We start from the raw sequence: 72,089 nt of genomic DNA, 5'->3' as shown, positions 1-72,089 counted from the left end.
CCAAGAGAGACTGGTCAGTTGACCTGAGAGAGCAAGCGGGGCAGTAGAGCTGGAGCATGTCTGACACATATTGAGGGGCGAGACCATGAAGGGATTTAAAAAAAAAAAAGGAGAATTTTAAAATTGATACGAAAACGAAGTGCAGTGACCAATTACCAAGTACCAATTACAGTAAAAGCCATGCAGCAGCATTTTTTACAAGCTGCAGTCGTGCAAGTGAAGCTTGGCTAAGCCCAAAATAAAGAAAAAAGAAAGAAAAAAAGCTTGCTTTCACAACTGCACTGATCTGAGCATCAAGTTTCAGATTGGAGTCCAGTTTCACACCAAGATTTGTTACAGTGGACTTTTGATATTGTGTCAAGACACCCAAATCTACATCAGCAGCAGAGGCATCACTGGGCCCAAACAGTATGACCTCTGTCTTAGTGTCATTAAAATGTAGCAGATTTGCTGACAGCCAGGATTTAATTTCCTCAACACAGTCTAAAAGTTGTTGAACAGAATGAGTTTTCTTTCGTTTTAAGGGCATGTAAATTTGTGAATCATCCGCATAAAAATGGAAAGAGACACCATGTTTGCGGAGAATGGACCCAAGAGGAAGGAGGTATAGGGAGAAGAGGAGTGGGGCCAGAATAGAGCCTTGGGCCACTCCACAGGTGAGAGGGGCAGCAGAGGACTCAGCAGACCCCACACGGACATTAAAACTTCTCCCTGTCAGGTATGACCTTAACCACTGTAACACACTGCCCTGGATTCCCACACAGTCTTTCAGTCGAGACAGGAGGATGTCATGGGCCACTGTGTCAGAGTCCTCTGCTTCAAAAGACATGGTGGTCCTCTCACAGTAGTTCCTTGAGTTTGAGCTTTAACCATGAAAAATGTCTGAATGTGTTCTGCTTTATTCAGAGCTCCACTGATGAACACCACAAACTAGGGATGTCCCGATCCGATCAAGCGATCGGAAATCGGGCCCGATTACGTGATTTCAGACTCGATCGGAATCGGACATTACCTCCCGATCAGGACTCGGATATATATTTATTAGGGCTGTCAAAGTTAACGCCTTCTGTGCAGGGTGGTTCTATGTCTTGTAGCGCAGCGGTATGACAGTCGCTTTTGGTGCGACAGGTCCTGGGTTCGAGATCTTGATGTGCTGCGTGCGGTCCGCGGACACACACACACACACGTACGTTTTGCTGCAACGAGTGAAAGTATCGGATCGGGACTCGGTATCGGCAGATACTCACAATCAAATGACTCAGACTCGGCCTCGAGGGCAAAAAAACCTGATCGGGACATCCCGACCACAAACCACACCAAACATTTGTCTTCTTCCCTGTTTCTGCTGGCCACGCCCCTCACCTGTGATACAGCTGACAGGAACAGGAAGTTATCAAAATAAAAGCCCAGGTTTCAGACTCAATCACAAGTTTAACCTTTTTTAATTTAATTTAAACTGATAAACACATTATTAACCCCTTTTATTCTAGAAGATTTAGTGAACTACATGTAACAATTAATGTGTGAAATGTGCTTTTTTAAATAGACTTTGTTGCCTATTATACGAGAGAACACATCACACAGTAAAAAACAGAGTCAATTTAACACTTAGTTGAATTTAACTCTGTTTCAGATTATTTTTGGTCCCGCTCAAACATAGAGTCAAATTTGCTCTATGGCCAGTGTCAAATTTTCAGAGTTAATTCTACTCTATTCAGTGCCAAAATTAACATTAAAATAATTCCCACAGAGTTGATTCCAACACTTTTCCGGAGTTTATATGGCTCCACATTTTCTGGAGTTAAATTAACACTTTCAAAAGGGTTAAATATTTAACACTCTGTCAGAGTTCTTTAACTCCCACAGTGGAGTTATATTAACACCTAGGGATTTGACAAACAACACTGGCCAGAGACAGTGTCAGGAGGGGTTGTGAGACGGAGGACACAAATGCAGACTTAGCGGAAGTATCAGGCAAATCTCAGTGTTTTAATTCAGGCAAGGTTCGGTACACAGGAGTTCAGTCCATGTGGCAGAGGTATCCAAAAAGGCAAAGGCAAAAAGCAGTAGTCAAATCCAAAAACAAGTCACACACAAGAGAATCCAAACTTACTCGAAACCACGTAGGGAAAAATCACAAGAGTGCAAAACTTACTCGAAAACACGTAGGGGAAAAATCACAAGAGCAGAAAGGCTACTTGGACGGCTGTGTCGCATGGAACTCACAAAACGAACTGGCCACAAGGGGCAGGAAACACACAGGCTTTATACACAGGAGGGCGGGAGGACAATTGGACCTAGGTGAAGCACATTAGGGTGGAGCAGGTAATCACAGGAGGGGGAAGGGAGCACACATGAGGAAGGGGAAGTAAACAGAACTGAAACACAAGGGGAAGATCGAGTTTCAAAATAAAACAGGAAGTGACTAGCAAAACTAAAACTAATACAAACAGAAAATGAACTACAAAATAAAAGACCTGGCTGAAACCATGACAGACAGATTTTTTACTATTTTACTATTTGTCCCCAGACAAAAAAAAAACTAATTCAATTGATTTACTCTGCCGTCCATTATGTAACCAAGATGAATGACATTTTCAACACTAACACTCATCAATCTGTAGAGGTCTTTGTGAGATATAACATTATCTTTTGAAAATAATGTGGAAAAATATGAAGCAAGACTTTGAGGCTAGAAGGTAGGGGTGGGCGATACTGAAGATTTCAGTATCGATCCGATACCAAGTAAATCCAGGGCCAGTATCGCCGATACCAATACCGATACCGATACTTTTACTTTGAAATTTCATGATCATAAATAATTATTTTTTTGCCTTCTTTTTTTGCCTTTAAATAGATTATCGTGATTAGCAGAATAATAATACACAAGAAACATTTGTTAAGTAAATCAAGCTGCAAACAAAAGTGCAGAACTGTATAAGTTTGAAATTTTAACTTCACAATCATGTCAGCAATGCTCCTTGTGACAGCCATGGCTCTGTGTGAATCATGTAGGTGAAACAGCATGACTAAGATACTTTTATAAAAGTTTAACACCTACCTGCATGGAGCCTAAATATGAAGAATAAAGATCCTTCAACAGTTATCACCAAAGCATAATTATATTAATCATACTGAAATACATATCATTATATAAACTTATATAATTACATTATTAGATGTATTTTGGAATTTGAGAAAAACAAGATTTATTTCAGCTGGTGATATGATGACTGTTCAGTCATTCTGCTAAAATTGCATGTCTTATCACTGCACTCAGAAAGACACCATTAATTCATGCTGCAGATTACTCAATCTAAACCTTCACTTCTTTAAATCATCTACCTGGATCTTCATGAGTGTTGTGCAGTAAAGCCTTTGTCAGTGACCACTGTCTCTGGTTCATGTTTGGGGATCTGCCTCTTCCTCCTCCCTCTGTTTACTCTGCAGCTCCGCTTTGGGCTCTGCTGCTTTATGTTTGTGTAAATGAGTTGTGTTTCCACAGTGGCAGGTCGCTTTCCTGCACACCTCACAAGTAGCAGTTTGTTCTTCTCGTCTGTCGCTGTGAAATAACTCCAAACAGCGCTCCTCTTCCTCTCTGCTGTCTCCATGATGCTAGCCGTACTTTACAGCCAATCAGGAGCTCCGTCTGCTCCAGCAGAGTGGAGAAGGAGAAGGAGGGGCGGGGTGTGCCTGCGCACTGAGCAGAGTGAGAGAGGAGCGCTGTCTGCACCGCGAGTAAATACGAGTAAAGTTGCTGAAGGTATAGAAGAGAAACGTCCACAGAAATATCGATCTCATCACGCTAGTATTGAGTAATTACTGATCCCAACTTTGGTATCGATACTATCGATATTTAGATCGATTCGCCCACCCCTACTAGAAGGCCGCTTCAGTCAGCATAACCACAAAAAAAGAAGATAAAAGTAATTTTGAGTACGGTAGTTTTAGTATCTTTTTATTATATTTTTTTTTACATTTTACCCATAACACCACCCTGTTGCATGAAACTTAACATCCACATGTCCTCATGAGTCTGACCACCTCTTCAGTGTTAGAACTTTATAGAAAACCTGGTAACATATGAGGCAAGACTGCAAGACTTAAAGGTCCTAGTGAGGCAGTATAGCCACAAAAACTACCAGGTGGGAGAGAGATTAACTCAACCATCTAGAAGTTTAAATGACATACACACATGTACATGTAGATGCACACACCAACACACCCTCCTCACTGATGGTGCAAATCAATATTGCAGCTAACCACAAGGTGTCACTGGCATAGGGGTTGGTCTTTGACTCTTTGGAACTTTTTCAGACAACCAGGAGAATTAGGAGGCCATTATCAAGCACATCATCAAAGGGAAACTGTGCACGTCAGCCATACTGGGGCGGGGGCGGAGGCAGAGGCGGAGCTTAATTGTATCTCTGCAGTGCTGATTTAACACTGATGGAATCAACTCTGTCAAACTACTCCACAACTGGACACAATTTAACTCTGAAAGTGTTGAAATTACACTTCAGGAGTTAAAATCAACTCCTAAACATTTAACTCTGAAATTTTAACTCCAGTTTTTTCTGTGCATGTTTCGGGATGCAGACTAGAATGATGCTTCACACCGTCCTCCTGTTTTACTTTAATGTCTCTAAACTTTTAGGCAACATTTACGTTACATCTGGTCATATAATATTTATTTATTACATGACTAGTATAAGAATAGCAGCCACAAAAATGTTGGAAAATGTTGACAATATTTCTATACCAGGAAAATTGGAAAATAAAAACAGTGCTGTTTGTTTTCCTGCTGCCTGTAAGGGCGAAAAAAGCTCACACACTCATTACGCATTACACAGCACAATTATGAATGGAACAGTCCTAGGAAGAAATTATGTCTGATTTATTAGCAAAGCGAGTTAAAAGCCTGCAGCAACAGTTTAGCAGTGTGGAAGTAACAGAAAATAAACTTTACTCTGCCTGCAGCTCAGACTTTAGAGCTGCTGCACGCAGTACACGCTGGAGGCTGTCTGCTGACAAAAATGACACAGATGTTACTGCTCCATGAATGTCCTTCCTTTCTTCCAATCATTAAAATTTTGATTGGATCATTCATGTATCCATAATTCTGACTCTTTCAGCCTTCCAGCTGCCTGATGGGATACATTTTATAATACATAGGTTCTCAATGGTGGCCCGCAGAAACATTTATGGTGGCCTGCAATGAATTATGTGAATTTGTATTATGATATTAATTTTTTATATACCAACAACACCGGATTAAATGGCCTAAAATATCTGGAATTTAGCGCGGTGCTTAATTGTTTCACATGGGACGTTTTTCATTGTTGTACTGCTGCTCACACATGGAGCAGAGCACAGGCATTAGTGGAGTTGTTGGTGAGAATGGACAGGGGACGTTCTAAAGCAGGGATGTGTGTAAAATCTTCACACAGCTCTCAGCGCACGTTGTGGTCACACACACACAAACAGGTTTTGGAGACGCTGAACAGCAGCAGAAGCAGCGGTTAAAAGAGGTAAACAAACATGTTTGACGCAGAGGAGGACGATGTTGCTACTGTTTTGGTATTTCACTGCTTTGCCTGTTTTCCCAAATATCTCCATCTCTGTCCTTGTGGAGTCATGTCACCAATTATTTGTAATTATTTTTAAAACCATAAAAATGATTGTTCTTCAATTGTAATTGAGGAAAAACCCTCACACGTCATGCATGAGGAGAGAAAATACGGAAACCATTATAATAATATAAAAATACAGCAGCTTTATCAGTTCTAACTGTTTGGTGGGGAAACATGGTTTGTATGTGGTTGCAGACCTCAGTGGGTGGGTCTGGGTAAAATGTAAAAAACAATAGCTCTAAATGTTTCCATACTTACCTGTGATGTTCTGGCTGACTGGGCCAGGTGTGTCTAACGACTGGCTAACGACTATGAAACTGCCGGAGGGGGACTGGTTGACAGCCCTTTGTTCTTACTGCAATGTGCAAACTTCCTGGGAATGGATGGAATCACTGCATTGTATGTGGTAGAAAGATGATGTCTGAGGCCACCACCTCTGTTGAGGGAAGGTTTTTCCAGCTTAACATAGATGGCTTCCTTGACTCCTCTTTCATACCACCTTTCCTCCCTGTCTAAAATGTGAACATTGTTGTCCTCAAAGGAGTGTCCTTTGTCTTTGAGGTGGAGGTGAACAGCTGAGTCTTGTCCTGAGGAGGTGGCTCTCCTGTGCTGAGCCTGAGCTTGGATGAGTTTGAAAGCTTGGATGAGCAGCAAAACGTCTTCAAGAAAACTCTACAAGTCCAGACGCCTTGCTTCAATCTTCTCTGCGTATGATGACCTGGATGACTGAGAATCTTCATCAACACCTGTGTTCATTAAATCACCTAAAAACACCATCTCCTCCTGTCCTGCTTTTGGGTCCTAAACTGAAAATCTTACAATCTATTTAAATTCTCCAGATTATCTGCAGAGATTATTAGGTTTATGAGGGATAATGTTCAAGTTTGGGTCTCAGTGTGCTCGAGGTAATTATGGAGGAGGCTGGAAAGATGAGTGCAGCATGACACAGCTGACTGAAACCTGCAGGATGGACCTGTGTGGAGGTCTGGACTAAAATAAGAATTTGACTTGTATGAAGATACACACACTGATCATTTGAAAGGTCTGAGAATATAAAGTCTTTCTACATTCTCCTGCTAAGTGTAGTTAGTAATATTAGACCATTTAAATGAAATGAAACACGTCCACCCACTGACAGCAGTTCTTATTTACAACCAGAATATCTGAAGGTGTCCTATGTAAGAAATAAACTGTCATCAGATCAATGTGAGTCAGAGCCTGAAGCAGCACTAATGTTAAACAGGACGAGTATATTACAGAATCAGACACTGATCATCATCAACACATTCACACAGTCTCCCTGACACACTCTGTGTTTTCGCTGCAGTCTTGGTTGTGAAACAAACGTGTCATTTATAGAGCCAACATAAACATGAGCTGACTGACAGCTCCAAATGAGAGTCTCTGGTGGTTCAGAGAGTCCTGGAGGCAGATCATGAAGGCTTGGATGGATACAGGTGTCAGAAGAGCCCATAACCAGGAGTCTGTTGCTGTGATGGAGTCCCTGCTTTATTTAACAGCAGATAACAGAGTGACAGCAACAAACAGGAGAGACAAGGACGACTGCTGCCATCAGGTCTGAACTGCTGCCTCTGAGGGTGTAATGTAGCACACTGCTCAGCTTCTATTGGCAGCAAGTGGAGAAAATGATATGAAGAGGCCGCTGACTGACAGGCTTCTCTTAACCTTGTTTCACAGCAGCTGTGCAGCTATGCAGAGGTGGATGAAGGAGAGCTGCCAGTATTGATGTATTGATACATTTTATCCTGCTCATGTGGACTAAATTAGTTTCTCCTGACATCCTGCTGATGACCTTCTCTGGACACACAGACCAGGACGACTTGCATTTAGAGTACCTATATCAAGTATATATATCAGGCAGGTACCTATATCCAATCCATGCTTTTTTAAAGATGTGTTAATGCATATTGATCAGCTGAGCCACTAACTAACAGTTGGAGGACAGGACATGGTGGGAGGTCTTCAAAGGACATCCGTATTTACAGCCTGAGATCTGACAGTAACTTCTCTATGAATATTTTATGAAGGAAAATGTAAAAAATGACCTGTGTACTACACTGAAATAAATTTACTTAAAAAACTGTGGCAAGCTTATTGCACTCAAAAAATGCTTGTAATCTTTACTTAAGTAATATTTATTTACTATAACCAATTGTTTTTACAAAAAATAACCCAAGTAAATTTCTCTGGCAATACTCACTGATAGTTTGTAACTTTTACTCAGATTACTATTGTATCTAATTACAACAAAGTAAAGACTGCTGGTGTTTCTGTGTTGTTTGTACTAACCATTTTTTGTTATATTCTATGTAATTATTAAGTAATATTTAATCTTATATAATACACTACTTGATATGAATTTAATAATTACCAAAACATAACAACACATTTGCTGCCAAGGGGATGTTTGAAAGACATGCTTTTATTTGACACTTGAAATGGCATACATATTTAAAATATGTACATATTATTATAACCACAAACATAAAAACGTGGGCATCTGACTTCTTGCTTTCTTCTTAATTCTAAATTTCTGAACAGTAAAAACACAAAATCAATGTGGGCAGCAGTGGTGCAGTGGTATAGCAGGGTTGTCCTGGAACTGGAAGGTTGGTGGTTCGATCCCAACTCCTCCCTAGTCACTGTTGTGTGTCCTTGGGCAAGGCACTTTACCTGCATAGCCTCCAGTGTACTCACTGGCATATGGCGCTCTTTGCTGGGCTGCCTTAAGCAATTTCCCCATTGTGGGACTAATAAAGGTTTCAATTATTATTATTATTAAATAATAACACCTGTATTGTTGGTTTTCTTGATGGGATGGATGACAGTGATCTTCATGATGTGATTCCTGCATTCCTCTTTCCCTGCTTCTTGGCTGACATCCTGTGAAAACACATAAGCTACAATTAGATTTTTATCTTATATTAACACAAGACAATTACTAGTTGCCAGAGGATCTCCATATGGTCATGACGATCATCACATACCTGATAGCCTTTTATAAGCTCCTCTTCACTCTCTCCAAGATACTCCACAAAGGAATGGATAATTATTTCTGCCTTCAACCTGACGCTGTTTTAAACACAAGAAGAACATTTATTGAAGACAACAATACGTAACAGCACATACACATGTAAACAGAACGCTATATGGGGAAGCCTACAACTGTATTGTAATGTTATGTGAAGTGCGCGACTCAACGTGGAATTCTTAATGATGTGTGTGAGACAAGAGGCAATTAGAGTGACTTGTAACGGCCGGTGTGGCGCATGAAGGGTGGAGGAGGGAAGGCAGCAGTGCAAGTCACACAGCTCTTCTCTAAAAAGCTTATCATGTCACATTATAAACCATATGCAAGTCACTCCTTCTAGCCAGCAGCCTCGTGAACATATCCAGCACTTAGGGGTGTGCGATTTGACGATAAATGATCGTGAAGGATTTGAACGTGTTGGCGATCTGCCAAAACAGAACGTTTTATCGTCCATAGAGCACCTTCTATTAATTGCAGTTCTATGTTTGCGCAGACGCATGAGTTTTTTTCTCTCAGCCAACTCTCTTTCATTTTGAAAATCCACCGGAAACGCTTTTATTCTGGTGACTGACTTCCTGTCTGCTTGATGTAGTTGGGGCAAATAGACGCTTCTTGGGCACGACACATCTCCAAAATTGATGCTGTGCTGCAGTTACGTGTCTGGTATAAATCCGGGATAAGCTGTGTGTGTGTCTGTGTGTGTGTGTGATGTTTGCTGGGCTGTGTGTATACGTATGTATTATCATGCTATGAGCACATACGCACCGACCTCTGAACATTACCAGCTTGTTATATTCAGGTTCGCTGCTGTGTAATCTGAACTGATATTTTATAGTACACCAAACTAATTATTTTTGACCTAACTATACTGAGTTTACTGTCATGGCATGAGTAGTCTAAACGCAGCTTTTTCAGCTTTACTGACTTAAAATTAATGACATACTTTACTTAGTAATTTTGAGGCAATTGGTTTCCAAACTTTTTTTAAGTAATGTCAACTTATCACACTTTACAGTGCAGAGTTGTTGTACTGGTAATTTTTGAGAAGTGACAGAGTAGGCTACCTGAAGTCATTTACACAGAAACATGCAAATTAGTGTCAATATAAAAACAAATTGTGATAAAATCGTGATCGTGATTTTATCAATACACTGTAAACCCGAACAGTACTACCAACTCATAACTATTGCATGCAAAGTAAGTCAAAGTGGGCTAATTAGTTCACCTGACACTGAAACATTAAGTATTCGAACGAATAATTTCATTTTGATTTCACATGGCTTAGTAAGTGTAAGTGAACACTGTCACTTAACTTCAAACGTCTAAGTTAACAGTTGTACGTGCGAGGACGTGACGTCTGACGTCACTATACCCAACCGATCAGGGCACGTACCCAGAAAATTCAAGATGGCTGGATCGTAGCGGTGGATGCAACGAAACGAACAAAGGAGGAACAACAATAATATTCAGCGAAAAACCTGCACAACGGAACAACAGAACGCGGATTTTATCGCCGTGCTGTTGTAAAATTGTGTTATTATCTTTGTTTTGTGTTCTGGGACGCCGACTTCAGGATTTGAAAGTTTCGCGCGCGAACCGGTGAGTAACGTTACAAAAGTTTAGCAAAAGTTCACTAACTTGTATACAGTTATCTTTTGTTAAACGCTGTTTAACGATATTTATGTTTAAACTAAAGCTTAATTAGTGATTATCATCAGTGTTGCTGCTCCTCCCAGGTCGGTAACATTACTTACGACACACACGAGGAAAGAGCCGTTCTTTGACTTGAGAAATATTCAAATATTGTTGAAATGTTTTAATATAAACAGTTGCTGCATATGTAAAAGTTTACGTTTTATTCGGCATCAAAAAATCACATTATGTTGAGAACAGTCGTCTAACGCAGTTGCCCTCGCCAGTAAGGAATTGACAAAATAATACATATACAATAATATACGTTACACCTTAAGCATCATTAAATTGTGCTCTCTGTTATGTTTAGTGCCATAGAGCGGTTGGATATGAGAAGTTTGTAATTGTGACCAACCAACAGTATTGGTGAGTAAAGTATGTATTTAAAAAATTTGATTATGACGTTTATCATGATTTGGAAATAAATTTGTTCATTCTTTCCCTGCAGGATTTGTGGGACCTCTTCCGCCCCAGTTCAAGGAAAACATGGCTGAAACAATGTACAGCTTCAAGCCATATCCACATGACAAAGAAGTGGGTATGGCTGCTGAAGCTCTAGCAGCTCATCCATGCCTCAGAGAACATGGAAGTAAAAATGGATGGTATGGATGGAAGGTGGCCTTGAAGTTCAAGATGGGGAATTATCGCTCTAAGTTGGCCAGATCTGGTTGTGTGGAGGTCTCTGTCAATGCAGGCAAGAGGAGCCGTACCAACCCTGAAAATGATCATCCTCATTCCAAAATCAAAAGAGCGAGAAGAGCTGAGGTGAATTACCTGCCCAACTTTCCCTGGGGAGCGAATGAGGCAACTTTGGAGGAAATGAGAGTACAGATTGTACAAGAGACTGAAAAGACTGAGAGAGACCAGATGCTAATAGAAGCTCATGCACACAACCTTTGCTCTTCACCGCCAACAAATTGTTCAAGGAAGTCCACAGGTGAGGGAATTCCTGGAGTACTGGCCAGCATTGCGAAGGCAGTCACAGGTAAATATATAGTATGTTAAGTTAATAAAAGCAATTGATATTTAACATTTCATGTAGAAAATATTTGACAACTCCACATTGTTCTTACACCTAAATATTTATACGTGTACAGGTGTTTGCAGAATTCCATCGAATTACAAACGTACGCAACCAGTTTTACAGTGAACTTGACTGATACACACCAAAGCTAGTTTCGCTGTATCGACAGAAGTCCTCAAGGACAGGAAAGGGAGCAGAGGCACTGCGAGAGATGCTCAGAATTTATGACTTGGAGGTAAGTTTATGTTTGACTTTAACACGGGGACATTGTTGATCATATAATGTGTTGTCATTACAGATCACAAATATTTTTGATAGTAGTCGATTATCCTGCTGAATCATATATATAACTATTTTTAACATTGAAACACTGAAGCATTCCACTGCCTTACCAAGATATTTCTATAATTTGTCTTTTTTCTCAATCTAGGAAGAACGTGATATCAACAGCCGACGCACTCTGGCTCTTCGTGCACTTCCAGTGTATCTCCGGGAGGATGACACTGAATTCTACAAAACCTGGAATGTAAGTATTCACTTTCACTTCACTCTTGCACACACAGACTGATCTCTCTGTTCTTGGCATGACTCTAGCTCATGTTGCTCTCTCCAGTACTCCTTAGGTTTTGTTGTTTGTTTAGTTGGTGTGAACTTGTTAACTACAAACAAGGATTGTGTGGCATCCTTCTGGATTTGTTGTTTTAATTGGTTTTCCTGTGTTTTGCAGGGTGAGGATGACATGGAGACAACTGACATACAGCTAGGGCTCTTCTCTGTGGTCCCTGACTCGACTGGTTCCATCATCCCTGATAACATATCCATTGTGATAGAGGATGAAGTTGTTATGAGCGAGATTCCCAGGTTGGCTGATGCATTTGTGGTGCTGCTTGGTTTAATCTATGCATTACACATGGATTATCCAAAGAAAATCACTCATACATTCACATTCATCCAGAAAGTGCTGATGTGCTTGGATGATAACAAACCTTTGAAACCATGCCTACTCTCCCTGACAAATGATTTGTTAAAAGAATAGAAAAGGTGAGAAATGCACACCTGCTGAGTGCAGGCATTCATGTCAGCAACATGCCAGGTTATGGCTGACAGCCATGTTCTGTTGTTCATTCTTAGATGTGTCTGATATTATAGACCAGTCCATTTAAATGTTGAAAGCACTTTTGCATATGCTGTTTAGAATGAGAGGTTCATTTTTTGTTTATTATGTTGTACTGCCTCCTCATTGATCAGTATGCCCTCATTGTTAATGGCAATTCAGTTATTTATTTATATTTATTTATATATGTTTAATTCTGTTATTTGGTATGTTTTTCCTCTTTTGCATAAAAATTAGATGTTCATGCTGCTACTATGGGAACATTTGTTCATTCCCAATTATTTGAAATTGAAAACATACAAATGTTTACAATATTTCAGTTTTAGTAAGCCTGATATTTAAAAAAAAAAACATAAGAGTTGGTAATACCTTTTTAAAAGGTTTTAAGGTGCTGTTTTATACCTTAATAAATTTTTGGAATTTTGACAGAAACACTTTAGTCAAGAACCTTTTATTCCATGGATGATGTTTCTCTTGCACAATCATACATATATGGTTACAGTTCTACAGTTACATATACACAACTTTATCTGCACAATTTGCAGTTATTTTTTGGCATGCCTTTGGGGGGCAGAACCCCTTTTTAGCTGGACCCCTGGTCTATAGCAGCTATTTTGGTTTTGAGCATTACAAACATGTATGTTTTAAGTTTGCAAGTGGTAAATATTTTGAGTTCATTAAGGTATAATATTTTGAGTAGATACTATTGATATAATACATTGTGTACAGTAGATTTTTTCAAGTCCATATAATTTATTTTTATAAGTGTCATTAAATTAAATCATTAAAGTGTGAAGAAGACATAAATATTAAGTTAAGTGAATTAATAAAATGATATTGAACTCAGAATATAGATTAAGTTAACTGCACACATATTCTTCAAGTATTGTGTAACTCAAAAATTTTAGCAGAGTAACTCAAAAGTTTTGATGTAATCAGTTACATCAAAAATTTTGAGTTTACTGAACTTGTTCGGGTTTACAGTGTAAAGAATCGTGATATACAATTTTTGCCATATCGCCCACCCCTACCAGTGCTGATAAAAACCCCAACCTCATGTTAATGGGGCCTCTCCAGGAGAAAAGGACTTGCCTCTCATAGCTTTGTTAGCTAACATGCTATTAGCTAGCACCGCTGCTCTCAGTGCAGAAACAATGAGCCACAGGAAAGTACAAAATTCGTTTTGCTTAAAACTTACCTCTATGATTCCATATCCATGAACTTCCCAAATGTACTCAATGAAGTCTGCCGTCCTGGTTCAAGTGTAGCTTCTCTGGACTGTTTGACGGAAAGATTCAAATTTGAGGAAGGGCTCTGACGTCATGCTCCAAGTGCAGGGAAGGTTGCCAGGTTCACTCAGTTCACCCAATTACATTTTACTTGGAAATATTAAGTAACCATCCAAATTAAGTTGTTTAGTGAATATTACTTGGATTGAAATATTACATTTATATACAAAACTGAGTACACATAATTACAATCACCAAGTAAATCACTTTATCAAAAACTGCTATTTTAAAGCAATAAATTCTCATTTATTTGTAGAATTAAATTTATAATTGAAGTAATAATTACAGGGCCAAAAAAATTTTTAAGTGTAGTCAGGTATCCAGTGTGTGTGTGATTGCTCTGTCTAAACATTATGGGCTCTCTTCACTGTCAGGTTCATTACATTTGACCTTCCAGCCCTCCTGGCAGCTGTAACTGATGGCACTAACAGGCTTGATGGTCATTGGAGTCCACTGAACCAACAAAACATCAATCATGATGGAAAACCCCAATTCAGCCTCTCACTGACAGATCATCAGCATCTAAACTTTGCTTTATTGTTTCCTTCTGTTTCCTCTTCTTTCTTCCTTTCATCCATCTCCCTCTCTTTCTGCTGCTACTTTATCTCTCCTGTTTCCTCCATCTTTCTCTCATAAGCCGCCTCTTTCTATCATTTTTATGACTTCTATTCTTCTCAATAGATGTTCAGCAGCTGCTTTCATCAGCTGCCCGCCTCTGATTGTAAAGGCTTTGTGTGAGGACACAGAGATTCATTTCTGCCCTGTGCTACCTGTGGACATCAGCCAGCACCAGCACTTTATCTAAAGCATCATTGTCTCTGTGCTTTTCATTGCTCCCCCACACTTCCAAACTTTAAGCCTTTGTCTAACATCTCTTTCATTTCACTGATCTCTGTTTCTTTCTCGCTTGGATTCCTCCAGCTCGACACATCAAACACAGACAAACATCACGCAACATTAACTCAGATGAGGCCAATACAGACACACAACAAAGAGCACATTCTGGTACACTGTGATCAACACAAACAGGCATACACATGCTCCAAAACTGAGTCAGTGATAATGGAGTCTATACCTGCTGCAAATGATTTCCATTGAAATCTATCAGCCCTTCTCATCTTTTCTTCATGCTTCAGTCCTAAAATGCTGTTCTTCAACTTCAAATGTTTGATTTTCATTTGAATCTATTTTTTGTTTTGATCTCTCATCTTGACTGATGGCACATTCATCAATATATGCTGAGTCATGAATTTAAGCACTGCCCTCAGACTGATTTGACTGAATATTTGGTGAGGTGTTTTGCTCAGTGACTTTTTCAGAGACTCAAACTGGCATCTTGTATCACCGAAACTGAGGAAATAAAACCTCCTCCCACAGAGAGAGAGATGAACTATAATCTACATGTTGGCTCATTTTGTTTACAAGGAATACCGAGCAGTAATTCAATCCTTACTTGCTGCACACTCATTCTTCCTCCACTGGGAAATGTTTGGTTGTTTCTTCAGTAATGGCTACAATAAAATCAGAAATATGACTGTGTCTCTAAAGCATCACAGAACTTTGAAATATCAGTTACACAACAGTGCATCTGTGAATGATGATGCACGTGATGATTAACACAGATCCATACATTTACTCCATTGATTTGTATTATGCAGGGTGTGAAGACCCTGTGAGGCTTGCTTCCCCCTCAGGCCACAGTGTCAGCTTGACACACACATCACCATGGTAACATTCTGTCATGTCAACCTGTTTCATATTATTGGATGATTTGTTAGTTTTGTTGCCAACAAAATGTAGCTAATACTCAGAAAGATGTTGACCATGACGTTAAACAAGCAGTCCAGTATTTGTTAACCCTTCCATTCACCCTAACCTCAACCCAACATAAAGCAGATTTAGCAGAGATCACAAACAAGTTTAATTAAAATCTTTATAAATCATCACTTTCATAGAGGCGACCCTGTGAGGGCAACACAAGAACACACAGCAAAGGTTGTTTGTCTCCAAACAGCAGGGCTTCAGACCAATCAGTGTGAAGAATTAACAGCAGTTTGAGCTTTGGTGATGGCAGCAAGAGAGTGATCTGATTGGTTGAAGTTGGCCTGCAGTAGATGTTTCATACAGTCACTTTTCTTCATAATGGTTCTGTGACACAGTCTGTCACTGGTTGTCACTCTCATCTTGCTCTGTGCGCACCAGAGAGGTACGTGCATGATGGCTGAAGTCAAAGACTGCAGCTCGTCTTCAGGTAATGCGATCCTCGATGTGATTGGAGGCGTGGCTTCGGGGTGAGCTCTGAAGGGTGAAAGAATTTATTCTGCACGGTGTTATCATGCAGTGTGTGTAGTAGATGCCCCTGTGGGCCGGCAGGCAGGAACGCCCCTGGGGTATATCAATGTGTGAATTCCATGTCTAGTTGTTGTTGCTGCGTGGTTGTTCGTTGTTGTTGGTTGTTCTGTTCTTGTGTTGTTCTTGCCTTGTTCTTTGTGTTGCAACAACCCAGAGCTCTGTTCAATAAATTGTAATCTTGAGACCAGAATTTATCCTTCCTCATAAATCAACTCGGGGAGGTGATCAGAAGAAACAAGGGGAATTTCATCCCGACAGCTCCGAGAGAAAAGGGCGTGTGTTTACTTTCAAAATCTGGCTGAATCCTTAAAGTTTTCAAATCTCCTGCCCTACCTTTAATTATGAGCAACAATAATCATCTCCTGGTCCTCTTGTTAAGTGGCTCTGCACAGCAGAACATGAGGGGAGGACACTGTTTTCAAAATGGCTGCCAAAGCTTCAGTCCTGTCTCTTTGCATGTTTGCCACATGAGTCATGGAGCAGCTTTAATGAATGAACAGGTGCTAGTGACAGGTCACAGGTCACATCCAGATGTGACCTGGTCAGAGACATGGTCACTTTAGAGCTTCTAGCTGTCAGTACACAAAGGCTCTTGTGTGCTGTGTAGAAACTTTTCATTGACTTTGACCTGTTTCCTGCTTGTCAGAACAACTTTACTGTCAGATTGGTCAGATTGGTCATTACTGATTTATTTCTTCAAAATGTGACATTTGAACAGTTTGATGTTGGACTTCAGGCAGAACAGATAAATATTATTTGTGTTTGGATTCACCTTCCAATTAGGGCCGTAATCTCCCAGTCGACTGGTCGATTTATTAGTCAATGCATTCTGGCTCGACCAAAATTCTGATTGGTCGACTTTTTGTAGCGTTAATTTTATCAGGAGGAATGTACCAAGTGTTTTTGGAGCACCCATGTCACAGATAAAAGTCGATCTTTGAACACCCCCCTTATTTTGACTACTTTGGTTTGGCCCGACCTACTAGAGACAGAGAGTACCGGCCCGGTGGTTTACGATTAAGATTAAGAAACCTTTATTAGTCCCACAATGGGGAAATTGCATTTTTGCAACGGCATACAGACAGCAAGGGATAAGTTAAGAAAAAGATATATACATTATAAAATAGACTACCAATAAAAAGATATATACATTATAGAATAGACTCAATCAAAAAACAGTTTACATATTAACAGTTATTGCACACTTAATATTTATTTAGTTTTGACAGTGTCATTTAGGTCAGTCCTCCTCTACCATGTCAGAGACATCTGCAGTGTGGCAGCGTTTCATGAAAATAGACAACGTAAAAAACGTTTGCATCCTGAATTTCCCCTCGTGGATCAATAAAGTGTGTAGCTCGACTACAAACAGGCTGCCCCGTCCTTTTTAAGCATATAAACATTGACATATTTCAATGTTTTAGTCTAATAAATTGAAGGCGCACCTGCTCGCAGCAGCGGCAGCATGCTTCAGACATACCCAGACCACACTGAATGTTAAGCAATCATCCAAATGTCATTCAGTGAAGCTGCGCTCCTGTGTTCAGTCTCGCTCTGTGCGCACTGTGCAGGACATGTGCAGAGCAACATGATAGTGTCTGTAAATATTATAACATGACATGTGCTGATATCACTAGATGAGGGTATATTTTTCAGAAATCTGTGATATTGCGCAGATGCACTTGAATCAAAATGCTGTCAGAGCCGACAGATAGACTCGAGTGTGTAATTAATTTCAGCGCAAAATAATCAGGTCAAAATGTAATAATAAACAAATAAATTATTTCCCCACTGTAGTCAGGAAGCACAGAGGAGCGACACACACACACACACCGTCATGGCGCACACAGGTACACATGTACACTGCTCTTCAATTAAAGCTGCCTGTCTGCCACTGATATATGACTGCTGGAATGACGTTGACACGACATTAGTTTGCAGTTTGAATGATCTCCTTTGACCCTTGATGACCTCATACCTGTGGCTGATCTAAATGGTAACACAAGGGTTAATGTTACAAACTTCAATAAATCATCGACATCATTATAAAGTTTTTTACACTAAATCTAACATGGCTGCAAGGCTGAATCTGCCTTTGACTTTGGGGAAGAAAGACGGCAGAGACAGAGACTTGTTTGTGCAAGTGTCTGCAGGGATAGAGGACTGGAGAGAGACGTGTCAGACAGGAAAGGACAAGAAGGACAAAGACCCACTGAGGACATAGTAAGAGGTTCCTTCTTACCTCATGTACTTTCACACCAAAGACAAACCTGTTACCCTGGTGTGTGAAGTGACAGAGAGCTGGGAGCAGGGGGAGATGGGAAAGTTTTAGGATGAAGGACAAAGTGGACAATTAAAAGACAGCCAAAGGTAAGTCTGTAGATGTCTGTTTCTGTCCACGTATGTCTGATTGAAATTTTGCAATAAACAATAAAGCAGCACAGAGAGGAAAATCCCATTTAAAAGCTGAGGATGGATTTTCTGTCTGCAATGATTCCAGCACTTCGAGGGCTCAGGTTACATTTCAGCAGCGTTCTGTCACACAGCAGTAAAGACACTAACATATGAGCACACAGCAGCATCATCCAGCACTGTAATGTAATATTGTTATGTACTGGGGGCCACACTTTGATGCACATTAATTGAAGATTCATATGACTTTATACACAACTAAATTAAGATAAAAAAACAGTAGACTTAGGCATAAGAATAAATAAAAATACGAATAAGCAATAGGAAAAAATAAAATAAGCAAAATGTGCAGTTCTATCGAGGCCGGTTCTAGGCAGGGGCAAGAGGGGGCAGTGCCCCCTCAAATAAATGTCTTGCCCCCTCAAATCAAATTTTTAGACGTTGAGAAAGCACGTTAATACTCACAAATTTAATATATTACGCGTTGACAAAATGATCATCGGTAGCGGAAAAATCCGACAAGAAGGGGCACTTTTTATTAGCGTGTCTGTCCGTCCACTGTGTGTATTCACAGGCTGCAGCGCAAACACACACACACACACCCTGAGTAAATATCCAATCAGCGTCCATATGCAAATGAGTCAGCACATAGTCTAACGGTGTAGTGACAGGTTTCAGTGTGGTTACGGAGAGGAAAGACGTTGAAGAAGCTGCACACACGCATCTCACGCAAATGAACTTTGTTCTTGTTCTTGCCACCTCGGGAGCGAGGAGAAAGTTCTTTGTTCTCGTGGAGCATGCTCCCAGCTCTACAACAAGCACAGAGACGTGTCCATGTGACAAATGACCGCTGTCTGACAGAGCCCTACTAAAGCCCCACCTCAGACTGTAGTTCTACAGTGTTCTGTTTCAGATCACCACTGCAGTTTCTACAAAGCCAGCTTACTTAATTTCCACTCCAGCTCTAGCAGGACACAGACACTGCAATGCATCCATTTTATATAAAAAGTTTTTGCAAAGGGAAATATGAGACTGTGGTTGTAAAGTGGACAGGAGTAGAGTGCTTTAAAAAATACAAATAAAACAAATAATAAAAAAGAGGAAACATTACATGATCTATAGCCTATCTGCTGTGCTTTATTTATTTTAGTGTTACTTTTATTCATAAGACCTTTTAGGTTTGTAAACTTAAACTTACTTTAGATTACATGTTTTTGAGAATGAGACCATCCAGATAAATGTTATGTTGTTGATTAATAAAATCTGGATTAAGGATATTTTATTTATTCAATTGTTATGTTTCAGTTTTCCCCTGAGGGATCCACCTTATAGTGGTCAGGGGGATTGCGTGCCTCAGTGCTATACCAGCAGAAGCTTAGTCTTCAGGTGGGACTCACAAGTTGGACAGGTATGAAGATAAAGGCCTGACATAGTGCAATCCACTTCTCCAGGCTGGCTTTTGACACAGCTAACAACCCAATTCAGCAAGGAACATATTGTCCACAGATGAACTGAGCCGTTTTAATGACACGCTGGAGAGCCTTCCTGTCCTGAGCTTCCTGAGAAAGAAGAGTCTCTGCTGAGCCTTCTTGAAGATCTGCCGTGTGTTGTGTCCGTATGTCCGACCTCTCTCCATGAAGGAATTAGTTATTCCACTGCAGCTGATGACATTAAAGAGCCTCACTTTCTGCTGACCTGCAGCCACTGACACTAAAAACAGGACAAATGTGTGTTTATGGTCTGAACACAGAGCTGCTTATAACTGCAGTTATCCATAAAACATTACAAATCTGAGTGTGAAGGATAAAGCAGCATCCATGAGACATTTCTGATGAGTCTTGCACAGTGTGTGTGTGTGTGTGTGTGTGTCACACGTTACCACTAACTATGCACATTACAGCACTTTTAACTGGCATGTGACAGCCTGTGTCACAGTGAGCTGTCCCACCTGACGTCTCCCCTCTGTTTTAAAGGTAGGGTAGGAGATTTCATTCTGATGCACTTTTTGTTAAATTAGTGTAACTTCTCTTTACAGTCTGATAACAATCCATTAGTTCGGCAGTTTCACATTAAAATGAAGAATATGAATCATCTGTGGAAGCTATAAAACACTAAAAACATCAGCCAATTCTCCGAGGCACCCCTGCACGGAGTATTGGCTGGTTGTCACTCTCTTCCTGCTCTGCGCACCAGAACTCGATGCGCGTGAACGCCAAGTTAAACACCGGATCGACGCACCGGATGGCAGAGGCGGTACCAGCGAGTGGGAAAAGAAACACTGTCTTTGGAAACGCCACCACCAGAAAACGGCTTGATGCAGAAAGATGTGAGAGAAGAGTGGTTATCGACATGACTTTTACAGCGCTGGCTACGACTGAGAGAGCAGAAGCAGATACAGGTGTGGTGGGCACGGTTCTTACGTACAGGTAGCTTTCACCAGGCTAAGTTTGCTAACATGATGCTAACAGGCTCTGATCAGCAGATTTTCTGCGTTTTGAAGCAAGTTTTATTCAATTTACCGGTTATTCTGAGCTTCTCTCTGATGATCAGACAAACTTGATGTGGGTACAGAGACTTTGTTCTTGTCGATGGTCATTATCACGGTCACGTCAGTGCTACTTGTCTCTGTGTTGTTGTAGCTGCGTCCTCAGCTCTGCTGAGGGAGAGCAGAGCAGCATCTTCTGTCATAGACCTGCTGCTGTTATCATTGTTCAGTTTACTGCTGCTCTCTCTATGTCTTGCTGTAATTACTGTACATTGTGTAATTGTGATATTCTCTCCACAGCTCTGTGATCTTATGACCAGACGCTGCACCAGACGTCTTCACCTGCCTGAGGACAGCACGTGATGACGATCACTGTTTTTGTTCTATGTATGTTGTATTTTATTTAAATCCATATACAGTAAACTGTTGCCAACATATCTGCTTTTCATTATTTGTGCAGCTTTTTAAAATAACAAAGATTAAATGTTTTCTGTAACAGACAACAAACACAGTTACAGTTTTTCAGTGAACAGATTTTTATTCTCATGTATGATCAACAAAAAAAGAACCTGAAGAAGTAACAGGCCAGTTTTAGGTGTGGGAGGCCTCCCTGCTATACAAGCCTGTGTGTGTCAGCATGAGGGTGCACCAGTCACCAGGTTGTCCACAGCATCATCATCAAACAACAGCTGGCTGCACCTGCTGCAGGAGGACCATGGTGAGGAGGTCAGACTTGGTTCAGACGGAGCTCCAGCAGCTGATGGGTCTGCTCCAGGCTCAGGATTTGAATTCTGACCTGTCAATCAGTAAACAATAAACATTTATATATTGTCAATAAACAGAGTTTTACTGTCCTTGAACAGGTCTTGCATATCATTGGTGTTCAGACTAAAGTAGAGCAGGTAGGTGTCTGGTGATGTGAGGTAGCTAAATATCTGTAGGGAGCAGACTGCTCCTTAAACAGCATACACACCAGAGGAAATGCACTGAAGATTCATACATTCATACATTCATACATAAATGTGTGTGATTAGGAGGCGTGGCTTCAGGGTGGGCTCAGAGAGAAGGAGACAGGAGTGTATTTTCAAATTCTGGCTGTTACTGAGTTTTCAAGATCTCCTACCCTACCTTTAATCCACATTTATGCAGAATGCTTGGATGCTGCTTCTCACCGTCTTTTGCTGTTATTTTTGTGGGCAAATGTCACACATTTGTATCACACGATATGTCTGCTGCATCTTCTAAACATAACAAAGAAGTAAGAAGTTAATTTGCTGACGCGGGGCGACTTGTGGGAACTGATGGGGATCGGTCAAATGTGCAGGAAAGTTGCAGTGATTGGTTAAAATTGTGAAGAGGCAGCAGATAAATGCAGGATCAAGCTGATCTGTCACATTCATACTGTTCTCCTATTCATTCATGTGTCTCTCTTCATTTCACCCTCCTCCGATGTTTTTAATCTCCATCACACACTAAATGTTTCAATAATGGCTGGATGAATGGATGGATGGCATTAAGGGATGGCATACAAATCTACTTAAATGAATGCCTCCCCCTCAAATGTTACTGTTTTATTCTGAAGCACTACTGCTTCTCTTTTTCAGTGTTAATTCATGTCAACAGGCAAAAACTTATTTTTATCTACAGAAGAAGAGAAAAAAAGTGAAGAGTGTGGTGGTGAAGAAGACCAGAAAGGTTGAAGAGGATAGAATACAAAGGCATCATGGGAAAAGACAGCCTCATAGATGAGACGTCTAAAGAGGATAGACAGTGCCACAGAGACGTGGAGGGTAGATTACAGAACAACAGGTAGACAGAATGGAGGCTTTACTTTCAGTGTTTGCTTCAGTGGCAGATTAAGATTCAGACAGCTATTGTAAACAGCAGAGACTGACTGGCAGATACCTCTGAGGGATTATGGGTAAGAAGCATGTGGGGGATTGTGGGATATGTAATAAAATGAAACGGAAAGCCAAAGTGTCCTCCATCATAACAGAGTGTGTGTGTCTTTATCAGGAAATAATCCCTCTGATACACAAAACAAATGTAGTGACTCAGCATACAGTTATGATCTGATGAAGGGGAAACTAAATGTGATCTATCAGTGATACTAGAAAAAGACTTAAATCTACCAAAATATACTTTCAAATGCTCCTTTTAAACCATGCCCATGGCTGGTGTCTCCTTAGAAGGAGGGTGAGGAGCTGGGTGTAGAGCCACTGCTCCTCCATACTGAGACCCTGTTTACACATAGCCGGGTATTTTGAAAAACAAATATTTCCTTCCCTCCATTTTCCAAAATAACATTGTGCACACATCATCGCTTTCAAAAAGGTTTCCATTTACATTAACCCGCATAAATATGCTCCCAAGAGCCGTCATGACTACACCAGGCCTGTGTAAGTCAGTGTAGGCCTCATCGACGCAGTCTGGCTCTTTGTGTCAGAAGTTGTTCCAAAATTGCTGAAACATGTCTCTGCTCCTCTACACAGTAAGAGGAGCTGTATTTTTGAATGCAAACGCATAAAAACCGCTTACACCAACAGAAATGCAAATGCTACCCGGATTGCTTCCATTACTAGACTACAGCCCACTCTGGTAGCCACACTACACAAAAAAGGTCGCACGAACTGACGTGCAGACTGCCGCAAACTCAGTTTTTGTCAGTGGGTTTTTAGTTGCCGGAGTTTTTAGAAAGAGTCGTTTTCAGAGGCAAAAACTCAATTTATGTGTAAATGAAAGGCACAAACGAAGGGAAAAGTCTTAGTTTTTCGAACAAAACCATAATGGTTTCTTTGTTGATCCTAAATATTGCACCTGTTGTAATAAACATGATAAACTACTTTAAAAACTACTTTGCTTGTTCAGATGTGGACAGGACATAGGAACCTTGGCTATCAGAAACAAATTTGTGACAAAAGAGAGAAATGTGAACACTTGTCTGAAATCTTGTAATGTGACCAATGATTGGTGATAAGTACAGTTGCCCTAACAGATAGCTAAGGAATTTTGATGCAGCAAATGTTCTTAGGCATTGGGAAAATACTTTCCAAGAGGTTTGTGGAGCACTGGCAGTCTTTCTGCTGGCATTTTGCTCATTGGTTCTCCCGTAGCCTGCTGGGCTGATAAGTGCCACACATTTTTAAAAGTTTTTTTGTTTGTTTTTTTAATGTAGATTACAGGCCTTCAGGCAGGATGCAGGTGCCAGGCCAGTGCCCAGCAGGAGTCGAGGCTCAAGGATAAGCCTCATCAAATTACTATTAAAGTATCTGTCCTGAGGAGTGGCAATGTCTTGTCAGGTCTACAAATGGTAATTTGTTTTCTTTTTTAAAATGATGTTAGATTTCTTTTAATAAAAGATAATATTTTAATAATTTAATATTTTAATAGTGGTACAAGCACCTATCTTAAAAAAAACTTGTTCAAAACATATTGTGACTATTTATTTATAGCCATAACTGCACAGATGGAGTGTTATGCATTATGAAATGTAGGCTATTGTGGTTCATTTCGTCTTAGCTCTGAGTAGTATTAACACCTCTCTCACTGCTGAAGTACTCCAACATATCTTTGTCCATAGATGCAACAGCACCCTCTAGGGTGGTGGTGGACCTGGACCTGACAACAATTTTGTCAGGCACTTCGGCAAAATGTTCCTGGGGTGCCGGATGAATTTGATCTATGTCGGGTGAACGGGAGGTGGTGCCCCTCTCAGAACAGTGCCCATTGAACATTCATTCCAGAAGAGCACTGCAACGCTCAAATTTATACCTTCCGTCAAGGGTAAAGTAGTATATCACCCAGATACTGTGACTTAGGTTTAAGTAATTCCATAGTAAAAAACATCAAACTTAGAGCAAGGGTAGTATCTGTAGACAAGCTAAGATTTTTTAGAAAGAAGTGGCCTGGTGTTTCAGTTTTGTCCTTGTGATTACATTGACCTAGAATTTAGATTATGGTAATAAAGATGACAACACTTAAATGCTCTCCCTCTCCCCTCCCTCCAAGACCTCTACGACAGCCGTCTCACCCGAAAGGCCCTCCGCATCACAGGAGACCCCACCCACCCTTCACACCGCTTCTTTAGTCTGCTGCCATCAGGAAAGAGACTGCGCAGCCTCCGGGCCAGGACCAGCAGACTGAGGGACAGCTTCATCCACCAGGCTGTCAGGAAGCAGAACTCTCTCCCTGCTGTGCCCCACTTTCTCCCCCTTCCCTGACACCACCCCCCACCCCCTACCCCTACCACCATCCCAACATCCCTACCACCACCCCACCACCCAAGATAGGAACTCTTTGTACCAGCCACTTTACCAAAGGAACTCTGTGCACCAGCCACTTTACCCTGTGCATTCCCTTGCACCTTAGTCATGTCATACCAGTCTCATATAAGCTGCTATAACTTAAACTATTCCTGGACTGTTTACATTATGCCAACTGCACTGTCTTGCACCATTGCATCTTTTGCACTCTCATACCAGTCTCAATAAGCTGTTATAAGTTAAACCATTCCTGTTTATATTATGCCAACTGCACTGACTTGCACTATACATCTTTTGCACTCTTACTGCATTGTGCCTTCATTATGTGCCTTGTATTTTGTGTGTGCCTCATTGTAGGTACATTTTTTTTACACTTTATATTTATCTTTAGTTTTAGTTACATGTTATATGTTGCGGAGTGAAGAGTAACGCAATTTCGATTCTCTGTATGTCCAGCACATATAGCAGACTTGACAATAAAGCTGACTTTGACTTTGACTTGACTTTGCTGCTGTTTATTTCCTCTAAGATTCCACCTGCAAGGAACCCACAATGAGGCAAGTGTTTTCTTGTTCTGGCCTACATGACATGTTTAAGTAGTCACATTTGTCACTGTCAATAAGGTAATATTATGACTCATGACTCATTGTTATTGCTGTTCAGCAACCCCACAACCACAGAAGCCGAGTAACCTAGGAACGAGGAGGAACTCATAACAAAGTATGTGTAATCTCCTGCGTGTAGAACTGTGTAAGTATGTGTAACTAACTCCCCCTGATAAGAGCACCAAAGTGGAATTAACCCTAACAATAATAAATATTAATATTTTTTCTTAGTCCTGTCCCGGTAAATGAGTTGTCCCCTGCCTCCCCTGATATCCAGCCTACATGTGACAACTTAACAAATGTCTGAGTCCATGCAGAGGCAAGTGGTTATTTTATTCTAATGTCTTTTACTGTTGTACACATAAATCTTAAGTCTTGTGTGTAGCTACATTGACTAGTACACTTTACACATAAAGTTTACATACTTCATGAATTTATGTGTTTTTAGAGAGGACTTCTACATATTATCTGAACCTAAGGAGGAAGAGGGGGAGGAAGTCCTGCTCACATCCCCTGACATAACTGATTCTAGTGTAAGCACACGTTGCATTAATCTACAAAGTGAAATTGTTATTTTTGCATGTCATACACTCTCATACACTGGATTCCATTATAGGACAATGTGGACCTCATGTCAGTGTTGTATGGAGAGCCAGTTGAGCATTTGTTACATATCCTTGATATTTAAAATGTTGTTTTTTTTTTGCACCAGTAAGTCAAAACATTGCACTAGTTAACTAGTGAATGCATTTTAGACCTGGCTAGCTAATTAGTTAGCTAGTTCTTGCATCTTCACATGGGGTCTGCTACTGCATCTTGTTTCCTCCTGTATTCCATCTTACATTGTGTGGTTGATTTTCAGTTCTTTCTTTGGCTTTTTGTTTGAACTTTGTTCATAATTGAACATAACATTTCTAGCAATAAATACTAAAATCAGAATTATATTTTAATTTTTTAGGAAGAAGTGGACCTTGCTGTTATCCTAAAAAACTTTCAACAGCATCACCTGTCTGACAGCATAGTAACCAATATCTACATAAAAAGAAAAAGGCTTCTGGAGACTGCTATAAAAGCAATCATCAAAAGAGTTTCTTTCAACTGGACTCATTCGCCACATATTGAATTTGTTGGCGAAGATGTGAGGGGACCGCACAGGGAGTTTTTCAGGTCAGAATACCTCATGTAATTTATGAAGTATTTTTATATATATTATATATTATATATCTTATATTATATATTGTTTTCAAGTGAACTGCCCACTAATACGAGTTGTTGATTTTCTTGTCTCGTTTACTCTATTGTAGACTCCTGATGGTTGATGTACAGTCCTCACTTGGGATTTTCGAGGGAAAAAATGGCCAGGTCTTCTTTACGTATGATCAGGCAGCCTTGGAGCAGGCAAAATATTTTAAAGCTGGCTGTCTTATTGCCTGGTCTATTGTGCATGGGGGTCCAGGCATCAAGGCACTGGATCCTAGCCTCTTCTAGCTTATGTGCGGCCAGGAGCCAACACTGGAAGAATTTGATTGGAATTTGTTGCCTGATCCAGATGTTCAAAGAAGAGTCAAACAGGTGTGTATATATTGGTATTCTACAATAATGTGTGTTCAAAGTTGAATATTTTAATTTTTAATTTCTACTACAGATTCTAGACTGCAAGACTGCTGGAGACCTGAGTAGACTACAGCAGGACCTTGGAGACTGGATGACAGTGTGGTGTCCCAGGAATTTACACTGCAAGTCTAGAGGACATGTCCAAGATATATGGATATGTTGTGAAGCACTACAGCTTTCTGAGGTAAACACAAGTATGATGTGTTTTTAGGATTACTGCTAAATGCTACAGAACACTGTAAGTTAGGTTTCAGTTTAGAATCAGACCCAAACGCAGTCAACTACAAAACTATATTTCAACAAAAAGCTTTTAATAAGCGAAGCCAAAGCCCAAACACAAAGTACAAACCAAACATAGGCACAGGTAATCCAAGGGGGTCAGAGGAAAAGGAGGACATCAGGTGGGACGGACTGACACAAACACAAACAAACTATGAAATACCCTTACAACAAAAGCAAACAAACAATTTAACAGAAAACAGATCATAAGATGACAGAACCATAATACTATGTTATTTACATATTTCAAACCATAAGAGTATTTAGAGAAGATTGAAGCAAGGCGTCTGGACTTGTAGAGTTTTCTTGAAGACGTTTCGCTGCTCATCCAAGCAGCTTGATCAGTACTGTTTGGTGGGGAAACATGGTTTATATGTGGTTACAGACCTCAGTGGGTGGGTCTGGGTCAAACTTAAAAACAATAGCACTAAATGTTTACATAATTACCTGTGATGATCTGGCTGACTGGGCCAGGTGTGTCTAACGACTGGCTAACGACTATGAAACGTGAAAGTTTCTCTGATACTCCTGACACATATGGAATGGAGATGTTCTTTCTCCGTCGGTTGTTTTCCTTCTTGTTGGGGTGAACTGGAGCCTCAATGTGGAAGTGTACAGGAAACCCACATACACGGACTAGTACCTGTTGTTTCACACCACCCACTGGAACACAAACTGGGAGTCATCAGGACCCTGGAGCACAGAGCACAAACTGTACCAACCAGCTCAGAGGGGAAGAAGAAGGAGCAACACCACACCAGGAAGGCCCTGCAAACCTGTGGCTACCCCAAGTGGACACTCATCAAAGCCACAAAAACAAGACCCACCAAGAACAAGAAGAAGGAAAACAACTGACCGCAGGATCAACCATGACATCCTGGTCCATTTCAAACCGATGACAACACTGAGACAGAGACTGGTTCACCTGAAGGATAAGATTCCCAGGGAGAAACACAGCAATGTTATATATGCAATCCATTTAGTGCTATTGTTTTTTATAAGTTTGACCAAGACCCACCCACTGAGGTCTGTAACCACATATAAACCACGTTTCCCCACCAAACCGTTAGAACTGATGAAGCTGTTTGGATGAGCAGCAAAACGTCTTCAAGAAAACTCTACAGGTCCAGACGCCTTGCTTCAATCTTCTCTACGTATGATGACCTGGATGACTGAGAATCTTCATCAACACATAAGAGTATTCTTTCGATCAGACCACTGTTCCGTTGGCCCGCTTCCAACTAGTGATTTTGAGAGGCTGTAGGTTACTCATCCGATACTGTCACCTATTGGGTGTAGTGGTGCATTTTTTTTTTTTTAAATATATTTTTATTAATTTTAAGGTACAGCATGTATAGCAACATGCAAACAACAAAAAAAAAGAAAGTACACTCACAACCACAACATAAAGGTCGGAACATAACACATCTATGCTTGTGACAATATTGCATGGTTACGGTTAAACAAGGGAAATGGTTGGAAGAAAAAGGTTAGATTCCATACAGCAAGACATAACGTGTCAGCCATGGTTTTCGACTGATCACTTGTTAAAATAGTTCAATATAGGATCCCATGTCTTATCAAACTCCTTTCCTCTATCTTCATCATACAACCTCAATCTCTCCAAATGCAGCATGTTAGACATTTCACTCAACCATAAATTATATGTAGGGACAGCTTCCGTTTTCCACATACGTAGGATCAGTTTTTTTGCAATTACCATTCCAAATTGAACAGCTCTCATCTCATATTTAGTAGTAGAAGGAAAGACACTTGTAGCTCCTAAGATCGCTACAAGAGGGTTAGGTATCAGATGTTTGCCGAAAGCCATGGAAAAACACTGAAAGATGCATTGCCAATATGAATGGAGTTTGGTGCATGACCAGAAGGAGTGTGTCAGGGAACCTATAGTAGATTTACATCGATTACAGTCGGGCGAGACAGCAGGATAAAATTTATGTAATTTCTCCTGTGAATAATGGAGCCTATGAAGTACTTTAAATTGTATAAGATTGTGTCTGGCATTAACTGAACATTTGTGCACACTATGTAGACATTCCTCCCATATCATATCGCTTAATTCCACATTCAACTCATCTGCCCATGCCTGTTTATGTACCTCTGTTAGTGGCAGAGCTTTATCAAGAAGTATTCTGTAAAAAAAGGAAACTGCCCCTCGAGTAGCTGGACTAAATTTAGTAATTGTGTCAAGAGTGTCGTGTTTATTCAGGACTTCAAAATTTGGTACACTTTTCTTAATAAAGTCTCTTATTTGTAAATATCTGAAAAAACTAGTGGTAGGTATTGTAAATTTTGCTTGCAGTTGTACAAAGGATGCAAAATTGCCATTAATATACAAATCTTTTATGGTATTGATTCCCCTTTGTTTCCAATCAGAGAAAACTTTATCATTTAAGCCGGGTGTGAAAGCATGATTTTTGCAGATAGGTGCATCGGTATATACCCGAGGGGCCTTAATATACAGTTTTATCTGTTCCCAGATACGTATTGTATCTTTAATTACAACACTATTATTATAATGTAACTTATTGACTTTGGTAGGACTGTTAAGCAATGCTAGCAAAGAGGTATTTCTACAAAGCGACCATTCCATGCTTATCCAGGCAGGGTAGGTGTATGAAGGTGAATCTGGAGAAAATGTTCTCCACCAGGAAAGTACAGACAAGTGGGCGGCCCAGTAGTACATTTTAAAATTTGGCAAAGCAAAGCCTCCAACATTCTTCAATTTGCACAGATGCTTTTTTGAGATTCTGATGGCTTTATAATTCCATATAAAGGGCACAATGATAGAGTCTAATTGTTTAAAGTACGATAGAGCAATAAAACATGGAAGGCATTGAAATAGATGTAGAAAACGTGGCAACACAATCATTTTAATTGCATTAACTTTACCAACAAGGGAAATGGGCAGGGTCTTCCAAAAATATATACTGTTTAAGTTGCTCGATTTTATTATGCCAATTCCGTGTAAAAGATTCTTAGGATTCTTAGTCACAATTACTCCAAGATATGAAAAATCCTGAAGGGCTTTCTTGAATGGTGTAGATTGTATATATGTCATATCTATTTCCTTTGAAATTGGCATTAGTTCACTTTTATCCCAATTAACAGAAAAACCAGAAAGTCTGCCAAAGTTACTAATTAACGTCAGAAGATGAGGTATCGAAGCTTGAGGGCGGGAAACGAATAGAAGGATGTCATCCGCATATAATGAAATATGATGTTCTCGTCCAAAGATGTCAATAGGAGATATTAAATGATTTTGCCTAATACTAGCAGCTAGTGGTTCAATACTAATAGAAAACAAAAAAGGGGAGAGGGGGCACCCCTGGCGGGTTCCCCTTCTGATCAATATAGGTGATGAAATATCCTGGTTGGTTATAATTGAGGCAGTTGGGTGTGAATAAATAAGTTCAATCCACTTAATAAAGGAGGGTCCAAATCCAAATTTTTTAAGAGTAAAAAACATATAAGGCCACTCCACTTGGTCAAACGCTCGCTGCGCGTCCAGAGAGATTACTACTGCATCCTCTGAATGTTCTGCATATAGAATGTGGAACAAGCAGCGCAAATTAAAATACATATGTCTATCTGGCATAAAACCAGTCTGGTCTGGATGGATAATAGAACAAATGTGCTCCTTTAATCTGTTGGCTAAGATTTTCCCAAGAATTTTAGTCTCAATAGGTAATAAAGAAATAGGACGATATGAAGAGACCATTTCAGGGTCACGGCCAGGCTTAGGGATAAGTGCAACATTGGCCTTATATAAAGCAGGAGGTAATCTAGAGGTTTGCAAAGAGTGTTTCAGCATACGTAATATGAACGGGGCAAGTTTAAGATTAAATGCCTTAAAAAATTCAATACAAAAGCCATCTGGTCCACCAGCCTTATTGTTAGGAAAGGAGGAAATTACTTTTTGTATCTCCTTTAAATCAATATCCGCTTCTAGTAAAGAGATGGACTCATTGGACAATTTAGGCAGTTTCAGATCCTTAAAAAAAATTTCCATCAACCCTTGATCAGGTTCTCCCTGCGATTGATAGACCTGTTCATAAAACTTAGAAAAACATTTACTTATTTCCCCAGGATCGGTCAGAAGAGTCCCGTTATTCATCTTAATAGAATGTATGGCTCTGGATGCCTGTGATTGTTTTAATTGACGGGCAAGTAACCTGTGAGGTTTATCACCAAACTCAAAATACTTTCGCCTGACTTGGGTCAGCAAAAATGAAACATTTTTGGACATTATGGAATTGTATTCGTATTTTAACGCAGATATCTTCTTTAATATCTCTGGGTTTTCGCCTTCTCTATATAATGTTTCGAGATCCGACATTTGGTTTTCTATTTCCACTAACCTTTCTTTAGATTTTCTTTTTTCTGCTGCCTCATAAGATATTATATGGCCCCTGAGAACTGACTTCATGGTTTCCCAAAGTGTGGAGTCATCAACTTCACCATTATCATTGGTGCTTATATAAAGAACTATTTTGTTTAACAGAAAGGAGCAAAACTCCTTATCCTTCAATAGGGAATTGTTCAGACGCCAAATGGGTTTTCCGGTTTTGAGATTTAATTTTAGCTTTAGAGAAACTGGGGCGTGATCAGATATGAGAATGTTATGATAAGTACAATCAGTAATTTGTGACAGTAATTTAGGATCCAAAACAAAATAATCAATCCTAGAATAAGACCTGTGGACAGCAGAAAAGTAGGAATAATCTTGGGGCTGTGGGGTTAAGAAGCCTCCAAATATCCACCAAATTATATGACTTCATAAGATTATTAAGAGTTAAACTACTCTTTGAGGCACTAGTGTGGGGGTGTTGCCGAAGTTGACATATTGGATAATGTATTAAAAAGATTTTGAAAAAATATGGGATCATCAAAATTGGGGCCATACACATTTATCAAGGTCATTGACATCCTATTCAGCTCTCCTTTAACAATTAAGTATCTGCCTCTGTCATCAGAGATAGTTTCCTTGTGGACAAAAGATATATTTTTCTTAATAAGAATTGCTACTCCTCTGGCTTTTGTGCTAAAATTTGATTGATAGACATAAGACGCCCATGAAGGACACAACATTTTCGCAGCTGTTTTCGTTATATGTGTTTCTTGAAGAAAACAGACATCAGCTTTCAGTGCACACAAATGTGTGTACACTTTTCCTCTTTTTAAAGGGCTATTCAGTCCTCTTACATTCCAGCTGACTAATGTAAGACCATCTTCAGTATGTTTACTTGACCCGTTTAACATATCTATAATGCAAAATGACACATTACATGACCATGGCAAAAGAAAAAAGAAAAATTCATTAGACTATTAAGATAGATGTGTCGAAGAAAACAGAACATTGAACAAAATGTATGAACAAACAGGAGGAGGAAAACTTGCCCACTGGCAGTACTTCCATACCCCAAACTCGAAGTCAAAGCTAAACAACGGTGCCGGTTTAGGGCCCACGTTAGCATATAACTACTCTCCTCACCTCATCCAGTGGAGGACTCCATCTCCACAAATAAACATAACATGTCAAGAATTTTACCTCACCCAGATCACAATATAAACAGCTTTTTACCAGTCAACATTTAGTCCATGTTCTGGCTGGATCCAAATTCTGTGTCCCAGTCTTTAGACTCTCGGCCCAGAAACTTTTCAGCCTCAGCCGGGGTGTTGAACACTCCTGTGTTATCATTCACAGTGACCACAAACCTGGCGGGGTGCCTGAAACCACATCGAATTTTCCTGATTCTGCATTTCTCCTTGATGTGCTGGAAAGCCATTCGTTTCTTCATGGTCGCAGAAGTCAGGTCGGGAAAAATGAACACAGGCTGTCCATCATACCGCAGCGGAGCCTTCTCCCTCACAAGCCTCAGTACGAGCTCCTTCACCTGGAAGCGGTGTAACCTGGCGATGATGGCTCTCGGTTTCCCGTCGTTAGCCGGTGCTGCACTGCGGTGAGCACGGTCCACATCCACAGGTTGATCAAAATGCTCCGCTCCCAGCAACTCCGGTAAAAGTTTGGCGACAAACTCTGATGGTCTGCCGTTCTCGGCTTTCTCTTTTATTCCGACAATGCGGATGTTCTGTCTGCGGGAGCGGGCTCCACGGCTGCCTCAGTTGTGGACACACGTTCACTGACAGCAGATAAAGCTGTTTTAAGACTGGAGAGTGATCCACTAAGCTCGTCAAACCTCTCATCCACTGCGTTTTTCATCTTGTGTATTGCGGTTAGAATATCTTCATTAGTGGCCGGGGTGATAGTGCTGGTAACATTAGCGCTAGCTGCCATAGCTTCTGCCCCACTAGACGTCTCCATGTTGGCATCAGATTCAGCAAAGTCTTCGCATGGAATTTTTTCGGACCGAAGTCCCTTGCCTTTTCTGCTCATTTCGTCCTTGAATTAAGCTAGACCACAGAATACAGCCTTGAAATCCCCTGGGTGAGGTATAAAGTTCAATCAAAGGTGGAGCTCCCTCAAACACGTCTAGTCCGTCGCGTGGTCCGCCATCTTCCCTCCGTAGTGGTGCATTTTGTTTGTGGATTTTGGGTGTACCATAGATGCGTGGTGTGATACTAGCTGTGGGTATGAGGTGGTTGTATGTGCTCTTGTCTATTTTACCTTCCTGTAGTAATGGTTTGAGTAGTGTTTTGAGTGTCCTTTTCTTTTCTTCTGTGGGGTCCTTTCTGAGCGGTTCATGTGTGTCAGTGTCCTTTAACATGTTTTCCATCTGTTGATCGTAGTCTTTAGTGTCCGTAATACCTGTTGTCCTACCTTTATCCACGGGTATGATTGTGAAGCTCTTGTCCTGTGATAGTGTTTTTATTGCTTTGGCTTCTTCTTTTGTTATGTTGGCTGGTGGTAGTTTGGTGGATTTTAGAATACCTGCTATCTCGTTCTTAGCTCTGCTTTTTTTCCCTGGTCCGGTATGGATTGACAGGCTAACTCGGTGGCTAGAATGAACTCTTCGTGTGGTATTTTGTTTGGTGTGACAGCATAGTTAAGTCCGCAGGACAGGACGTCTATTTCTATCTTTGTTAGGTGGCGTTGTGAGATGTTTTTGACCCATTTTTCTTGTTTGGCTTCGTCTGTGTCCTTATTTCTATGTCGTTTGCGTGTTATTAGTCTGTCCATTTTTTTTTGTCCGTTCAAAAAGTATTTCGCGCGTCTGCCTCAGGTGTTCTTTTAAGAGTTTCTGTGTGTTTTCTTCTGTGGGGTATTTCAGTTTGAAAGATTCCGTTCGTGTTTTTTCTGTGTTGATGTTAGTTATGTTGTTCGTTGTGCAGCGTATCCTTTCCTTAAGGAGCGCAGTGCGGGTTTTCTCTATTATCCTTTTTGCATTCTGGGTTGGGATGGGGTTTTTTACTTCCATGCTTGGTGGTGTTACTCCCTCGTCTCGGCATCTTAGGCTGAATGTAAGGTGGTTGCGGTAGCATGCCTTTCTTTGTTCCAGCTGCTCCAGGTGTCAGAAATCTTGCTCTCCCTGGCAATTAAAGGGTCAGTGAGGTTTGGGAAGGTTTAGGTTTAGTTTGGCAGATGATTTGTTGTCTGTTCAGTTCCAAATTTGAATTAACTGATTGCTTTGGTCACATTTTTTTGTTTTTCTTGTATTTTCTTTTTTGAAATGACATGTGCGGCAGAACAGCCGTAGCCTGCAACGGTGGCACGTGAACGTGGGGCCGTGGTGTCTTTGCATCCAGATATGCTTGGTTTGTTTTGTCTGTGTACCAGGGTGAACTGAAATCAATCAAGTGACTTGTGCAGTGTGCGTTGTGGTGGCTGCGGTCCTTTGTTGCCTTGATTCCACCTGTGACGTTGGCATGGTAAGTTGCCACACTCCTGTAATTAACTAGATCTCCCTCTGCTGACGCTGCTCTCTGATCTGCAGCAGTGGTGGCAACGGGATCAGCTCACCTGAAATCAGCATGGCTGTACAGCGTGGCCGCACAGCGTGGTGGGGATTTCCTACCCCTCTGTCTCATCCTTGCCTGCGGGTGCTGCTGTTTTGGTCCTGATCTGCATTGTCGTAAGATTATTGGTCTTCGTTTGTGGACTCTGGGCCAGCAAGTTTGAACATAGCTGCATCCACACCTGCATGAATCTGTGATGCTGGGCGTTTGGATTTCTGTTTTGAGTTAATTTTGTTGTCTGTTATTTTTGGTTATTTTGATTACTCTATAGGCCTAGGCCTACTGTTCGGTTTTCTCTGTATTGCCTTAGGTCATATTTTTTGTTGTGGTATACTTTTTGATTTTCTTTATTTTTGGTTAGTTATTGGGTTATTTGTTATTTTTTCCTTTTGGATATTTGAGGTTGTTTTGTGGTTTTTCTTTATTTTGGGGTTATTGGTGTGTGTGTGTGTGAGGATGGGTTCTCTTATGTTGCCATGTTGTTGATGTGGTGGTGGTTCCCCTTCCCTGGTGGTGGGTTTTCTTTACGTTTTCTCGTTTGGAGTGTAGTGTCATGGGTGTGTAGTTTGATCCCTCCTTGGTTTGTTCCTTTGCCCCAGTGAGCCTCAGCCTTGTCAGTATTTTATTTTATTTTTCAGGGCCATCCCAACCCATCTTATTTGGTGAACTGGCAACATATTTCATAATTGATTTTAACCATGGTCTGTGGATCTTAATATTATTTGTAGTTAAACAAATCTTCTTTTGTGGCTCATGATCCTTGCCCTGCGTGTGTCTTCCATATTTCCTGGGTTTGGGGTTAGGGTTAGGACTCAAGGATTGTTTTTTGAAGACGTTTTGCCAACTCCCCCAAGTGGCTTCTTCAGTTCTGCTCAGTTCTCTTTCTATTGGTCAAACAAGGTGTCAATCGAAACCTTAGGACCGGAGCTATTCAACAAGCTATCTTGTGCCTGTGTGTAAACACAGGGGCAGCAGGAGGACAGAGAATACGAAGGAGAGAAAGAGAGGTATACTTTTGAATTACAACGATGAGACTGCACTACTGTGGATCCAGTAACATGTTTTTGACCCATTTTATTCACTGGATTATATCTGGACACGTCCTGACAGAACAAGACCATTGCTGCGATGTTGTGTATGTATGTATTACGATTAGAAAGAATAGTAACCATATCCCAGTCGACAGTTTAAATGTCTTGCTGTTCTTTATAGATGCTTTAACCATGTCTTTCAGTGTGATGGAACCCTGGAAAGGTTTATATCATTAAAAAGATATGAATTTAAGATTTCTAATGGTATTCACTAGTGTTTCCAGCTAGCTTTACAGATAGCTAACAGTTGCTCCAATAAACACCAGGAAGCATGTTGTCGTTTTGAAGTTTACTGAAGTTGAATGTTTTGTTGTAAATATTACATATGCATATTACAATCAAAGCAATAATTCATATTGACATACACCAAAAAATGCATAAACCGCTAGCGATTAGCACGATGCTAATTTACATTGAAAAACCCATAAGGTCGCTAGCGCTATTAGCGTCTTACTTTTAACCCGTTTTCTTAAACTTAAAACAACTTAAAGTGCCTCCTATGAGTGCATGGTGTAAGGTAACGTCTTATTAACATAATACTTACAGACAGATATTCTCAACTAAAAAACATGTAGCAGGATGTCTTACACAGCAGAAACCTTCCACTTGGATCTGGAACCCATTTTGCTACTACGGTAAGCCTCATAGGACAATCTCAAAACTCAAATATAGAATTCTGGCTGTCTCTAGGGGGCAGCACAAATGGTATCCGGGATGTGGTATAGCTTAAACAGAGTGTCTGTGAGGGTGAAATGTGTCCTGGGAGGATCAGTGCCTGAAATGGTCCGAACACGGGCCGTCGGAGTGTTATCAGGTTTTAAGCTACTGGATGGGCCTATAGGCTATAGAGTATCATTTCTTGAGTATTTTTTTTTTACAGTTTTGGAAGAAGGGGGCTATGCCTAGGAGAAACTTCATCCTGGTGGTGGCATCCGTCATTCTGTACGGTGTGGTCTGCTGGAAAAGCAGCATCACAAAGGGAGAGGAAAAAGCTGGACAAAGTCATCAGGAAGTCCAGCTCTGTCCCGGGCTGTTCTCTGGACTCAGTGCAGGAGGTGGGTGACAGGAGGGTCCTGACAAAACTGACATCCATGCTGGACAATGAGTCCCACCCCCTGCAGGACACCCTGTCAGCCCTGCAGAGCAGCTTTAGTGGCAGACTGCTCCACCCTCTGTGCTTGAGGGAGAGATTCAGAAGGTCTTTCCTTCCTGCCTACACCACACTATACAATAAATTATTTTAGTTTCTTTTGATGCACTGTGTACACTTTCACAAACCACTTCTATCTCCACTCATCTGTTAATATGCGTACTCCTATTTGATTCTATTGTATATTTTATTGGTAGTTAATTTTATTATGTATATAGCTTTTCTTATCCTATTGCTTTCTTAAGACAGATGCATTAGGAAGTGATGCTATTGTGTCACTCTTGGCTTGCCATACGTGCACACACACAGGCTTAGAAGACGCGTCGCTGCTGATGGCAGAAACAGTAACGAACTTAAACATGGACTTCGTTTCAGGGACCAATTCCTCCTTTCTCTTTTTGTTTTCAGCCATGGCTTCCTAACAGGGAGGCTGTCATTGGTTGGTCGCGTTTACATTAAGCGCACTGAAAGTTGGCCGAGGGGAAAAAAAACTCATGCGGGTGCGAGAACATAGAACTGCAATTAATAGAAGGTGCTCTAAGGACGATAAAACAAGCTGTCTGTTCTGGTAGATCGCCAACACGTTCATGCCAACACGTTCATGCCAACACGTTCACGCCAACACGATCTTTTATCGTCAAATCGCATACCCCTAATTCCAACATGAAACTTGACGAGTTGAGTGCAGTGTTGTGTTGGCCATGTATATTGTGCACTATGAAAGATGTGGGTCACTAAGCAGTTTTACGCAAAATAATTTGACTTTGTTGACTAAAATGATCTTTTATCTGTAACACACGTGAACAATATAAGTAAACATCTTCATCACTTTAACAACACATGCTGCCAAACGTATATTAGATTGAAGCAAGGTGTCTGGACTTGTAGAGTTTTCTTGAATGACTGGCATCGTCCACAATGGCCAGAAGTATTTTTAGTGTTCTCCTCTCTGCCACTGTCACAGGGAGTCTAGCTTCATGCCACCCACAGCTGGCCTGCCTGATAAGTCTGTCCAGTGTGTTAATGTGAATGTGTGTGTCCTGTCAGTCATGATCATGCTGAGACAGAATGATGCTGGAAAAAGCTCCTAGCCGTTGTGTTGTGTGTGTTGATCAGAATCACGAACAGTGATCAAGTCAAGCACTAGGAGAGAAAGGCGTGGTGGCCAAGTGGTAAGGCGTTGGTCTCGTAAACCAAAGATCATGGGTTCAATCCCCATCCATGCCTTCAAAGAGCTGTAAGAGGTACCTTTTAAACAACCATTGACCTCAAAAACTATGGACAGAGCTTCCGTGATGTCATCCGTTTGTTTCTGGGGAACTCTGATCGCTGTCGTTGTTGATGATTTTGATAACTTCACAAATCACAAGGTCTTAACAGTAGCTGTGTCTCATTTCAGGGTCTGCATCCTTCGGAGGACGCAGCCTAGGAGGCCGTGTCCTCCTCAGGATCCTCCGGAGGATCCTCAACCGTTGGTAAATGGGACGGTCTGGCCTTCAAAGCACTTCCTGATTGTGGCGCTACGTCATAAATTTTGCCCCGGGAAAAACAAAAGCAGTGACAGCGACACAACACGGACTACACAACAAGCGGGACAAGTGTGGATTTAGAAATTTGGAATATTTTAATATATTTATTTGTTGTTGGAGGAAGGGGAGAGGCGTCTCCAGCGGCAGCAAAACCGGTGACGGCTCATTTTCTTCAGGCTGGGAGAGCGCAGTGGGGAGGAGACGGTAAACTGCTGTTTAACCATATTATTGATCATAATTAATATACCAGTTACTGAGCAAACGCTAGATATATAACCAGTAGATAGACAAATATGATTAAATGTAATTTATATTTTATTCAATTGTAAGACTTGATACAGGGTCTGTTTGTAATTTTAATACTTTAAATTAAATAGCTAAATGTGTAAGAACCCTGCAAATAACCCTGAAACCACTGCTTTAATGTGTCATTAAGCATCAGGTCTGTCACTACACCAGAGAATTACTGCTGGGTGGAGGAGAGTGGGGCTCCCTGCAGGACCAGCTGTCTGTCCTGGAGGAGGTGTACTGACCATCATCATCTCTGGAGGGTGAGGATACATATTTTATAGCTTTTCATATTTTAAGCTGCTTTGGAAACCGCTCTGTGGAAGTTATTATTTTTATTTTTGCCCTTTTTAAAAACATCTTTAGTAACATGGCAGCCGCCGATCGACAGCTCTGCAAACCCTGATGGACGATGTGGTGGACAGTGGAGACAGACACCCCCCTCCCCCAGATGATGTCCCACTCACAGCCAGAGGACTCCAAGGTCTTCACCGTGGCATCATCCAGTCCAGCAGCACCAAGGACTCCTGCTCAGCCAAACATTTATATATATGTTCTTTGTGAATAGTATTTTCTGCTGATTTATAAATAATAAACTGTACATTTTCATAATGCCCACTGGTAAATAGTTAGAAATGTTCAAACTGTGTCTTTGTAAATATTGTACATAACAGAACAATAAATGATTTACTGTGGTCACTGAGAAGTTGTTCAAAAGTTTACTTAAATTATAAATAGGTAATGAAACACATAATGTAACAAGGTTAGAAGAGTTTAAGAACACAGAGACAAGAACAATTTAATATACAATTTATTAAGTAACCATTTAAATAACACAGAACATAAAATCACTGCTGTCCAACATCCTCTCAATGAGCTGAGGTCTGTCCGTTCTTTCTCTGCTCTCCCCCTCTCTCTCTCTCCCCCTCTCTCTCTCCCTCTCTCCCCCTCTCTCTCTCCCTCCCTCTCCAGCCTCACGTCCTCCGTTATCAATTGTCAGGTTTCTTCTGTTTCCCTCTGCTCCAACAAAATGCCAACAGGCAGAATGACCGTTTGATATAATAACGACAATATTGCTCCTCACATGAACTATACTTTAACAGTCCAGAAACAACATTCAATCAAAGCGTTTAGTTTACAGCGCCTTGTATCAACAGGACGTCATGTTTGTAAATATAAAACTCATTTTTTTTAATGCCGCTATCACTACTAGCATTTTAAAAATCTCGAACTACTGCTCTTTACTTACATTTAAATGTGAATTCGGCACTCCTGCCGGTGCCGCTGCCGCTCGCTTGGTCCATCATTGTACTATTGGACAAAAAGTAGGCCCGCAAAGCATTGTGGGATATTTAAGGCCACGAAGGATGGTAGCGATGCGTCCTCCAAATTCAGGCAAAAGAAGGACGCATTTGGAGGACGCATTTGAAGGACCCTTCGACTTTTGGCAAATTGGGACAGCCTTCGCGCAGCTTTGTGACGTAAGCGGCCTTAAAATGCGCACTGCGAAGGATGCAGACCCTGAAATGAGACACAGCTACTGAGTGCATCCAGGCAGGTCCATCACCCTAAAAGCTCCCTGGAAACATTTCTCTTGTGGGTATAGCTAGCTATGCAGAGCTATCTACCTGTTGTTAGAATTCTGCTGCATTTGTTGTGAGATAATAAAGATATTGTTGAATTTTTTTGTGGTAAAGTTCAAACAAGCTGTAACTAAAAACACTGGAGGCCATGATAGAGAAAGTGCATATTGTAATTATTTTATACATATACACACATAAATACCCAGCTAGATTGTCCCTTTTTGTGTTTGACTTTGTCTCCTGGTCAGCACTGTTTTCAGGGTCTCAGCAGAGATTAATTGTAAATGCACACACACACACACACACACACAGTCTAAATCCCTCTGACAATGAATGAACCCTGTTAACTCACACTAGCAGAAACCAGGCAGACACACAAAACCACCTCAGCACAAATCTTCTAACCCTCCTTGGATTGTGTAATGTTGTCGAGCAGCAGTGACCTCTGTCCAACCTCCCTGTGGGGGTCTCAGCAGGGGTTAATTGTCTAATAACTGAACACATCACCTCATTTCTGCTGAGACACTAGAATCTTCTAATATGCCAGACAAAAAAACATTTCCTGGGACACAGCATCTGAGTGTGTGTTTGTGCAGTGAAATGCACTTGTTGTGAGGACATAAATCAGTTTACTCCTCAAACATACTCCTGAAACTTCGCTAAGCTTAATGAACACTAAACACAGGTTTATAAAGCAGTGCTTCCAGCCAACGATCACACAGTTTAACAGTTTAATCTTTGTTTTGTCTGGTGTTTTCGAGCGGGAGTTCTGGGTTCTGCCCAAGCGACAACCTTCGGGGCTCAAACTTGAAGCCCATGTGGAAGTGTCAAAACATGTAGTTCATGTTCACTCCTTTATCCCCTGATCCATCAAACTTTACAACTCTGCTTTTGGCAGGAGGGGGAGCATGAAGGAGAAGGAGGGAGGAGTACAGCCCACCTGATACAACACACGTGTAATAATTTATGTGTGCAATAACCCATCTGTACCATCTATGCTGGTGTGCAATGTCTGTACATAATTCCTCTTATCTTTCATTTTTACTGTACTATTTTTACTGTACTATATTCTATTTTATTCTATTTAATTCCTGCTCTGACTGTCGGTGTTGTATCGCTACTGGTACCCAAATTTCCCGGAGGGACCTTCCCAAAGGGATTAATAAAGTATATTCTATTCTATCTATTGTACACACAGGCAGCCACGTGTGGATGCACACACACTGACCCCCCAAAACACACACATCAGCTTCAACACACACATGAACACACTCAAATGTGGTGAGATCACTATCATTAGTACTGAGTCAGTCTGCTGTGGAGTCCATTTGCTTACATTGTAATTCAAGTGACACTTGTAGAGAGAAATTGAAGAGCGTCTTTACGACAGTACAGTGTGTGTGTGTGTGTGTGTCACATGGAGTGATGACAACAATTTACTCAGCTACAAACTGAGGAAGGAAGCTGCTGTGATGTTTTGCAGATAAAATTTCACAGTTAAAAGGGAATTTAACTTACTTGTTGAGGTTCGTTTTTGGATTATTTTAAATTGATTTATAATCATTCTGTAACTATGTCTGGTTTTATTAAATAAAATGTAAATGTAATTTCTGTCTCTCACTTCCTGTCTATTTATTTACAAATTATTGCGTTAGTTGTGTCTAAAGGGCCATTTCCATGACTTTGCAGTCAGTTTTGTGTACTGAAAGCAGTACAGGAGCTGCTACACGTCATCATTTGATGATCTGACATGACAGATTTTCTCATCACTGTCAGCACGAACAGAACAGCTCTGCAAAGTAAAACAGCAGTTTAGTCACAGGCTTCTCTTTTCTTATCATTTCCACACTGAAGCACCTGAACGTGTGACAAGTTGTGTCACTGTCACACTAGTGAGAGCTCTTTAAGCACTTAAACAACTCAGAGTGACAAGCCGTGGCTTTCAACAGGCCCAAAAAGAGCCGTATGCCTCCATAAAGAGCAGAGAGCTGCATTATTGATGAGGCTGAGGTGACACTTGGTGTTTTCTGGTGGAGGCTCACACATTTGAAATCACTGATTCTGCTGCTGATGTGTTATTCTGACAGATTTGTTAGCAACACTGTGTCGTCTTCAGTCACAGCTGTTGAAGAATCAGGCAGAAAACTTTTCAGAACAGGATGCGTTTCCAGCATGTCGGGGATAAAGGAGATGCTGACAGAAGAAAACACACGGACAGAGCACTGCTCACTTTCTGTTATCCTGGAGACTGCAGCAGCTCAACAAAAAGCTATTCTGTGTTGATCTCTGTGGTTGTGTGACAGGGTGGCCCTGCCAGTTTGAGGAAAATGATAAATATTACAGCTCAGCAGCTGAGGGGGGGGTCATGTGAGGCGACAAAGGTAGGAGCGTAAAGACGGGGCTCCCGGACAGATAACGATTGTTAACATTTCAGAGATAACTTATCACAATCAAAATAGCGCAATCGAAACAGTAATGTCGATACATGACTACTGGACAAAAACTCCCGAGAACAGATGAGTGCTGCGATCCAAACATCAGCCACAAAAGTCGAAACCAGAGACTGGCAGACTGGATAAGATGGCGGAAGGCGCAAATGTGGACAGCTTGGTGGCAAAGATAAGTGAAGGAGTGTTTGCTAAACTCAGTTCTAGCCTGGACACAAAACTTGACCAGATAGCCAAGTCGGTTATTTCCTGTGTGAAAATGTGAAAGTTGTGGAGAGGAGAGTGGATGATGCAGAGCAATGAATCTCTGATACCGAGGACACAGTGGCACAGCTGCTAGCTAAGCTGGAGCACACTGAGGCACTGAATCTAAAGGTGAAAAATACCGCCTTAAGATGGACAGATGCCACCGCAGCCCGGCACAATAATTGGTTCATGTTAATGCTACAGCAGGTATGTATGTGTGTAACCAGGTCCTAAATACTGTTATATTATTATAGTATAGTATAATTACACAAAAATGTGTTTTGTTACACACACATCTGTACCTCTGTAATTTCTGGTGCTTTAAATTTAGGGGTGGGTGCCTCATTTTCTAATATCTCCACTGCTCTTAGTTTCCTAATATTCCTTTACTGGTTGTTATATATGTTCTTCATATTTGTACGAACATACAATTGTCACATACCCGAATTTATGACTTATATGATGTTTTGCATGGTGTTAGCCGCCAGTTCAAACGCCACAGCAAGTTAAGCTAATCTCTGTCTTCTTGCTTTGTGTGTTTAGGAGCTGGAGCGAGTTGTTAACTCTGTCATTGTTGTTCTGTTATTGTCAGAATAAGTAATTCCTCCCTGAATGTGTGTGTCAAGTTCCACGCATGCAGAAATCGATGGGTTACATGTGCTTATGTTTTCTTTATATTCTTTTCTTTACCTTGTTCTCAGTTTTGTGTCTGTATTGTAGTTTTGTTTTTGTTTATGTTCGGGGTCCATGCAGCACCACTGGAAAGGGATATTCATGTATACTGTATGAATCAGGGTCAGGTCGTACCAGATTGGTGGTAGGACATAATATTATATATATATTATAAAGGGAGTCAATGTCAGGTATGAATAGCATTAAATTCTGCACTTATAACAGGAAAGGGATTCATGGCATAAAAGTATTCTTTTTGATCAGACCAGTGTTTTGTGTTTTTACCTTGACATGTTTCGACTGCTTCCTGCAGAAGTCACGTGACGTTACCGGTGATGTGTCTGCCAGCTGATTTTATGCAGGTTGTGGCGCCATTATCCCACTACACCAGGTAGTAGGGGAACAGCGAACCAGTAGTCCGGCTTCTTCAGCACTGTGTCCCTGGTGTGGGACAGCAGTCTGGCCTTCTCAGTACAGTGTCTCAGGTGTGGGACAGTGTGAATGTCCCCTCGTCCTGGTTCACTGTTCCGTTGGCCCACTTCCTGATTTTGATTGCCTCCTTAATCCAACGTTTGAATTTGTTGTCCTCATTGCTGATTATTTTTGCCCCATCCCAGTCCATAATGTGAAGGTGAAGAACAAATGAATCTTGTTGAAATATTGTGAAAGGGATTCATCATCCAATCAAACGAAGAAAATATTAAGCTTTCTCAAGAAAGAAAAGGTACAGATAGCCTTTTTACAAGAAACACACTTAGCAGATAAAGAACATATGAAATTAAAGAGGTACTGGTGAGCCAGGCTTATTACTCATCATTCTCTTCCAACAGTAGAGGAGTTGCTATCTTTGTTCATAGGTCTACCCCATTTGTACTTAATACATGTATAAAAGACCCTGAGGGCAGATATGTATTGGTTCATGGCACTATACATGGCACTCATGTTACTCTGATGAACATATATGCCCCCAATTCACCACCCTGCTCATTTTGGACAAGGGTAGCAGCACTAGAGGAATACAAATGTTCTTTTACTGTGCTAGGTCGGGACTGTAATTGCTGTTTGGACAATAAATTAGACAGGTCCCCAGTAGACATGCATAGAAAATTGGGTACAGGGGTCTCATTGGTTAAGATGCTAGAGGAAGTCAGTCTCACAGTCGTATGGAGATTTCTGAACCCGTCAGTTAAAGATTTTATGTTCTTTTTAAATCCACATAAATCCTATTCACGAATTGACTATTTTACCATACCGCCACAGATTATAGGACAAGTGCTCAACATGCAGTATAGGGTCTATTCACATGAGTGACCATGCTCCAGTCTTTAAGGAAATTTTTATAAATGATGATACCCCTGGGACACAGAGATGGCAGTTTCCGTCATATCTGCTCAGTGATAAGGTCTTTAATGGAATGATGATTATTTTTTTGAGTTAAATGACAATAGTGATACAAACCCTGAAATTCTTTGGGAATCTGCAAAAGCCTATCTACGGGGAGTCACAATGTCGTATATGTTGCAAAGGAAAAAAGCACTGCTACTTAAGCAAAACAATCTAGAACCATATGCACTCAAAAAAATAACTCATTGGATGAACTCAATTAAATTGTGGGAGACTTTATCATCCAATAAATAAAAAAGTACGTTTATGCAATATAATGTATTTGAGTTGGACCAACATGATTTTTTCATGTTGATCCAACTCAACCTAAAACTATTTAATAAATATAATTTGAGTTAGTTCTACTTATTTGTGTCAAATAAAAATAAAATATAAATACTACATTATACTAATTAAATTGTTTTATGTTTTGATATTTTCCAACCTTAATATTTCACAACACTATGTTTACTTATCTCAAATGTTGATTAGTTTTTAGTGAATGGGGGATTTGCACCATGAGTGAAGGTGGTTGTGGGAGTAAAGAAATGTCTACAGACTAAAACAAATGTTTTCATGATTCATGATTTGTTTTCATGCCCATTACATTTCTCAATGAACTTAAACCTTGATGCCCACAGTTTTGCAGTTTTGTGAGCAGCACGGAGGCACCCCAGGGCACAGTACTGTCTCCATTCCTGTTCACACTCTATACATCGGACTTCAGACGCTGCTCACAGTCCTGCCACCTGCAGAAGTTCTTGGATAACTCTGCCATTGTGGGCTGTACCAGCAGAGGTCGGGAGGTGGAGTACATGAGTGTGGTGGACAGCTTCGTGGAGTGGGGCAGACAAAACCACCTGCAGCTGAATGTCACAAAGACAAAAGAGCTAGTGGTGGACTTATTCGGGCATGTCACAGAGCCAAGTGCTTCCACCTAGTGTCAGGCATGTGACGTGTCTTGTGGATCGGTCTTCATCACTCTCAGTTTTTTTACAGTATTTGGTGAAGTGCCTTGCATTTTAGCATGTAGTATAGAATCAGAATCAGAATCGTGTTTATTGCCATGTAGGTGAAGAGGATTCACATTACTAGAAATTTGCCTTAGTGATAGTGATTGGTGGATACATAAAACGTATAATAATTAACATGAAATAAGATAAAACTAAGATAAAAAATAAGGTATATAAGATAAAATAAGGTCAAGTAAACAAGGTAAATAATGTAATCTATAAATTAAGTTTATTTTTAAATTGTCCCTTTTTGAAACAATAGAAATAACAGGACTTGATCATTCTCAGCGTTTAATTACTTAATTCAAGTAAGTTGTACCTCATCTATTTTTTTTAAGTTACACTCACCACAATAGTTCCCTTTAATCAAAAAATATGAGTTAAAATTGCTCAAAAAAGAAGAACATGCTACAGCAACTTCACATAATTAAATTAGTAGGACTATTTCTAAAACTTTGAGTATGCACAACTTAATCTATTTAATTAGTTTGAACGTTCAGGTTTACAGTGCTGTGGTCAGACTGATTTAATCCAAACAAACAACACCTGCTATATAAACATAAAATAGACCCAGGCATGTATGAAGAAGTGAATGCATGAAAAGATGACAACTGTGACTTCAAGTCACAAGGGTTTTACCAGCCGCGTCACAATTACCCAAATCGCAGCCGATTGACTTTTTTTGTCTTTTTTCCTACTGAAGCAATAAGGGGTCACACACAGAATGTAAACAAAATCTAAAGTTCAGTTACTGCACACATTTCAAATTCAGTAATCAAACAAACAGAAAGATGAAGTTAGAGCTGCTGTGCATAAACATTCATATAGATATATATTCAGTATGTGAGGCAGAACGTTCCTTTCTTCTTCTGACTTAAAATGCAAACATCTCTCCCAGATGTTCAAAGCAGCCAGGAACACTGTGCCACTTCCTCTGTTCCTCACAGTCATTATTCTGCAGATCATCCAGCCAGACTGCAGCTTTAATTTATGAAACTGAAATTGAACTGATTTATGAAAGCTCAATATGTGTGTGTGTGTGTGTTTGTGTGTACTGTGCCGTACAGTTATGTCTTAATAAGTGCACAAACGTTATGCAAAAGTCGAGCACAGTCATCTTTATTCATGTATGCAGGCCTATATTCTTGAAAAGCAGCCTGAAGATCCACCCCTCTTTCCATCCAACTATGGATTTGGAAGGAAAGAGGGATGGATGCTTCAGGAGGAAAAAGGTAAAAGTGGACGATGTTTCAAGGCCTTTGAGGACTGGAGGGAAGAGAAGCATTTGTATTGTTACACAGAGGACAATGGTGAAAATGTCCCACGGAAGGACTGACAGAATAAACGGGGTGCCAGTCAAGAGTCCCACTTTAGCCTGTTTGTACCCACTTCAAACAAAGCAGCATCACAGGAAATCCTTGGGGACAATGGAGCATTTCTGAAGGACCTTCTTGGCAGATCGTTAAAGGCTATCGTGACTGGCAGATGACAAGCTGCCGTAAAACTTTCACCTCAGGCTCGCAATGCATCCAGCCCCAGCATCCAGCAGCTTCGCCTTGTACTTCAAGACGTTTGTTTCTGTCTCATGTATGTAAATCATTCTCAGCATTTAATTACTTAATTCTCATGTATGTAAATCACTGCTACTGTAGGCTGTACATTTATTTCAGTTATCTATTTTTCCATTACCTATGCATATATTGCATATATACACTCCTGATCACAAAAACTGCACTTCCCCATGGCCTCTGAGGGCTGCTCCAAAAGTGAATAGGCCGAGTTATTGTTTTGTTCCTTAATGGCCACAAATTGTGTAATGCATCTTTAAAAATATGTGATAACAAACAAACATCAAATATTTTTTCAGCACTTGCTGCACAGTGCTGTTATGAGATGCCCATCAGGACATGCAGCAAGGCTTCATGGAATCAAACCTCTGCATCTGATGTAAATTACAGCTATATAAAGAAATATTACATCCACTCCTCCCAACCTTAAATCTCTTCCTTAAATATGGGCTGTGTAAATAAATATCCTGAAGGAGGACGTGGGGTGCTCTGTCCTCCCACTTTCAGCAATAACAGGCAGAGTAATGTTTAGTTTATGGTTCTCAGATGATGAACAAAAAATAGTGGGACTGGACAGGACAGGAGCCATTGTAAGAGCAAAAATCAAAGTCTTTAAAGGGTAGTCGGTACACAGGTAGGCAGTCCAACCAAGCAAAGATACCAGTGGGTAAGCCATAGATTAGTCAAAAAAACAGATAGAGAGGCAGATTAGCTACAGGTCAAACAACTCAGAGTCTGTCCACAGTCCCTGTACTGATCACTGATCAGCTTAGAGGCTGGCAGGTGACATTCAGTGACCCTGTTAATATGCAAAGCATCTGGCTGCAAAGCAACTGTTGTGAGGGTTGTCAGAGGAGCACGTTCACTCAATGAAGCTTATTTGAACTGAAATGATGAAAAGAGATAGATTCATGAGAAGCTGGAATGGAAACAAGAAGGACAGTTTGTGATGTGAAAAGACACAAGAAAGAGGAAAAAAAATGAAAAGGGAGGAGGAAGAGGGATTAGATGTGAGAGATAGTTAGAGAGTCAGACACACATTCCCAACTGGAAACCAAGACAGAAGGTACCTGAAAATTGGCCTGGACTTTTAATGATGAAAGAAGCTGCTCCCTGAGCGCTTTCTCCCTCTCTCACACACACACACACACACAGAGCAAACGGGTCAAAAGACTTGGACTGGTTTGAATCTTGAACACACTGTCAGGGAGAGAGAGAGAGATGGAGGAAAAGACAGCAAACATGGAGGAAAATAACGGAGGGCGTGAGCAGATGAAAAATGATTATGAAAAAAATAGTGCAAGAGAGAGAGGGGGGGTTAGGGTGCTGGAAAACATGAATCTTCTGTATGTGAAAAGGTTCATATATGTATCAATGGCTTCCTCTCAGTTATTCAACTGACCTGTAAATCAATCAGCACTTACACTGGATTATTTGGTGTTTTCTGATATTTTTCAGAGAATACATCACCGTTACTGAGGCCTGAGAGAGATAAGAGGGAGTGCAGGACAAAGGGAATCTCTGACTCCATTGAGCTTGAACTCTTTTATATCAGGTCAGAGACCATCATGATAATCTATTAGCTTGCTGACTCATATTCTTCACTGAAGCTGCATATTTTACAACAACAACAGAATTAAAATCAAAAATACATCTTTAAGCATAGAAAGGCAATGAAAGACTGAGAGCTATAAACAGATCTGTGCACATGGAAGAGATGCATTTTCCACAGTGTGCCATGGATACAAAGTACTCAAGTCAGACTGTTTGAACCCACTTCGGGAATCACAAAGTGTTGCATTCAAGAGTCAGGCCAAACACTGTGTTAAAAACAGCCTGTCCACAGGTCAATGAGCCTCACATTAGAGAGCCAGCTACAGCATCAGCAGTGAAGTATGCACACCCACACATGCAAACACATTTTACACTCTGGTTGTACAGACGCCATAAAAAATGAGCCACAGACATTTAACAGTTCTGTAGGAAGAAGCAAAATGCCTGCTGCCATGTTTTAGATGTTTGTTTTCTCTGCCGCTGAGTTTCCCCAGCTACAGTCATGTCACCAATCTACGGCAAGTGAAGAAGGTTGTAAAACAGTGAATTTTAGTTCTATAATGGTTTTGTATCCTGAACTGTTTTGTTTTGTGTCACAGTCTCAGTTTCAGCACCATGGAGAGCTCTGTCCTCTCTTGTGTCTTCATGGTGCTGTCCATTGTGCTGCTGCCCAATTCAATCACCTCCTGTACTCAGATTACATTAGCAGACAATTTTACACCTACAGGGAAACATTCAGAGTAAGGGGAAATGAAATTAAAGTGGAATTAAACTTTCTGTGCAAGAATGTCATTAGGAGTTAATTTCTCAACAGCTCTAAGTGGCCACTCAAGTAACTGCAGTTGGGGTTTGGGGTTTTTTTAAGCCCTGAAAGATGCTCCTTGGCTTAACAAAAAAGCATCCACCTTTTCCCACAACAAAACCCTGCTATGATGTCTCAGATAGATTTACTAAATGCAGTTAAACAAAAATGGTTCAAAGCAACAAATCTGACATGAAAACAGCTGCTTTACATGACATCTGTTTTCACTGGGCATCTATGTCAAAGGACGACAGAATAAAACTGTCCTGGGACATTATGAACGTAAAAGGAACTAGACTGAAAAAATGCAACTTATAATGTTTTAAGGCTAATTTTTGGAAGGCATCAGGTCTCTCTACATTACATCATGCTAAACGTGACACGGCGTTTGTCTAAGTCCTTCCACTTACCAGAGTACAAGTCCAGTCCTGTTCCATTTCATTTACCATATTTTCCGGACTATAGGTTGCACCGAAGTATAAGTCGCACCAGCCAAAAAATGCGTAATGAAGAAGAAAAAAACCATAGATAAGTTGCACCGGAGTATTAGTCGCACCAGCGGGCCAGTGTAAATCACTATGTTTTTAGCATAACATTGCCTCCTGAATTCCTCTTAACTTAAGTGGTGCAGCTGCAGGGCATTGAGAGTGAGACCAGAATCAGAATCAGAATCAGAATCAGAATCATGTTTATTGCCATGTAAGTGAAGGGGGTTCACATTACTAGGAATTTGCCTTAGTGATTGGTGCATACAAAGAACATATAACAATTAACATGCAAAAAGATAAAAACTACGATAAAATTAAGTAAATAAACTAAAGTAAGGCTAAATTTACATGACAGACATGGCATAACAGACGTACAATGAACAGAACATAAAATACTGTGCAGATGAAATGGTAAACATAGACCCTTATATGATCGAATGGAACAGTGTAATAATGTAATAATGTAACAGGTACCACATGGATCGGTGAGGTGGTACTCGTGTGCAAGTAGTGCAAGATGGAGTAAACAGTGCAAATAGTCGTCATTGTGCAGTGACTATACTAAAGTGACCTTCTGAAGACAGTGCAGAGCAGTGCATTAATTACAGTTTAACAGTCCAACAGCAGAGGGGAAGAAGCTGTTCTTTTGGCATGAGGTTCTGGTCCGAATGGACCGTAACCTCCTGCCTGAGGGGAGTGGCTCAAAGAGTCCGTGTCCAGGGTGAGAAGGGTCAGCTGTGATCCGACCTGCACGCCTCAGAGTCCTGGAGACGTACAGGTCCTCGATAGATGGCAGGCTGCAGCCGATCACCTTCTCAGCAGAGCGCACAACACGCTGCAGTCTGTGCCTGTCCCTGGCAGTGGCCCCAGCGTACCACACTGTGATGGAGGAGGTGAGGATGGACTCAATGATGGCCGTGTAGAACTGAACCATCATCCTGGCTGGCACCTTGAGTTTCCTCAGCTGCCGCAGGAAGTACATCCTCTGCTGGGCCTTTTTGATGAGGGAGCTGATGGTGAGCTCCCACTTGAGGTCCTGGGTGATGGTGGTACCCAGGAAGCGGAAAGAGTCCACTGTGGAGATGGGGGTGTCTGTCAGGGTGAGGGCCCCCCCTGATGGAGCTGGCACTTTCCGAAAGTCTACTGTCATCTCCACTGTCTTCTGGGCATTCAGCTCCAGGTTGTTGTCAGCACACCAGGACACCAGACGGTCCACCTCCATCCTGTAGGCAGACTCATCCCCGTCTGAGATGAGTCCAATGAGGGTGGTGTCGTCAGCAAACTTAATCAGCTTGACAGACTGGTGGCTGGAGGTGCAGCAGTTGGTGTACAGGGAGAAGAGCAGAGGGGAAAGTACACAGCCTTGGGGGGTACCGGTGCTGATGGTCCTTGTTTCCGAGACATTCGTCCCCAGCCTCACATGCTGTCTCCTGTCTGTCAGGAGGTCAGTGATCCACCGGCAGATGGAGTCTGGAACATGCAGCAGGGACAGCTTGTCTTGGAGGAGAGCTGGGCGGATTGTGTTGAAAGCAGAGCTGAAGTCCACAAACAGGATCCTAGCATAGGTTCCCGGGGAGTCCAGATGCTGCAGGATGTAGTGAAGAGCCAGGTTGACAGCATCGTCCACAGATCTGTTAGCTCTGTAGGCGAACTGCAGGGGGTCCAGGAGGGGGGCTGTGATGGTCTTGAGGTGGGACAGTACCAGGTGCTCAAAGGACTTCATGACTACAGACGTGAGTGCCACAGGTCTGTAGTCATTAAAACCAGTGATCCTTGGTTTCTTGGGAACTGGAACAATGATGGAGGATTTGAAGCAGGCTGGCACATGGCATGACTCCAGAGAGGTGTTAAAGATGTCTGTGAGCACTGGAGTCAGCTCATCTGCACAGTGTCTTAGGGAGGAGGGGGACACACCATCAGGTCCAGGAGCCTTGCGGGGGTTCAGTCTCCTGAACAGCCTGTTAACATCCTCCTCCAGGATTGAGAGGGCAGCTGAGGGGGAGGAGGAGGGGGGCAAGGAGGACTCTGATGGGGTATCTTTGATGTGGATGTCCGTGTTGATGGGGTGTGGAGAGGTGTGTGGAGAGGTGTCAGGGCTGGCTGATAGTCCATCAAAGCGGCAGTAGAACTCATTCAGACTGTTGGCTAATTGCAGGTCGTCAGCTGAGTGGGGGGCTTTGGGCTTGTAGTTGGTGATCTGCCTCAGTCCTTTCCACACAGAGGCAGAGTCGTTAGCAGAGAACTGCTGCTGGATTTCAACAAGTCCACACATTTCAACAAGTCCTCATGTGGAGAAACGATTAGCTTCACCGCACAAAGATTCCTATAAACAGCCTGTACATGAGTAAAAGGCAGACTACTGTGTGCTCATATAGCTGTCTGGAATTAGCGACATATCGACCACACGTGTCACCTATGCTCGGAATGCAAAGTGTGGACAAGCTGGAGGTGAAAGAGAACCGTCAGGAGAGGGACAGAACAGCTACCATTATATTTGTAATGGGACGTCAGGACACAAGGCTAACTAATTGTATATTTTAATATATAAGTCGCACCTGAGTATAAGTCGCATACCCAGCCAAAGGATGAACAAAAAGTGTGACTTATAGTCCGGAAAATAAGGTATATACAAACTAATAAATTACATTTATGTTACACACTACAACTGTAACAGAAATGTCTGCCTGGGAAACAGGTGTGATTTGCCGTGTGTGTGTGTGTGGGTCTGTGAGGTGGGTCTAGTCAGATCGAATCAAAAATCTTTAACCTGCTTTTGGCAAGGTCACTGCTCAACTCTACACACTCACACAGCCTTCCTACACACACAAACAAATACTGATACACAAATGTAATTCAAATGTTATTTCCTTTTACCTGTACATGAACTTTACACTTTTAGGAGATACTAACTGCTTTTACCTCACAGACACTTCCTGTCAAGTCATTTTCTGTGACTGTCCTCCAGCTACAACTGACCTAAAACTGACGACTGATGAAGAAATAACTTTATCAATCGTGGTCCTAAACAGCTCCAGCGGCAGCAGCAGCAGCATTATTATAAGTTGGTCAGGCTGGAGAGGATCATGGAAAAAAGGGTCGACTGGTCACTATCTGATCTCAATGGAAACTCATTACAGGCTCATGTTTTTGAGATGTTAAAAATCTCAATATGTGCTGGTTAGATAGACCAACTGGTTCGAAGTTGATTTTAGTTATCTTCCAGGAGAGTAATATTTATACAATAAAAATTTTTTGCACAGTATACCCAATAATACACTATTTTTTGGTATAATAGGGGTAATAAGAAACCAAAGATCATGAGACAAGAAAATTTCAAAATAAAACAGAGAACCAGGCCCACCTAAAACAACGGATCATAACAGCCAATGTAAAAATGTGTTTGTAGTCATTTTTAAAAAGAAAACGACTTTAAATGTATCCAGTCATTCTTGCATTGATGCCAGTGAAACTGTTTTATTGACATCAGGAGCCTTCCACTTCAGTGCACTCAGCTCTTCATGTGACATGCTCCCTGAGCTCTGCATTCATTCATCAGTTGAATCTGTACTCGCACATCTGTATGCTAACTACAGACTTCATACTGGGGTCAAAGGGGCTACTTTTATGAGCATAAAACAGAACATTAGTGAGCAATGGTACCTGGTACCACAGGGACCATGACAGGGACAGGGACGCATGGTGGAGTTGCTGTCTGCACCAGCCAGTTTCTTTTGGATGACAAACATTTTACAGGAACTTTGGGCCACATGCAGACACAGGAGTGCTCGATACAAACTTCATAAACAAACTCTATCAACTAACAGCAACACTTGGGCTTCGAGTGAAAATGTGAACATTCACTTCACATTTCTTAAATCTCTTAAGAAAATAAAAGAAGACATCAGATGACAGCAGTGATGGGTAATCATAAGAAAAACTGCAGGCATGATATTTATGGTAAGTGGGGAAATTAGAATAATAACAAAGTGGTGCTGGTATATATAATTGTGGATATCTTTGTTGGAATCCCTGCAGCCAATGTTTGCCTTTCAACTCTGACAGTTATATGCAGGCACAGTAACAGTGGAGCTGAGCACAGCTGTCAATCACACATATACATAACAGCAAGCACACACCTGTCCCAGGGATATGTTGTAATGATGTCTCCATTTGAATGGCTTCATTCACCAAGTGTTTAGTAGTAGCAGGGTCAGTGTGTCTCAATATGTCAGGAAACGTGTAGGAGGCGGACACAAGTGCGGGCAGTTAAAAATGAAAATATGGTCTTTAATTAAAAGGAAAATCAGGCAAGCATGGCAGGCTGCGGTAACATAACAGAACAGAGTCTGGAGCGTGCCCTCGGGCTGCGCAGGGAGGAGCGACGTCATCTAGAGCACGCCCTCGGGTGGCGCGTGGGGGGAGCGGGGACGAGCGACGTCATCTGAAGCCCGGACTCGGACGGCCCCGGGAGGGACGTCGTCATCTGGAGCCCGCCCCTGAAATACTGCTGGGGCATTAGTGAGACCAAACGGCATGACTAGGTACTCAAAATGTCCGAGGTGAGTCTTGAAAAGCCGTCTTCCACTCATCCCCCTTTCTAATGCGGACCAGGTGGTAGGCATTACGCAGATCCAGTTTGCTGAAAATGGGGGGTCAATGAGGGGCAGAGGGTACTTGTCAGTTATCTGATTCAAACCTCGATAATCAATGCAGGGTCCCAATGACTTGTCCTTTTTCTCCACAAAGAAGAATCCAGCACCGAGAGGGGGGGAGGAGGGTCGAATCAGTCCAGAACTGAGGGATTCATTGATGTATTTCTCCATGGCGTTCCTCTCTAGCCGGGAAATGTTGTAAAGCTTGCTGCTGGGGAGAGTGGCTCTGGGGATGAGATCAATAGCACAGTCGTAGGGATGGTGGGGGGGAAGGGAGGTAGTCTTCTTCTTACAAACCACCGGGGCCGGATCATGATACGGGAACAGAGGTCAAATCTCCAGTCCAAATCAGGACTGGAGACCTCAGGTGTTGTGGAAGGAGGTGCGGGGGGAAGGGCCGACTGAAGGCAGGTGGCTGAGCAGCGAGGGCTCCAGCTAAGGATGGAACAGGAAGGCCAGTCTATGTGGGGGTTGTGTAGCTTCAGCCAAGGTAACCCCAACACTAAAGGGTGAGTAGGAGAAGAGATAACAAACAGTGACAAGGTCTCCCTGTGATTACCTGACAACAACGTCACAGGAACGGTGCGATGAGTCACAGTGGCCAACACACAGCCACCTAAAGCATTAACTGTCTTCGTAGTCACCGATTTCTCCACCGACAACTCCAGTCTAGCCCTCTGATGCATGAATTATGAAAGCCTTGGTCAATATTTTTTAAGTGTTTTTATTCTTATCAGGACATGAAAAAAAGTTCAAGTTTATTTTTCCAAAAATTTGATTTTTTCATAAAGTTAGAGACATGTCCATTCCAGTGGACAACATGTGCCTGAGCACTCAACATAAAACATTGTGAACTTACTGTAAAGATGAATTAATTTGTGTTATATTGTAAATATACAAACACTTATGCTTTTCAACAAAAACTTTTCAACAATTTTCTGGAAATGTAATCACTGTATAGGTGCAATTTTTAGGCCTGAATAAGAAAACCAATGACACTGACTCTTATACCTGAATGTGTCGAAGCATCTCCAACAGGAGAAACACTATTTTGAGTCATCACAGTTCTAAAAGGATACAGGACAGTATTACCAAACCATTACATTAGCATGGTGGAAGAAAACACGCTGATATTTTGGTCTCTGCATCCCCGAACACTTCTATGTTCATAACACCTAGGCTGTATTAAAGTTCGCAATGCATCCAGGGCACAGTGGCACACAGCATTGCATGCAGATGTATTTGGACTTCCATGTGCATGCAGCATCATGGCATCTGTTTGCATTTTTTTTTTCATCTGTGAGTTGGGGCCAGTGATATCCTGTGCCAAACTATTACTACTACTACAAAATATGATAAAATATGATAAAATAAATATTAGAGTAACAAAAACTACAACTTATCTGCAAAAAATATATTTTAAACAAATAGCTTATAAACATAACAATTATACACTGACTTATAACCAAAACAGTCACAAGAAAGAGTGAAGCAATTACATGATTTGTGTTAAAAAATATACTGGGTGATGCATAATGTCCACTTCATTGGACACATGGTTAATCGTAATTTTCTACATATTGGACATAAAAATTTCATATTCCAAACAGATAATATCCTTCCTTAGATGTTACTGCATATCATCATATTTTTCTTACCTGTGGGGCTCTTCTAGAATAGAAGAATTTAGCAGGTATGACAGCCAGGGGTGTCTTGGATTCAGAGGAAATTTACTTGCAGTTACACTGACTCACCACTGAGTTGACCTCAATGGAGTATGGCAGCAGAGACAACTCTAAAGGCTGATGTACAGCTCCACCATAGAAACCAATGCATTAAAGAGAAATTTACTTTTTAGTAGCCGTCCACTGCAGTGACCACTATGCACCAGAGGGCTAGACACTAAATCTAAATCCAAAAAACTTCCATCGGCACCAGAATCAATCAAAACAGTTAGCGAGAAATTCTGAGTAGGGAACAGAAGACTACCTGGTAAAGTTAATTGAGACCCAGACTGATCAGGAGAAGGTAGGGAGGCAGTTTGGCTCACCAGAGCTCCCTCTACTGGTGGTGAGCCAAAGCGTTTGGGCAGACTGACTTGAAATGGCCTGCGTTACCACAATACAAGCAAAGCAAGGCAAAGTTTCTCGGATTGAGACAACTTAGCCCTGCCAACCTGCATAGGCTCATCTTCAGGGACTACGGGGGGAGACGTGGTAACTGCACACTATGAGGCATTAGTTAAGCATAAGTAAATAGTTAATTCATCATCTATAAAGCATCACTCCTACATTATTAGCCATTACCACTTAGATTGTAAAGGTAGTTTTAAAGGCTTCACACATAATTCTTAAGCATATTTATTATGTGGTTATTAATTCTTATTTCACACTTAAGTAATGATCAGTTTATCATGTCTTAACCCTCATGCGTTGTTCGGGACATTTTTGTCCTCTGAGAGAAATTTTTCTGTTTATTTTGGCCATAACTTTGTCAATATGTGGACAAATTGAATCATTTTTCCTCAATAAGCTTAATTTTACATAAATTTTGTTAATATGATTTTAAAATTTTTCATAGGTCAACGGTACACTGTGGGCAAATTTTACCCCCTAATGTGTTGTTCGGGGACAAAAACGTCCCCTAACTTTAACGGTTTTAAAAATATATTAGATAAATATTTTTTTGAAATTTTTTTGCATAGCCCTTTTAATTAACTTCAGTTCTAATCAACAGTAGTGAAAAAATCATTTTCCCCCAGGATTTTAACCCTTTAATCACCAATTTTATAAGGGGTGGTGCTGAAAATTGAAAAAAAAAACACACAAAATGGCTCATTTTTAATAGAAAAGGTGAATGTGGACTGGATTCTTTTTAACCTTTATTATAGTCTTGGTCATGTCAAACATCAGTAAAAAAATTGACTTTATTGCATTATTAGTTTTTGCACAGCACTGGATTTTCTTTTTTTCTCCCATTTTGTCCCATAGACTTACATTATAAACACACTTTTTTTGACTGCACAGCCATGGCACTAAATAATCATGCATTCTTGATTGTTGGTGGTTTACCCTGTTGGTAGGAGGTAACATTTGTGATTTTTACAGTTAACAACTTAATTACCATATTAACCCTTTACCTGCAGGCCTGTGCTCATGTACTGTAGTTTCTGGCTTAAGTATATGGAGTTATAGGGAGTATTTTAGCACATAATTGTGTGTCTACACACTGTGTGTGTATGTTAGAGAGGAAGAGAGCCATTTGCACACTGTCAGGGAAGGAAAGTCAGGAAAATAAAGTTACTAAGTAAGTGAAGTGTACCTAATTCAGATGTACAACGGCAATGCATAAGCATGTAAAATGAAAACATCCAGGAGTTCTGGCGTCTGAAGTTGTGGATGGGTAAAATACCTTTTTTTTTTTAGCTTTCGGAAAACACGTCCTCCAGTAGAGTGACTTTACTTTTAGGTTAGTGTCTCAGTTGAGATCACTGAATTAGTCTAAGTGAAGTCTAAGTGCCCCTTTTCCATGGTGTGTTGCGCTCCACACGACCATACGTACATGTGCATGTTACTAAATAGACACCATAGATAGATAACTTGATAACATAATAAATAATCATTGACTAACCAAATCTAATCTACAGTTTAGTCCCCTACTAAAATTAGTATTAAAAGTAGTTTAGTAAAGTAAAGTAAAGTAAATTTGTTGCAGCCCTAAAAGTAAGTGCCGGGCCCTTTGATGCTGAGAGGTTCAGACTAAACAAAACAAAAACACTAGTGGACTTGCATGCATCCTCCTGGTCATTTAATGGTGACAAGAGCAGCAAGCAGCATGAAGAGAGGATTCACCTGTGCATGAGTGAAGGATTCACTTGTGAACGAATGAAGGATTCGCTTGTGAACAAGTGACGGATCTACTTGTGCAGCCTTCACAGCTTCACAGCCTGGCCCTTCATAGAGCCAGGCTGCACAATCATTTCCAGAGATTGTGCACAAGTGAATCCTCTCTTCATGTTGCTTTCTGCTCTTCTCACCATCAAATGACCACCGCCTTTTTGTTTTGTTTAGTCTACACCTGTAGACATCAAAGGGCCACACGTGCATAGCAACACTTTCTTTGTTTTTGTTTACTATGAAGACTCTGTGGTTGTGTGTACTCACAGACAACAAGATCAGTGTGCAAATGGCTCTCTTCCTCTCTAACATACACACACAGTGTGTAGACACACAATTATGTGCTAAAATACTCCCTATAACTCCATATACAAGCCAGAAACTACACTACATGAGCACAGGCCTGCAGGTAAAGGGTTAATATGGTAATTAAGTTGTTAACTGTAAAAATCACAAATGTTACCTCCTACCAACAGGGTAAACCACCAACAATCAAGAATGCATGATTATGTAGTGCCATGGCTGTGCAGTCAAAAAAAGTATGTTTATAATGTAAGTCTATGGGACAAAATGGGAGAAAAAAAGAAAATCCAGTGCTGTGCAAAAACTAATAATGCAATAAAGTCAATTTTTTTACTGATGTTTGACATGACCAAGACTGTAATAAAGGTTCAAAAGAATCCAGTCCACATTCACCTTTTCTATTAAAAATGAGCCATTTTGTGTGTTTTTTTTTTCAATTTTCAGCACCACCCCTTATAAAATTGGTGATTAAAGGGTTAAAATCCTGGGGGAAAATGATTTTTTCACTACTGTTGATTAGAACTGAAGTTAATTAAAAGGTCTATGCAAAAAAATTTCAAAAAAATATTTATCTAATATATTTTTAAAACCGTTAAAGTTAGGGGACGTTTTTGTCCCCGAACAACACATTAGGGAGAAAAAAAGAAAATCCAGTGCTGTGCAAAAACTAATAATGCAATCAAGTCAATTTTTTTACTGATGTTTGACATGACCAAGACTGTAATAAAGGTTCAAAAGAATCCAGTCCACATTCACCTTTTCTATTAAAAATGAGCCATTTTGTGTGTTTTTTTTTCAATCTTCAGCACCACCCCTTATAAAATTGGTGATTAAAGGGTTAAAATCCTGGGGGAAAATGATTTTTTCACTACTGTTGATTAGAACTGAAGTTAATGAAAAGGTCTATGCAAAAAAAATTCAAAAATATATTTATCTAATATATTTTTAAAACCGTTAAAGTTAGGGGACGTTTTTGTCCCCGAACAACACATTAGGGAGAAAAAAAGAAAATCCAGTGCTGTGCAAAAACTAATAATGCAATCAAGTCAATTTTTTTACTGATGTTTGACATGACCAAGACTGTAATAAAGGTTCAAAAGAATCCAGTCCACATTCACCTTTTCTATTAAAAATGAGCCATTTTGTGTGTTTTTTTTTCAATCTTCAGCACCACCCCTTATAAAATTGGTGATTAAAGGGTTAAAATCCTGGGGGAAAATGATTTTTTCACTACTGTTGATTAGAACTGAAGTTAATGAAAAGGTCTATGCAAAAAAAATTCAAAAATATATTTATCTAATATATTTTTAAAACCGTTAAAGTTAGGGGACGTTTTTGTCCCCGAACAACACATTAGGGAGAAAAAAAGAAAATCCAGTGCTGTGCAAAAACTAATAATGCAATCAAGTCAATTTTTTTACTGATGTTTGACATGACCAAGACTGTAATAAAGGTTCAAAAGAATCCAGTCCACATTCACCTTTTCTATTAAAAATGAGCCATTTTGTGTTTTTTTTTTTCAATTTTCAGCACCACCCCTCATAAAATTGGTGATTAAAGGGTTAAAATCCTGGGGGAAAATGATTTTTTCACTACTGTTGATTAGAACTGAAGTTAATTAAAAGGTCTATGCAAAAAAATTTCAAAAAAATATTGATCTAATATATTTTTAAAACCGTTAAAGTTAGGGGACGTTTTTGTCCCCGAACAACACATTAGGGTAGTGTTTGCGAACAATGCATGAGGGTTAATCAAATATAAAATCATTCACAAACCTGCTATTCAGGAGTTGTAAGATCATTTATGAATTGTAAGTAAATGATTAATAAACTGCTTAGATGCACAGTTATATGTGTTGTTATTTAGTCATGCACTAACAGTTACTAAGTGTGTGAATAAATGCTTTATGCACATGTAGTCCTATGGCAATTTATGGTAAGTTCAGTTAATTATTAAACGTTTATTAACTGTTTAAAACTTATTCTGTCTAACTTTATAGCAAAATGAATAAAAATCACTGACCGAAAGTACAAAAATAAGCAACAAAGTGACAAAATTAACAGTGAAATGTAGAAAATTGTCATGGTTTCAGCCAGGTCTTTTATTTTGTAGTTCATTTTCTGTTTGTATTAGTTCTAGTTTTACTAGTCACTTCCTGTTTTATTTTGAAACTTGATCTTCCCCTTGTGTTTCAGTTCTGTTTACTTCCCCTTCCTCATGTGTGCTCCCTTCCCCCTCCTGTGAATACCTGCTCCGCCCTAATGTGCTTCACCTATGTCCAATTGTCTTCCCGCCCTCCTGTGTATAAAGCCTGTGTGTTTCCTGCCCCTTGTTGCCAGTTCGTTTTGTGAGTTATCCTGCGACACAGCCGTCCAAGTAGCCTTCCGTTCTTGTGATTTCCCCAGTGAGTTTTCAGAGTGAGTTTTGGAGTTTCTGAGTGAGTTTTGGAGTCCTTTGTGAATGAACTATTTTGGATCTGACTACTGTTCGTTGCCTTCGCCCCTTTGTGATACCTTTGCCTCGTGGACTGTACTCCTGTGTACTGATTACTGCTTTGGACTTTGACCACTGGTTTTTGCCTGTGCCCTTTTGGATACCTCTGCCTCGCGGACTGAACTTCTGTGTACCGAACCTTGCCTGTATTAAAACACTGAGAATACTTCCGGCTCAGCTGCATTTGTGTCCTCCACCTTATATTAACCCTGACAGAAAATAAAATATTTTGGACTAGAACATTTTTTGCCATCTGTGTCTGTTATAGCTACTTGTACTTTCGAGAAATATCATGAATCAATCTGCCAAATGCACCACTGTGGTGTTTCCTTGCCAGCCATTCAATCCACTCAATCACTGCAAGGTGGTCAGAAAGCAAACTCTCAGTCCGATTCCCCCTAAGTCTCCAGATCTGCTTTTTTGTAGGATCTCCAGGCTCTCTCAATATGCTGGGTATGGGCACCAGTGTAAGGATTTACATATGACCTGCTGTGGTTAACAGTGTAATGGTTGTACCCTAGTGCAGGGAGGATGCGATAGGCACGCCATTCATCACCAGTGTTAATTTTGGCAGCAATTTCTGATTTAGTTTTTTAGTCTTGTGACTAAAATGTCATTTGATTTTAGTCACATTTTAGTCATCAACATTTTTTTTTAGTCTAGTTTTAGTCGACTAAATATCAAAGAATTTTAGTCGACTAAATCTGCCGTGGATTTAGTCGACTAAAATTCTATGATATATATTTTTTATGAAATAATTAAGGTTTGAAGTGCAATAAAAACAGGCACAGCTTTAACTTTTGTTATTTGAAACAACCACCTCTTTATTTAATTGCTATGACCTTTTCACAAAAGAACCAGTGAACAGTGAGCTGCTCTCCCTGAATACACTGTTCAGTCATGACCTTCTTCATGAATACTCCATAACTACAGCAAAACACTTTTGTGACAACTTAGAAACAGTGCGCTGTAAAACCATCAGCAGCGGTGTCTTAATTTATAGATTTTGTCACATGTATCTTTGAACGGAAGTTAATGACTCGTCTGCAAATGTCGCTTCACGTTTATTGTGTTTTTACCGCTGATAGTCGCTCCACACGGTTTGCAAACTGTCCTGTTTGTCTTGACATCAAACGTGTCCGTGTGTGTGTTCTTCTCCTGTGTTGTGTTACCATGCATGAGTACGCCTTCTTCCAGCATCGCGGGGTAACGTCCTTACGCAGAGAGATCACTTCTGATTGGCTCTCTGCCGCCGTCTCCTGATTCGTCCCTCCCTTCCACAGTCAAAATTTGCTCTGATTGGATCTCGTCTCCAACAATAATTTCATCTCGTTTTTATTCGTTGACGAAAGTGTCAATACATTTGTCTTCATTTTTGGCACCGTGCGTTAGTTTTTATTTAGTTATCGTCTCATTTTTATCAGCAAAAAAAGGTTGTTAACGAAAACTATGACGAAAATGATTTGTCAACAAAATTAACACTGTTCATCACTGATAATTGATGACCCAGGCCTAATATGGTGGGAAATCAAATTAAAAAATTAAATAACAAAAATGAAATTGCACTTACGCTTCAATGCCCATCAAAATAATCATGTTACAAATCATGTTATATTTTCTTTTATTATTTTTAATTATATATTTCTTACCAAGCATATTGATCTCCACAGTTGGTCCTTTTCTTCAGTTTCATGTCCTGCCGGCATAATCTGCATTTCATTTTTCTTTTAAGCAGTCTCCTTTTCTGAAGCCACTTAATTAGCTTCAGGCTGTTCTTTGTGGAGCTGCTCTTGTTAATAAGCTTTGTAAGCTGGGTAAAACTTCTCATTTTTCATCAACAGGCGATTCTTCTGTGAACATGATTTAGTTAATGATCTGGTGAGCGGGAGAAATTGCACTCCTGTTTTCATTCAAAACATGCGCCTGTTTTCATACGTAATCATACGTCATCAGTGTGGGACAGAGGAATGATCTCGCTCCCACAAGTGAAACGTGTTCTTGACATAAACTCCATCCAAAGTTGTAGCGTTCGCACACGGGCCAAAAGGAATGCCTGTGTTGACATGGGCACAGCGGAAGAGACGTCCAGCACTGGGACTAGCGGTAAGTTTCTTGTTTTGTTCACTGTCACATATTATGGATGATGCCTAGCAAGGAAGTTGCTAGCTAGTTACCTGGCTAGCAACTCGCCTGCAAGCTAGAATTCGCGGGGGAGGGGGGTGTTGGGTGAAAGAATTTATTCTGCATGGTGTTAACATGCAGTGTGTTCAGATATATAAGTATTCATGTTTATATGTGTTTATCGCTTAATAATGTGATTTTCATGAGTGTTTATGTGTTAGGAAGTTTTATAGAAAATCAAAGTAATTTGAGGATACTGAATGTATTAATAAGTAATTTCATAGTATGTCATATAACGTTGTTTTCTGCAATTCAGGCTGTGGCAGATGAGATCAGTTGTTTTTCTGTTCTCTGGAGAGAGCTCCGGTTGGTACGAGATGGTCATAAATTCAGACTAAGGACAGCAGCACCTTTGACCTGATAAAAGCCAGATTCTAAAGGAATGTGTTTTTCTCCTGAGTGCCCAGTTTTATGGTCACCCCCAGATCGGACTCACAACCTATGAGATTTAAGGAATTGGAGTTTTACCTTATTTGGCAGTAAACACTAATGGTCTAGTTGCTGTATGAACCAGGGTCTGCAGGGGGGCGGTAGATGCCCCTGTGGGCCGGCAGGCAGGAACGCCCATGGGGTATATCAATGTGTGAATTCCATGTCCAGTTGTTGTTGCATTGTTCGTTGTTGCTGTGTGGTTGTTTGTTCTTGTTGGTTGTCCTGTTCTTGTGTTGTTCTTGTTTGGTTCTTTGTGTGCAACAACCCAGAGCTCTGCGACTCAGAATTTGCCTCATTGTTTAATAAATTATAATTTTGAGACCAGAATTTATCCGCTCCTTCCTTACAAACTAATTCAGGGGGTGATCAGAAGGAAACAAGGGGATTTTCACCCTGACAATTTGGCGCCCAACGTGGGGCTCGAAGGAGTGTGGGTCAAATGACATCTTGCCTGACGGAGTGACTACTGGCTGGCCAATAATAACAAGGTAAGCAGATACCTGTTTAATCAAAATTCTGCACATTGGACAATCTAAATTAAGTAGTCACTGGGATGGGTACGGTGTTTTAGAGTTCAAATTGTAAGAGGCAGATTGTAAGTCTTAATAAGTGAAGTAAAATGAGATGAAGTAAAAGAGAAAATGAGATGAAGTAAAAGAGAAAATGAGATGAAGTAAAAGAGAAAAAGGAAAAGTGACACTGAGAGAGATATTAACCAATTAAAAATAAAAAGAATAAAAAAAGGGTTAATACAATAACGTGAATGAGCGTTATGTCATTGGGAGTGGCATCCCCCGCTATATTTGGACGCAAATATAGATAAAGCTCGGTTGAAAGCCCGTGGGATTTGATGACCCCTGAAACGACAGTGATGACCGCCTAAAGCTTAAAAAATAAAAAAAAAGGGTCACACAGAGGAAAAGTGTCACAGTGATCACAAAATAATAAAGACAAAAAAAAGGATCACGAGAAAAGAGAAAAGAGAAAAGAGAAGAAAATATATAGCCTATTGTTTAAGTTGTGTTTTATGTATTGAAAATTGTGTTTAATTGTTTTGACCTCGCGCCGTTGAGGAAAGGTGTTTACTCCGTGCCGTCGGAGAAGTGAGTGTGTGTGTGTAGGCCTAAGTGTGTGTGTTGCAGGTTGAATGAGTGTCTGTGTGTGTGAAAGTGTGTTTAAGTGAAGGTGTGTGACTCTGTTGCCAGAGTCACAGTGAGGGATAGAATAAGGCACATATAGAAGGTACATTTTTAACATACAGCAGGTACGCAAGAAGGATTTGGTGAGTGGTAATCATGTCTACGTGGAAGACAATTGATGAACAGATGAGTAAGATGTTGAGCCGTTGCTGCGGACAGGCAGGACCAGAGGGACAACAGAAGGCTGCAGCTAAGATGGAAGCAGCAGTGTGTACAGCAATGACAGAGCAGGGAGTGAAAGGAGATGATAAAAAGCTGATAAAAAAGTGTGATTGCAACAGCGGAGAATAAAGTTAAACTAGAGAGAGAGAGAAAGGAGGAGATTATTAGTTTATTAGTGTTAGAGACAGTTGAGTTGAAGGAGGCAGTGCAGGCTGATGAGGAGAGACGTAAGATTCTATATCAGGCATATCTGTGCTGCATAGACGATGATTGTGAGAAGCCTGGTAGTACCACTGACATTAAACAGGAAGTAGAGAGCGAGGGAACTCAGGGGGCGGAGATACCGTTTTCCCTATTCACCAGCCTCTGCTGTAGCTTCTGCTTCGCCTCAGACCCCACTTCCTGGGATGTACCCCATCATGACTGTCCCTGATGGGAGGGGGCGAGTAACAGACAGACAGACAGGAGTGAACTCTAGTCAACCTGGTGCCCAGCAGCACTGGTATAGACAGGCAACAGAGGAGGGGCTTCCCCTGTTGCTTCAGCAGGCCCAGAAAAATGACCCTGATTTACCAGGAAGTGACTCTATTGCTTGGGAGAGACATGTTGTACACCATATGAATCTACACACTGACAACACTGACAAAGAGACCATGGAGATGAAAAGGCTGCAGACACAATTATTAAAGCTGCAGTTAGCTCAAGCTAGAAAGGAAGCAGCATATCAGAGGAAAATGAAGAAATACACCCCTGCATCACAGAGGGTGGTCCAGCCTCAGCCTGCTCCCCCACCTCAGCCACAGTCCCCAGTTGTGGGAAATCTTGATATGTATTTAACCCCATCTTGGGTCACCCGCCCCCACTATCAAGGTGGGTGGGGTCAATATCATAGAGGAGGTAACTGGAGGGGAAAAGAGGGTGGCCGTGGGGGAGGGGGGCATGGAAAGGGTGGATACAGCGGTTTGAGTGGAGGTGACTGCTTCTATTGTGGAAAACCTGGCCACTGGGAAAGAGACTGTCACTACAAGCAGCCCCGTCAGTGACCACAAGGGGCTCCCTGGTATCCTCCCCAGGGAAATGGCTGTCAAAGATCACACCGGCATCTCAAATCATTTCGTCGGTTGGCTTCTTTTGGGAAACCTTTGCCATTCACAGAACTTGTGAAACTGTGTTAGCAGCACCACAGACATTGTTTCATTTGCTCCAGCTCATCACCAGTGAATTTGATGGGCAGAGACTTGTTGATCAAAACTGGAACCTCCATTATGTGCTCCCCAGATGGATTAATGGTGACTTTTCTTACTGGACAGACTTTTTATGCTCCCAGAGTGTTGGAGTAGCTGGACAGTGGCTGATGAGAACCACTATGATACAGATGTCTTGTGAAGATATCTGCTGGACTCGTTTTTACCTGAGTCTCCTTAAGGGGGCGGTCTCCTCAGTCTATTCCAGCTGTGGAAACCCTGGATAATGTCTTTCTGACCCTATAGGCTGTCCACTGATCCCTGTAGGTTATTCTCTTCTATGACAGGTGTGAGGATCTCTTCTATCAGGAGAGGTTCTACCTCCTAATGAGAGGGACTACATTGGTCCATCACAGCAGATAAATTGTTTGTGACTGAAGAGGGAGTAGCTGCTGACGTATAGTTAACACCAGAACAGTTTTAAATGGCTCAAAATGGCAGATAATAGTGTGCCACTTGTTTGCTTAGTAATTGTACCACACATAATATTACAGAATTAGGCTCCATGGTTAGGAAATGTAAAGCTATTTCTAATAAATAGGCACAGAGGATAGGTGTTTAGAATTCTTCATCCTTTAAAGCTTATTAGGTTGCCATTCATACAGTAGAGGCATAATAAGGCTCAGGAGATGTTAGCCACACTACCACATAACATCTGGTCTTCATCATTTACTGATGTAGGTTTTGTGCCTCCTGTACTCTTGTCTCTTTCATTGTCTCAACTTCTATAACGATCTGGTTCTCCTAGATCACTTAGTCCCATTTTATCTTGATGTTTCTGAAACAGGTGGAGCTGTGAATGGTGTTCTGTTTCAGAAAAAAGAGGGTGAGACAGGATTAATGTATTTGAGTTTTAAACCGGATGATAAACTGTTTGATTAACTATTACATTCCACAGCATGGATTCCCAGAATGGATCTCATTTTAAGAGTTTAGACTTGGAAAAGGTGGAGCAGACTTTAGGCCTAAAACATAGGTATGGTGCAGTATATCAATCATAGTTACAGGGAAAAGTGGAAAGGATGAAACTACAACCTAAAACAAAAATTGGCTAAAATCTGTGCACAGACCAAATTTATATGGGTTCAAGTATTATCTATTGTATTGATGTTCTGGTAATAACGCCATATAATGTACACCCTATGAGCTTCTTACAGGTCAACAGTTTCCTGGACCAGCTGGCCGGCTGAGACTGAAGAAGTATGCAGTATGGTATTAATATAAACCATAATATAATGAATTTAAAGCTTTGGTGTTAGTATTTGTATTAAAGGAGAAAGGAGAGATGGAGAGTCCAGAAGGAGCCACACACAGCTGAGTGGGTCCTCCTGAAGGTGATAAAGAAAAAGTGGTCGGAGCCACGGTGGACAGGTCCTTACCAGGTGGTGGAGCGCACCTCCCACGCGGTGTGGCTGAAAGGCAAAGGAGACACCTGGTATCACTGGAGCCAGTGCACCCCAGCTACAGAACCAGGGAGAACGCTGAGCGACATTAGAAGGAGCAGGAGGAGGATAAAATAAAAGGGGCAGAATAATCCCCTGAAACCAGGAGTGTGACCAGTAGGTAGTCTACCCTACTTGGTTGAAGAGGATGAGACGGTGAATACACATACATGAGCAATCATCAGGATCAGCGTGGGACTAAGAGTGATAGGCGAAGTTAAGCGCATCACTCCAACTAAGGGTGATAGGCGAAGTTAAGCGCATCACCCCACCAGGAGACGAACCACAGTCATCAGTAAGGTCAGCTGTCGAAAGGAAGGTCTAAAGTTTCAGGAGCAGAGGTTCTAGTTCCTGTGTCAAGAAGACTCCGGCTGACAAGATGGGACTGTGGGGTAACTGGAGGGTGTTGGGAGCTTGTGTTTTCATGTCTGTAGTTAGTGTATCTTTGACTTTTTCTGTGTAACATAATTTCGTGTGTACTTATTTTGTCAGTTTTCCAGGATCCAATGGTAAGTCAAATCCAGGGCCCAGCACACGCAGGGTGAGGAGAGCACCAGGGACAGGAGGAGATGCATGTGTGAGAAACGGGGAGGTATAGAGTTAGACTACTATAAGGGTTCAGAGTTCTCTTTTATCTTTGATTTGTGCGCAGTAATCAACTGCGGGGGACATAATGTGTCGTGGAGACAGTATGGAGAAGTTTGTGGATTGGGGTGGTAGCACACAAATTGGGCACCTAAAAAAGCTAAAACCACCTCAGGCAGGCGGATCTTGTTCAGTGGGTATTTCCATATACAAAGAGATTGGAGCTGCATGCAGAATCCTATTATGTTATCAATTACTGGCCTGGACCACAACCCTTATGTTAAATCTTCCGGAGTGCCTGGCCAATGTTGGGACTCCTAACCCGACATTGTAGTCCATAAGCTCACCCCGTTCGATGTATTAGCGTTATCTACCGGTTATGAGGATGATAATATTTGGTTCAGATGGATGGTAAAACAGGTGAGGGAGCAAAACATGTCAGGTTGTGTTGCCTGTGCATCAGCGAGGCCCCACCTGTACACTGAACCTGCCCCATTATATCCAGACGATGCATGGGGATTTGATTTCAGTACAGAACCGGATGTTTTTGGATATGTTATTGGCAGAGAAAGGAGGTGTATGTGCTATGTTTGATGAAATGTGTTGTACTTTCATTCCCAATAACACTGCTCCTGACGGTAAGGTCACTAAAGCTTTAGAAGGTTTGAGAACTCTTTCCAGTATGTTGCATGAGCACTCAGGGATAGATAACCCCCTGGACGACTGGCTGATTAGACTGCTTGGACCCTGGAAGGCGGTAGTATGGTATGTCACTAATCACTTCTTTTGCAGCATTCTTGGGTATTTTGACTACATGTGGTTGTTGTTGTTATATTCCCTGTGTGCACTGTTTATGTAACAAGTTAATTGTGTCAGCAATTGAAAAGAAGGATTCAGGTTTTCATTCTCCTTCATATCAGATGCCTCTGCTGGCAGCAGAGGTGCCCGTGCCAGGTGACGACGAGGAAGATTTGTTGTGAGCTCTTATAAGAGCTCAAAAGAGGGAATTGTTGGGTGAAAGAATTTATTCTGCATGGTGTTAACATGCAGTGTGTTCAGATATATAAGTATTCATGTTTATATGTGTTTATCGCTTAATAATGTGATTTTCATGAGTGTTTATGTGTTAGGAAGTTTTATAGAAAATCAAAGTAATTTGAGGATACTGAATGTATTAATAAGTAATTTCATAGTATGTCATATAACGTTGTTTTCTGCAATTCAGGCTGTGGCAGATGAGATCAGTTGTTTTTCTGTTCTCTGGAGAGAGCTCCGGTTGGTACGAGATGGTCATAAATTCAGACTAAGGACAGCAGCACCTTTGACCTGATAAAAGCCAGATTCTAAAGGAATGTGTTTTTCTCCTGAGTGCCCAGTTTTATGGTCACCCCCAGATCGGACTCACAACCTATGAGATTTAAGGAATTGGAGTTTTACCTTATTTGGCAGTAAACACTAATGGTCTAGTTGCTGTATGAACCAGGGTCTGCAGGGGGGCGGTAGATGCCCCTGTGGGCCGGCAGGCAGGAACGCCCATGGGGTATATCAATGTGTGAATTCCATGTCCAGTTGTTGTTGCATTGTTCGTTGTTGCTGTGTGGTTGTTTGTTCTTGTTGGTTGTCCTGTTCTTGTGTTGTTCTTGTTTGGTTCTTTGTGTGCAACAACCCAGAGCTCTGCGACTCAGAATTTGCCTCATTGTTTAATAAATTATAATTTTGAGACCAGAATTTATCCGCTCCTTCCTTACAAACTAATTCAGGGGGTGATCAGAAGGAAACAAGGGGATTTTCACCCTGACAGGGGCAACACACCGGATTTATTTGCAACTATGCAGCAGCCAGCCCTTTTTCAGATAACTTTTGTAATGACAGTTTGCTAGACAACCGTAAAACCAATAGATTGTTCTCAGTTTGTTTGTACAGTATGATTTATTT

The 72,089-nt window shown here is 40.9% G+C and overlaps 1 protein-coding gene and 1 non-coding gene across 2 annotated transcripts in view; both read left to right on the top strand.

The window, feature by feature from the left end:
• Positions 1-39,147: 39,147 nt before the first annotated feature.
• On the top strand, positions 39,148-39,219 carry trnat-cgu (transfer RNA threonine (anticodon CGU)). Its single transcript has one exon. It is a non-coding gene; the product is annotated as a tRNA-Thr (tRNA).
• A 27,261-nt stretch (positions 39,220-66,480) lies between these two features.
• LOC114443002 (coiled-coil domain-containing protein 106-like) overlaps positions 66,481-72,089 on the top strand; it is a gene marked incomplete at its 5' end in the record, with an annotated part of 7,029 nt that continues 1,420 nt past the window's right edge. The window contains 2 exons of the mRNA XM_028416907.1: positions 66,481-66,525; positions 71,956-72,040. Of these exons, the coding sequence (XP_028272708.1) occupies positions 66,481-66,525; positions 71,956-72,040 (130 nt within the window). The remainder of the gene's footprint in view (positions 66,526-71,955; positions 72,041-72,089) is intronic.

This window comes from Parambassis ranga, chromosome 10, assembly GCF_900634625.1.
Source record: "Parambassis ranga chromosome 10, fParRan2.1, whole genome shotgun sequence".
NCBI lineage: Eukaryota > Metazoa > Chordata > Actinopteri > Ambassidae > Parambassis > Parambassis ranga.
Note: the sequence above shows the minus strand (reverse complement) of the source record. Positions and strands in the feature narration are given on the sequence as shown.